This window comes from Sminthopsis crassicaudata, chromosome 6 (assembly GCF_048593235.1).
Source record: "Sminthopsis crassicaudata isolate SCR6 chromosome 6, ASM4859323v1, whole genome shotgun sequence".
In the NCBI taxonomy this organism is placed as follows: domain Eukaryota; kingdom Metazoa; phylum Chordata; class Mammalia; order Dasyuromorphia; family Dasyuridae; genus Sminthopsis; species Sminthopsis crassicaudata.
Genome location: NC_133622.1, coordinates 2,818,761 through 2,888,755, shown reverse-complemented (window position 1 = coordinate 2,888,755; position 69,995 = coordinate 2,818,761). Strand labels below are relative to the sequence as shown.

At 44.9% G+C, this 69,995-nt stretch overlaps 4 protein-coding genes across 6 annotated transcripts in view; 1 reads left to right on the top strand and 3 right to left on the bottom strand.

Moving 5' to 3' along the window:
* Positions 1 to 12,307, bottom strand: part of OTOP1 (otopetrin 1) — a 24,201-nt gene extending 11,894 nt beyond the window's left edge. Inside the window, exons 1-3 of the mRNA XM_074273963.1 lie at positions 11,965 to 12,307; positions 2,162 to 2,298; positions 903 to 961 (exon numbers count right to left, since the gene is read on the bottom strand). Of these exons, the coding sequence (XP_074130064.1) occupies positions 903 to 961; positions 2,162 to 2,298; positions 11,965 to 12,307 (539 nt within the window). The remainder of the gene's footprint in view (positions 1 to 902; positions 962 to 2,161; positions 2,299 to 11,964) is intronic.
* A 4,233-nt stretch (positions 12,308 to 16,540) lies between these two features.
* Positions 16,541 to 29,042, bottom strand: TMEM128 (transmembrane protein 128). Its single transcript, XM_074272946.1, has 5 exons — positions 28,288 to 29,042; positions 24,633 to 24,774; positions 22,956 to 23,114; positions 19,129 to 19,236; positions 16,541 to 17,350 (listed from the first exon to the last, which is right to left on the bottom strand). Exons 1-4 carry the CDS (start codon positions 28,397 to 28,399, stop codon positions 19,137 to 19,139), a joined length of 513 nt encoding a protein of 170 aa, XP_074129047.1. The 5' UTR covers positions 28,400 to 29,042; the 3' UTR covers positions 16,541 to 17,350; positions 19,129 to 19,136.
* An 8,577-nt stretch (positions 29,043 to 37,619) lies between these two features.
* Positions 37,620 to 48,368, bottom strand: LYAR (Ly1 antibody reactive). 2 transcript variants are annotated; one of them, XM_074272944.1, is made up of 10 exons: positions 48,153 to 48,368; positions 46,666 to 46,800; positions 45,073 to 45,243; positions 44,445 to 44,559; positions 42,388 to 42,495; positions 41,452 to 41,535; positions 39,905 to 40,349; positions 39,724 to 39,807; positions 38,723 to 38,808; positions 37,620 to 37,955 (listed from the first exon to the last, which is right to left on the bottom strand). In XM_074272944.1, the coding sequence occupies exons 3-10, from the start codon at positions 45,192 to 45,194 to the stop codon at positions 37,821 to 37,823; spliced, it is 1,179 nt and encodes a 392-aa protein (XP_074129045.1). In that variant the 5' UTR covers positions 45,195 to 45,243; positions 46,666 to 46,800; positions 48,153 to 48,368; the 3' UTR covers positions 37,620 to 37,820. The 2 variants fall into 2 exon arrangements, with proteins under 2 accessions (XP_074129045.1, XP_074129046.1); XM_074272945.1 differs by lacking the exon at positions 48,153 to 48,368 and adding an exon at positions 47,898 to 48,144.
* An 87-nt stretch (positions 48,369 to 48,455) lies between these two features.
* On the top strand, positions 48,456 to 68,377 carry ZBTB49 (zinc finger and BTB domain containing 49). Of its 2 annotated transcripts, XM_074272941.1 has the most exons (8): positions 48,456 to 48,586; positions 53,356 to 53,526; positions 54,602 to 55,695; positions 57,764 to 57,810; positions 63,346 to 63,419; positions 64,492 to 64,574; positions 64,654 to 64,815; positions 67,019 to 68,377. In XM_074272941.1, the coding sequence occupies exons 2-8, from the start codon at positions 53,375 to 53,377 to the stop codon at positions 67,648 to 67,650; spliced, it is 2,244 nt and encodes a 747-aa protein (XP_074129042.1). In that variant the 5' UTR covers positions 48,456 to 48,586; positions 53,356 to 53,374; the 3' UTR covers positions 67,651 to 68,377. The 2 variants fall into 2 exon arrangements, with proteins under 2 accessions (XP_074129042.1, XP_074129044.1); XM_074272943.1 differs by lacking the exon at positions 48,456 to 48,586 and having other exon boundaries at positions 49,382 to 53,526.
* Positions 68,378 to 69,995: the final 1,618 nt, after the last annotated feature.

Below are 69,995 nucleotides of genomic sequence, written 5' to 3'. Positions count from 1 at the left end.
ATGACTTTCAGGACTATTGGAAATGCTGTACAATTCTCTACAAGCAATTCAACTTACTCTTTTCCTTCTCATCAGTTTTATTCTACTTTATTGTCTATTTGTCTGAATTATAAAATATTTAGAGATAGATGACTTCTATAGATTAATTATCCATAAAACTGTATTTCACAGCCTACACAGTAGACATTCTGCATTCACTTAGTTTTTCCCATGTGGGTAGTTAGAACCAATTATTCTGAGTGATCTTGAACCTCATTTAGAAAGTTCACCAATGTTTATAAAATTTTACTAAAAATGTAGAGTCTGACTATGAGCAGTGGTATCCCACAAAATAATCAGAAGTGGCTGAAGGAAACTGGTTTAAAGAAAACTTGGTAAGAAATCTAAGCAAGTCATCCAGGGGCATTAAGTTTGAAACTAGTTAAAGTACAACAAACAAATAAAAGATGGAAAATATCTGTAAAGAGTTTTATAACTAAAAAAATTTCACCAACAAAAGCAGTGGAGTTATTTAGATTCTAAAAATAGGATTCCAGATGAGGAAAAAAATTTGTGGTAAAGGTGAGATGGTAGAAGGGGAGAGGGCAAAAGAGACAGACAGACGGACAGAGAGAGATAGAGACAAAGCGCACTGAAAAATTGATTCCCAAAATATATGAAGGAAGAGTAGATACTAAAGGTGTGGGGAAATGTAGAATGCTATTATTAACCCAAAAAGGTAACCAAGAGAATAGCAGTAATATAAGCAGACTGTTTTTCTGTTGCCTCTTTTAAAAGCCTTCTTGAGAATAATGGTAATATTTATAAGCCATTATTTAAAGTAGTGAATACATTTTGTTTAATAAAACATGTTTCTAAAAGAATATCAAAATCAGTATTTGAAGCAATTCTTTTTTTTTTACCTTTCAAGTGTTTTGAAAGACTGGATAATATCCTTTGCATGCCCCCAAAGGAAATATACCTGGATAGAAATAAATGCAGAAAAAAAAAGAATCATTTAGACAGAATCAACTTGTTGAATAATCAGCTTAAAGGGAAGAAAGCAAGCTTGTTTTACCTGCCTTTACCTTTGAAGACATGAGAATCTATAGATAGACAGTAGCCCCTCCCCCCAAAAAAAGACTAAAACTGAATGGGGATAGTTCTAATAAGAAGAAGTCCATTCCAATCAATGTATATTCTAATGGTCTATTGTCCATTGTCCTAAAATGTTTCTAATACTCACATGAAATTCAGGACCAATTACATAACTATAAATTCACTTTATGGAGGAAATATTCTTAAAATTTGAAAATTCTGGGAGAGAATGTCAGAGCTAGAAGGAAATGAAGGAAAAATCTAATCTAGCACCATTATCTTTGCACATGAGGGGACTGAAATCTTTGCTGAGGGTCACATAAGTCAATGGCAGAGCTAAGACTACAAACCATTAAAAAAATTCTGTCCTAACAACACTAGATAGTTTGTGTCTCGAGCCAAAAAGTACCTTAGAAAACATCTAGTACAACCTCTTCATTTTCACAGATGAAGAAAGTAAGGCCTAAAGAAGGAAGGGATTTGCCAAGATCACACAAGTAGCAAGCAGCAACCAAGTCTGGATTTGAATCCAGCTCCTCCAATACCACATTTAGTGTTCTTTCCATTGTACTGTGTTACTGAAATGTATTCAGCACCTGGTTATTATTAAACAATTCCATAACTGTGTCTAGTTTGGAAATAAAACACTCCTGTTACTAAGAGAATGGAACACTAGTACCAAGACCATCAATCCTTTTCTGTATGTAAGAAAAAATGATCATGTTTCTTTATATTGCCATCTAGACAAAAATTCTATTTTACTTTATCTTGAAGTATTTTTAAAGCCAAGAATTAAACTGTAAAAATATAAGATTTATGCTATGATTTTATTTTGAGCTGCTGCTCAAAACACACTTTTAACACACTTATAACAATTGTTTCCAAGGAGAAACCATATCCTTCCACTTAAAATTATAAGATAGCATATTATAGAAGTTTAATTTTTTCCTTGGCTACTTATTACAGGAAATGCATCATTAAAATAACTATTTTCATAAAATTGAGTGAAATGAAAAGTATGTCAGAATGTGTAGAATACTTGCTGAATAATCAGCTTAAAAGGAAGAAAGCAAGCTTGTTTTACCTGTGAGAGAGTATGGATTGAATGGGCAACTGGAAAGACTCCTTCTGTTGCTGATAAACATTCTGCAAATCCAACAAAGTATCCAACTTTAAAGCAACCTAGAACAATGGTGATGGCGGCAAAAAGGGTGATGCTACCTGAAAGAACAAAAGGTTAATGGACAGCAACCATTTCAGAAGCATCTCTCAATAAACAAGAGGACTGGTCGTGAGTAGCTCAAGAAAACAAGTGAGCAAGGAAAGCCTTGTAGCCCTTCTTGGGGCCTTCTTCTACATAGATAGAGCCTTACTACTGGACCTTAGGATTTATGGATACCATATGGACCCATGGAGACTAAGGGCCTTGCATCACGCATGTACAACACAAAGCAAAACACCAAACACGGTCATATATGGTTCCCACAAAGGAGAACAATAAAGCTATAGTTCTTAACCTCAGAATGCTCCAATGACAAATAACAAAACCAGCCAATGTTCCATCTCCATTATTCACCAGATTATAGGAAGCAGTACAACGAGCTTTCTTCCTTCCTTCCTTTTTTTTACTGGAAAGAAACCAAAGACAACGGGATCCTTACAAATATTTGCTGTTGACCACAATATTTTAAAGTCGTTTGGAATAATAAATGTTTATTAGAAAGTTAAATTAAACATGACATCAATTTCCACTCAACAAACACTTATTAAAGAGCTAGTAGGAGGCAGAAGCTCGGAACCACAACCGGAGCACTGGACTTATGTTCAGAAAGACCTAGATTCAAATCCAACTTCAGATACTCAGTAGTTTTATGACCTTAAGAAAGGTACTTAAGCTCTGCAATCCCAATGGCCTCTTGTTAATATGTCCAAAAACAAGAAAACAATGAGGGAATAAGGAGAAAATATATTATCTGTAGGCTTCATCTCACAGAACAGATGTGAGGCTGAAACAAGATGATGAGCATAAGACACTTTGCAAACTCAAAAGTTCTAAGTAAGCTTCAATTGTTTTTGAGGCAGCCAAAGTAGAGAGCCAGAGTACTAGAACTGAAGCCAAGAAAGACCTGAATTCAAATCCAGCCTCTTATTCTTCTTAGCTATGCAAGGTTAGTCATTTAACCCCTCAGAAGCCCCTTACTCTTTTTTTTAATTCATCTGTAAAGTGGCTAGAATAATAACTATACAGGATGTCCCCAAAGTCTTAGTGCAGTTTTTAGTTTTGATAGTTTTAATAGCACTAAGACTTCTGGGTCACCTTATATTACTTTCTTCACAAGGTAGTTGTAAGGACCAAATTAAATCATTAAAGGAAAACAGTTTTCAATTTTTAAAACTATATATGTATACACATATACACCCACTTATATACATTGATATAGATATGGATATCTACTATATGGTGCTTTAAGTGACTATATTTGCATATATTTACATTTATAGTATTTGAAATAAATAAATTATTGTGTATACATGTGTATGTATATACATACATATATACATACCTATATGCTTATCTACCAGTAACTATTAGGTAAAAGGTACTGTGTTTGATTTACTGTTTTGAAAAAAAAAAGAAGAAGAAGAAGAAGAAGCAATTGGTGCTTTACTCTCCACTAAAGTCTTTCTCTCGAGCCTCATCATGGTGAAGGAGTGACTTTGGTTTCCTACAGGCCAGGACAGCAGAGCACAAGTTCTGGGATTTTATATGGCTCGGGACTCTGGAGTTAGGTGACAGATGATGAGTTAGTTATCTGGGGACCAAGATGATTAAGTGTAAAGAGCTCATCAGCAGAGCGTTTGCCACTAAGTGATATATTGTTTGGCCAAAGCAACCCACACAGAACATCCATAAAGCAGAGAGTGAATACCATCTTTTTGGCCACTCATCTTTCAGTTTCAGTATTAAAATCATGGAATCTGAGATCAGGATAACGATAGTAAATTGATAATAGCTTTGCCAGATGTTACCTGTATCACCTTGGGCAAGTCACTTAAACTCAGTTTCTTCATATATAAAAAGGAGAAAAGTTGTACAAGTTGAAACTTAGACCCCTTCCAGCTAATATTCTCTCTGTCTATAATGATATATTTCCTGAACCCATCTTGAATTCTGAAATGTTTTTTATTTTTTTGGAAATTCTTTACTATAAGAAAAAATTCCTACATGAAGACTTATTAGTAACACATTCATTAAACTGAAAAAGATGACAAAAAAAGAAAGAAAACGACAAAAGGCTGGAGGGATTGTGGGGGGGAAAGCACATTAATGCACTGTCAGTGGAATTATGAGCTGGCCCAACCATCCTGGAAAGCAATTTGGAATTGTGGCCAAAAAGTTTTTAACCCTTCAACTAGGTTACTCAGTATATAATTTGAAGAGATCAAAGAAAGAGGAAAATGATCCATATGTACAAAAATAGTTATAGCAGTTATCTATTCACAAATAATATTTTGTTTTTCCAATTGTATGTAAAGAAAATTTAAACATTCTTTTAAAAAACTTTTAAATTTCAGATTTTCTCCCTTCTTTCCTCTCTTCTTTCTTCCCTAAAACAGCAAGTGATTTTAAACAAATTAATCTGTGCAATCATGCAAAATATATGTTGTGAAAGAGTAAACAAAAATTTTAAAAATTAAGAAAATTTAAAAGTGAAAATTGCGTGCCTCAATTTGCAATCAGATGGCATCAGTTCCTTCTCTGGATATGAAATGCATTTTCCATTAGGAGTCCTTTGGAATTGTCTTGGATCTTTATATTGCTGAAAAGAGCTAAATAACTCATAGCTAATCATCATACAGTGTTCTGTTACTTTGTACAAAGTTCTCCTGATTCTGCTCACTTCACTTTGCATCAAATGATGTTAAGTCTTTGTAAGTTTTTCTAAAATCTGCCTTAGAGAAGTTCTTTTGGACATTAGGAACAGCTCATCATTTGGGGAATAGCTGAATAAACTTTGGTATATGAATGTGAAGGAATATTATTATGCAGTGAAAAACTATGAAGGGAAGGATTTCAGAGAAACCTGGTTAGATTTGTATGAGTTCATGCAAAGTGAAAGGAATAGAACCAAGAGATTTATATAATAATAATATTGTAAAAACCAACCAACTTGAAAAAGCTCAGGAGCTCTGATCAATGCAATGACTAATCACAATTCCAGAAGATTCGTGATGAAACATACTACTCACCTCTTGATAGAAAAGTGATAGACTCAGCATGCGGAATGAGAATTATAATTTTTGGGAGGCACATATATTGTATTTAGGATATTCTGTAATATATTTAACATGTATGGGACTGCCTGCCGGTCTAGGGGAGGGGGTGAAGGGAAGGAGGGGAAAATTCGGAACAGAAGTGAGTGCAAGGGATAATGTTGTAAAAAATTACCCAGGCATATGTACTGTCAAAAAAAAGGTAAAATTGTAAAATCAATAAAATATAATAATTTGTGAGGGTTTTTTGGTGAGTTTTTTGAACATAATCAATTTGGAATTTATCTCCTTGCCCTTGAGCGCGCACACACACACACACACACACACACACACACACACACACACACATTTAGAATGCTTTTTATTTTTCTTGCTATTTCAATGTAGAGAGAGGGGATACTGGGAGGAAGAGAATTCAGATCTGAAAATTCAATTTTTAAAAAATAACTTTTAACACAGCTAACAGCAAAATTATGTGATGATCGACTAAGATGCAATTGACTCTTCTCAGTTTATAGTGTTCTAAGACAATTCCAATAGACTTGAAATGTAAAATGCCATCTGCATTTACTATGAAGATTTAACATGGATCAAAGCTTACTTTTTCACCTTTGTTTATTTGTTTGCTTTTTCTTTCTTGAGATTTTTCCCTTTTGTTCTGATTTTTTTTTTTTTTTTTTTACTAAATGCCTAATAAGGAAGTAAGTTTAAAATGATTGCCCATGTACACCCAGACCACATTGCTTTCTCTCTTGAGGAAGGAGAAAGTAAAGGAGAAAGGGAGAAAAAAATTGGAACCAAAATCTTACAAAATCTCTAAAAAATCTCTAAACCAGAGAGACTCATTGGTGGTATGATATAATAGGGGAAAAAAACAAAACAAGACAAAACAAAATGAAACAAAACATGGACTTGGAGTTAGAAAACTATGAATTTGAGTTCAAATTCTGCAACTTAGTTTCTGTATTCTGTCAAGTCACTTAATCTTCAGTTTTCGGCACATAAAAAAGGAAAGTTAGATTCAACTCAGAGTAGCTTGGGGGCACTATGGTGCTTGGGCTCGGAATAAGGAAGACTCCTCTTCCTGAGTTCAAATCTTATATCACTTATGTTGTGATCCTTAAGTCCCTTAGCCCAGCGTGCCTCAGTTTCCTCATCTGTAAAATGAGCTGGAGAAGGAAATGACAAATTCCTCCAGTATCTTTGCCAAGAAAACCCCAAATGAGCTTACATGGAGTTGGACAGCAACTGATTGAACATCAAAATGATTGAATAATAAAGAGTCATCTCAATTCTAGGTCCTTTCTATCCAGGATGATCTATGATTCTGTGTCTGTGGAATACTGTGGGATAGTGTATGATTCTAGGTGTCAAAAGGAATTAGAAAAATACAGATGGCAGTATTCCTATAGCAATATTTCATTGGCTCTATCTTTTTTCCACCTTAGACCACAATTCCCGAGACTTAGATAATCTGAGAAATAAATAGCTGGAGCAATTCGGGGTAAAACTTAATTTTTGGAAGAAAGGAAAATGAATCCATAGCCCTTCGGAAAACAGGAAAGGGAATGGGAGGAGCAATTCTCTCCCACAGAGACTGACTCCACAAGTCAATTGCCTTTTCTCTTCATAGAATCAATCATACAATGATTTCCACCACCACCTCCACACATACTCCCCCTCCCCCATGGGAAAACATCATAGTCATTTTACCAAACCGCAGAATTGTTGTATTAACCCTGTAAGCAATTCCAGTCTGGTCTATCCTCAAAGGAACCCTGATTATGTTCACTAATTACGTAACCATGTCACATAAGTTTGCTTTTACTGTGTTTAAAGTTTTTTTAACTTAAAATTTCAGTTTTGAATCCTTTTCTTCCTACTATCCCCTGCTTCTGCATTAAGAAGGAAAGAAAAATAAAACCCATTCTATATGGATATGTGTGTATATATAAACATATATATGTACATATGTGTGTCTATCCATATCTATATTCATAGATCCAGTAAGTCAAGCTGCAGGATGCAGATGCTACATCTAATCCCTTAGTATATGTATTTTTATTCCCATCTTTTCTATGCTGTGTTTGGAAGGCACCAGGAAAAAGCCTTATCCAACATTTTTTTCCTTACTAGCAGGACTTAGGTTTTTTTGTAAATCCCACCATTATATGAATATAATGGAATATTCTTGTTTTATAAGAAATAACGAGCAGGCTGATTTCAGAAAAGCCTGAAAAGACATGAACTGATGCTAAATGAAATGAGCAGAATCAGGAGAACATTGCACACAGTAATAGCAAGAGTATGTGATGGTCAGCTACAATGGATTTATCTCCTTCCAGCAATACCTTGATCCAAGACAATTCCAATAGAATGGGGATGGAAATTGCCATCTATATCCAGAGAGAGAGAGAGAGAGAGAGAGAGAGAGAGAGAGAGAGAGAGAGAGAGAGAGAGAGAGAGAGAGAGAGAGAGAGAGAGAGAACTATTCATATGAAACTTCCCTTTTGGTCTTGCACAACATGAGAAATATGGAAATATATTTAGAAGGCTGGAACATGTTTAACTTATATAGAATTGCTTGCTGGCTTGGGGATGGGAAAGAAAGGAGGGAGGGAGAAAAAATTGAAATTCAAAATCTTGCAGAAATGAAGATTGAAAGCTATCTTTATATTTGGAAACTGCATTTAGTAAAATAAAATGCTATTGAGGAAAAAGATAGAATAAAATAAATTTTCCCCCATTTGAATAACATTGCTTTGTCTTAAGATATTAGCTGACTCTAGAGCTCAGTCATTAATTTGGCTTTAACTTTCTTTCTTTCTTTCTTCCTTTCTTTCTTTCGCTGAGGAAATTAGGATTAAGTGACTTGCCCAGGGTCACACAAGCTAGGAAGTGTTAAATGTCTGAGAACAGATTTGAACTCGGGTCTTCCTGACTTCAGAGCTGATGCTCTAAACACTGCCCCACCTACTGCTCTTTGATGTTAATTCATAACAAAAACATCATAAATTTAGAGCTTTAAACTTCCTTAAATATCATTTACTAGTCCAACCCCCTGATTTTGTAGATAGGAAAACTAAAGTCTATAGGGATTAAGAGACATGCCCAAAGTTATTAAATGGCAGATGCTAGATTTGAACTGAGACCCATTTTGTAATTGGGCATATTCTGATTTTCATTATTTTCTCTTAATTTGTACTTTTTTGATAAATATTTAAATGTATTTTAAACTTAAATTCAAAATGAGAAAAGGAAAAAAATAAACATTGCCATTTACACATTATATTGATATTCTTTGTCTATTGTAATTTTTAGATAGTCCAGCTCTCTCTAACTGTTCTCCAGATTAGTTGCTTTTCTGATGAGATCTTTCACTTTCTTTTCTTTTTTTGATTTTCTAGTTTTGTTTTATGATTTCTTGTTGTCTTAGAATGTTATTGGTTTCCCCTTGCCCCACTCCAGTTTTCAAGAAATTATTATTCCTTAAACTTTTGATTCTCTATTTCCAATTGGTTGACTTCCTTCTCATAATTTTCTTGATTTTCTTGGGTTGCTCTTATTTTTTCCTAATTTTTACTCTTTTTCTCTTATTTGATTCTTAAAGTCCTTTTTAAGTTCTTACAAGAACTCTTTTTGTGCTTGGGACAATTTGACATTTCTCTGAAAAAGGAATGACTTTTTAAGCTCTGTCATCTTCCTCTGAATCTGAATCCAGATCTTCTTTACTTCCATAGTAACTATCAATGGTTGGTTTCTTCCTCCTTGGCTTACTCATATTCATTTTTTTGTTTGTTTGTTTTATTATTTTCTAGCAGTCATTGGTGTAATCAAATTGTAGTCTCAACGTATGGGGAACGATACCCCAAGGCTCAAGGCCTTCTTACTCTTGTTTTCTGAGATCTGTTTCAGGGACCACCTGCGGGCTTTTGTCCCCACTGGTAAGCCACAGGGAGGGTCCCCACTCACACTGTCTCACTAATGATCTTGCTTTCTGCAGTCCCTCCAGGGATTGCAGATTACAACTGTCCTCTCTGTGCCTGGGAAGTGAAACCGAGGACTCTGCTCCCCTGCAAGTGCCCAGAGCCACCGAGGTCCCAGCCTCCCTGCTATTGCACTCGAGATGTTTGCCATCCTGGTCAGCACAGCCTGGAATCCCTGCATAGCAGAAGGTCCCTCACTCTTTTCCTACTCAGTAGTCAGACACCCCGCCACTCTTTTAGATGAAAGTTTCTAAGATTAAAGCTATTAATCCCCCTAGCTGTCCCCAAAGTTTGTTGGTTTGAAGGTGTTTGCACTTAGGCTGAATCTCTGCCCCTGCAGATTGGGTCTTTCCTGGGGTCTCCTCAAGTTAGGAGAACAACTGCTTTACTCCAAGTTGATTCCCTGGTTTTGAGAGAGATGACCTGGTTTTTGTATGTGTGTGATGGGAATATTGCTTCCCTTCTCAGCAGGGTGGGAGGAGGGGAAAGAATGGAGAATTCCAAATTTAAACAGAAAAGGATGCACTGCACAGTCCCAGAATCTTTCCTGAAGTGGCAGTCATGGGTTTTACCCAATATGGGAACAATCTTTGTAGCAATTAGTCATCCAGAAGTGAATAACCTTCTTAAGGACCCTTCAGGAGAAGCAGGTTCCCCCTCACTAGAGATCTTCAAGTAGAACTTGCACAAAACTCTTCAGTTCCGCTGCAGAGGGGATTCTTGTTTAGACAGAGATCCCCCCCCCCCCGCCCGCCCCTCTATGTCCTGAGTTTCCTTTCGCAATTCTGAGGTTCTGCCCTTGGTCACACATTAAATTGATTGCTTGTGGTGGGATAAGAGAGCTACAGATTCAGCACAAAGAAGAAGAGTGCTCACAATGCCAGACCAAAGACACAACTACTGTCTTTCCGATTTAGGGGGACCCCCACTCCTGAAAGGTAGGGTTTCAGCACATCAGTTTTCAACTGAGGCTCAACAGAAATCATTTGTGGAACTTCTGAAAATCTCCCAGGAGGGAACGGGACGCGTTTCCACAATTTTTCAGCTTACTACAGATTTCCGTCTTCACCTCCCAGCGCTCACCGCTAAGCCGGGTCATTAACTGATTCATTCATGCCTTGGGGGTACCTGCAAAATGTTACCTTGGGGCTTGGAGCTCCCAGGGTTTGTTTTTCCAGGATAATTAGGCTAGTTCATCTTTAATTAAAAAATAACACTTCCTTAACTACACCCCACGAGTCAACTTCCTCCTTTTCCTTCTTTTTAAAAAAAATGTATGAGATAAATCAAGCAACTCCATGCCATGGTATAATAAAAAGGATGATTGTACACGAGGCTGCAAATATTATGCGCACACTTGCTCTTCCTTTTAAAGATGTGAGAAAGTTCTTGTGTGAATTTCTTTTTTTTTCTTCCCCTCCTGATTTGGACGCTTTTATTTGTTTCATTTGACTTTCTCCCAATGGCTGCCACTGACTTTTCACTTTCTCTAACTCAGATTCATTTCCGTTCCAAAGGAACCACCTGGAAGCCACTGCCACGGCCAGCTCAAGAAGAAAGGATGGAGGGGAGATAGGGGAAAGGCAGGGGGGAGATGTCCACGCACCCAATGGGTGTGACACCCCAGTGCCAGCGCCGCTCGCGACCTCCGCTTCTCTCACCAGCCGGCTTCCGCAGAGAGGCCAAACAAAATTCTCAGAAGGCGGCTCTGCTCTGACCCCCCAGAGGTACAGACTCCCCAAAGCACCGGCGACGGCTCTTGCGCTTGAGGACAGAGTGGCCTTGACAACTTTTCGAAATCAGACTCCTTGTCTACTGTGTCTTAATCCTGTCACTCCCCTCCGTGTGCTTGCTGCCCAACAGGGTGGCAAACTTAAGAGTAAAGAAGACCCAAGTTCAAATGCTGTCTAAACGGGGTGACCCTGGACGGGTCAACTAACTTCTGCCAAACTTTCTCATTGCTAAAATGGGGATGGCAATAACCCCTCCTCTCTAGCTGAAGTGAGGACTGACTAGGGTGGGAGAGCGCGCAAAGTTCCTCGGGAACCTTAACTAAGCTGTCCCAGCAATCCGCCTGGTCGTTTTTAAATCGCCTGCGGGTCACACAGCCCCGCCCCCCCCCCCGGCAAAGTTGGGGCGGTTCTAGCCGAAGTGTACGCTTGTGCGCCGGGCACCTCTTTCTGGGGAGCCCCATGAGCCCAGGCTCAGAACAATCGGGTTGTAAAATACGATGGAAAAAGAAACCAGTTCTATTGAAATAAACTTGACAAAATATTTTTAGAAACCAGGCTCGCGCCCCTCGGTTAGAGACCCTTAATGCGGGGGGAGAGCCGAAGAAAGAGGCCGAAGACGGGAATTTACCCTGCTCTGCGGAGCTGGTGTAGACTCTTTCCTGTCCGAATCGGATTTTGTGGTCAAGCTCGTACACATAGTCAAGCGGGAGACCCGGGCGAACGCTGGTCCCCGGCCCGGCCCCTCGGCCCCGCCCAGGACTCCGAGGCCCCCCTCGGCGCGAACTCCCGGGGGTCTGGGAGGGTAAGTGAGCGGGAGAGGGCGCCCCGGCGGGGCAGAGTCCCCCCTCCCCCCCGCTCCGCGTGCGGTCCGCGCGGCAGGGGCCCGCACTCACCCCGCAGCCAGCGGGCCCCCGCGTGCGTGTCCTTCTCCCGGATGAGCCTCCGCTGCGCGTAGCTCCGGCCCACGTACCACAGCATCCACAGGAGCTGGATGAGCATGAGGGTGATGAGGAAGGAGAGGAGGTGGCCCTTGCCCACGCCCACGGCGTGCACCGCCCACGCGAACATCAGCAGCAGCCCCCCCACGAACGCGTTCAGCCCGTACTGGCTGCTCAGCACCTCGGCCACTTTCTGAGGGGAGCCCGCCAAACCTGCGGCCGGGGCCGGGGGCGGCTCCCCGGGCTCTGCTCCCGGCGGCCCCCGGGGGGACACCGGCAGGTGGCGGTTCGCCACCATGCCCGGCTCCCGAGCGCCAAGCAGACGCCGAGCCGGGCTCTCCTCCGCCGCAGCCAGCTAAAGCCCCGGGGGGCCGAGGCGCTGTCCGCTGTGCTGAGAGCCCTCGGAAGAGGGGCCCCGGCCCCGGCTCCCGGCCGGCCTCGCGGTCCGCTCCCGCGGCGGGCGGCCTTCCTCGCGCGGCGGCCCCGCTCCTTCTAGATGCGTGCCATGCTGGCGCATCGACTGACGGACTCTGCCGCCCCGCCGCCTTTTAAAAGCGCGGGGTCGGGCCAGGAAGACACGCCCTGAGGTGCCGCGGTCTCCGTGGTCCCGGGCTCAGCTCCGAGAGCGGAGAGAGAACCAGAGGGGGAGAGGGAGGAGGAAGGCAGGGAGCGAGGGGGGAGACACGGGGCGGGGGAGGGAAGGAGGGAAAAGAGGAGGACTGGGGAGAGGGAAGAGGAAGGGAGGGAGCGAGGGGGGAGACACGGGGCGGGGGAGGGAAGGAGGGAAAAGAGGAGGACTGGGGAGAGGGAGGGAAAGAGGGAAAGGAGGGGGGAGAGAGGGAGAGACAGCCGGAAAATCGGGCTATTTGAGCGTATCCATACGTGTGTCTGCGAAGCTCGGACGCGCACCATCCGTGGGTGTAAAGAAAAACAGCTTGGAAGCGCGGCGGGGCTCCCATCCACGCCGTGGCGGGCGGCTCTTCAGGGGCCGGGTTAGCTCGGAGAGGGGATGGGAGCCGGGGAACCCGGCGCGTCCATCCCCCTTACCCGCGCCTCGTGCAAGGGTTTTGTTCTCGTTTTTTCAAGTAGGGGAGAAGGAGGAGAGGGAGGGATAACAATATAGATGCCCAAAAAAGCGGGGGCCACTGACACTTAAACATCGGTAGAAAAGGCGGAAATGCAGGGCAGGTCTGAGCGTTGGCCATTTGTCCTTCTAAAAAGCCATGAGCTGGAGCTTTCCTTTGCAGGTCCCGTCCCAGAGGTGGGAGCGGCTTTTAAGGGGTCTAAGTGTTCATTTAAGAGCCCGCTGGGATTTCACTTATAACGCTGCCTTCTGAGAGGGAGGGGGGGACTGAAGGGAAGAAGAAAATTTGGAACTTTAAATAGAAAAAGAAAACCAAACTAAGAAAAGAAGCGCAAGGGAGCGTGTGTTGGACAGTCACTCATCCTTCAGGAGCCTCTTATCCCAGGAAATGCTCGGGGAGTGTTGGGTCTGAGATGACGCGGTACTATCTGTAAAGTGCTTCGCAAACTTTAAGGTGCTATGGAAGAGCTGGTTTTTACTTGGTCTGTGACACTGGCCGCCTCACTCAGCTTTCCAAGGCTCAGTTTTCCCATCTCTGAAATGGGGATGCTTGAGCTAAATGCCACAGTCAAGCTCCACAACAATGCCAATGGTCTTCCTACAAGCAAACTCTCCCCATGCCTTCATTCCCCGTAGAACCTGCTCACCACTTCCTGACCCAATGGGCTGAGCAGCCTCGGCATGCCCCAGAGACCCTTGTCCTGTGGTTGCCTGGCCCCCTTTGTCGGGGAAGGGCAGCCCCCTCGCAGACACTGCCCTCCATCAGTCAGCTCAGTCAGCTTCATTCAGCCTGTGCTTTATCTGGTTAACTTCACCCCTATTCCCTGGCTGCCAAAGTCCCAGCGCCTCTGCCAATCCCACCGGGCCTGGCCCAGCCCCAGCTCTCCTTGGTCCTTACCTCTCTGCCCTTTGTCTCCATCATTAACCATCCAGTTCCCCTTCATCCTCTTTCACTCGCCCTTTCTCTACTCCCATGGCAGTGGTCCGCAAACTTTTTAAATAGGGGCCAGTTCCCTGTCCCTCAGACTGTGGGAGGGCCGGACTATCGTAAAAACAAAAGCTCACCCTCTGTCTCCGCCCCTCGGCCCATTTGCCATAACCCAGCAAAACGTCCTCAGTGGCCTGGCCCATGGGCCATACTTTGAGAACCCCTGCTCTAGGGAATATGTCTGCCCTCCAGGAGATACTTTATCCTGCCCCGTCTCCTCTGGGGGTCCAGGGTGTCCCAAGTGGGCGTGCTCCTTGCTCCTGGCTCCTCCTGCAGGCTGTGTCTGCCCCCACAGCTCACCAGACCCTTGGGTTATCACCAGTCCCGAGCCCAGGGCGGCCCTGGTAGCCACTACTCCCGCTCACCTCTCCTCTGGGACTTCAACATGTCTGCCTCTATTTCCTCCGGTCCCCATCCCCCTCAACTGCCATGGCACGGAGTGGGAGCGCCAAAGCCACCGCCGCTGCCAACATCCCCAGCAAGAATCAGATGAAAATGTCATTGGGAAAGACCCAAGAGAATGAAAAATTGTGTGCATTTGAAAAAATAAAAAGCTGTTATAAAAATAATTTGAATGTAATCTACTGAGAAACTACCTTCAATGGAAAATTGATCTGGGGTTTCCTACATCTGTATGTTGTGACATCTATGAGCTGCTCACAAGGATCTTCACACCTTAGGAAGGTTTCACTGTTATCTCCACATCTCCAGCTCTGAATTTCCCTGTAATTAGAGCCTCCCTTTTTGTTTTTGTCTCCACCTTCCTTGTGCCCATCTGTGGATCTCACTTGACACGCACTTCGTCCTTTCCTTTTTGCTCTATTCAGTGCTGCTCTTGCTCCTGTCTCACTCCCCAGACACTTGACCGGTTCCCCCACCCTATGCCCTAAACTTTGGCCTTTTGGACTCCCCAGAGCTCAGTGGGGCTCTACCTTCTTCCATGTGATTAAACACAGCCAGAGATGGCTGCCAGCCAACTGGGCCCACCTCCTCCCTCAGCGTTCCAAACCTTCCTTCTGCCCTTCAGTGCTTTGGGAGATGGTGCTTCCACTGCCCCTCTGGTCTCTTCTGACTGCCATGCTCCCAAGTCTCTCCTTGAGGAAGCATCCCTACGGGTCAAGCTTACTCCAAACCTTGGGACCGTCACCCCAGCTCCGGCACCTCTCTCCTCAATCAACCAGATTTTCCCTCCAGTTTTTTACTTAGTCTTTCCCCAGTAGGATCGTCCAACTTTCTGCTTCTATTCGTATTCCAGCACTCAGCAAAGTTAGAAAGTGCACAAATACTTGCTCTAACACCTGTCCCCATGCTCCACCTCTACTTCCTCAGCTCCCACTTCTCGGTGCCTTCCCGCCTTGCTTAAAGTTTCCCTCCTCCACACAAACCATACTCTCCAGTGACCTCCCCATCGAGTTTTTATCCGTTCTCCATCGCCTCCCTGCAGATTTTCAAGGGCCCAATCCTGCCCTCAACACTGGCTTCTCGCTGCACTGCTGTCTCCTCGGCTGGATCCCTGATCTCCGGCACCTTCAGCACGAGGGTTCCCTCAGGTGGTCAGTTACTCTCTTCATGCAGACCCCCAGACCTTTATATTTGGACTGTATCTCTCTTTTCCTCCACTCACATGTCACATTGCCTGCCCATCCAAGGAAGTCCTGTGGCATCGCAAATGTTCCAAATGTCCACATCTGTCCCTGCTCTTAAATTTGTAGCCCCCACTTCTTCGAAGGTCACCATTATCTCCCATTCAGAGAGGTGTGTCTCCTTAGAGTGATCCGTGACCGGCAAAACAAACCCCTTAGCAAATTCTACCACTTCTCCCTCCCCAGCCCTCCTCTCCTTGACATCCTTGGCCCTTCCCTATTTCAGGACCACATTGGTCTTCCCGAGACTTCCTGCTCCGATTCTCCCAACGGATGTCAAATAACCTTCTGAGGCAACAGGTCCGACCACATCAATTTGATACTCAAAAATCTCCAGTGGTTCCGTAGGCTGAAATGCAAAATCCCCAACCCGAAACCCTGCAATCTGACTCCATGGATGCTCCCCCGGCACTAAGCGGCCCAGACTTCCGCATCCTCACCTCCAGAATGAAGGATCTAGATGCCTTTTTCAACTCCGATCCAAGATTCTAAGAGCTTCACTGCCCAGATAATATTGTTTTTCTCCTCCAAGGAGACATGCCTCTTCCAGGCGGGCTTCTCAATCTCCTCCAGCCTTAGTGCTTTTCTCCTCTTCAAATTAACTTGTATTTATTTCTTTGTGTTCATATTACTTCCCACCCCACCCCAATCACCTCAAGGATCAAATGTAAACTCCTTGGGAAGCACAATTTCCTTTTGGACTCAGGAAGGGAGAGGAGCAATACCAAATATGTAACTGCTTGTGGAATTTAATTTATCACAGTAAAAAAAAAATAAACATCAAAGATTTCTTTCCATGTTATAACACTGGTCATATTTTAAATTTAGGCATGTCTATATTTAAATTAAGAATGAATTTTTTAATGCATCCTTGAACATTTCTCCAATCAATTTAAAAAGATTTCTCTCCAGAAGAGGACAAAATTCTAGTAAACACGTCTAAAAAGATAATAACAGGCACCTTCTGCAAAATGTAATTTAATGTTAAAAAAAAAAGTATTAAACTCATTTTAAATGGCTAGAAAAACTCTAAACAAATACAGAAAACTTGGCATAATTATTTACATATGAAATAATTGAATATTAAGAGGTATAGGGAAAGTACTGCTTTTAACAAGAACTCCCATTTAATAACAAAAAAAATTTGTAAAAATTAAGCATACCATAATTACTCAAATGAGTTTTAAAGGCACAAACAATGTAATTCTTTTAAAGACACATGGAGCCAACATACCAAATTACACATGTACCCGACAAAGGGGCAGAAATAAATGAATCAACAAGCAAAATGTTGGAAGTGATTCTAGAGCTAGAATATCAATTTCCCTTTTGCCCACAGATCTGTTAGAATCTTTAAGTTATATACTCTCCCCTAATCATTAAAATCACTCTGCAATTTTAAAAAAATCATTGAGATATGAATAGTTTATCAACGCAACTCCACAACTCGAGCTCGGAGCAGTGCTACAAGAAGCCAATCCCCCTTGATTTTAAGCAAACGCCGCCACGCTTTTCCACGTAAAACTCCCGTTTGAGAGGCCAGAAGTTCTCTGTGGATTGCTCCATTCTTCATCCACATTCTGTTTTGTTGCTCTGGTGTTTCCACACTTGCTTCCAATCTAAAACCTAAAAGAAAAACATCATTTAAAATTGTACCAAAAAGGAAGAATTTTAAATTAATTTTGATGTTTAAAAAAAAAAAACCCAAACACCAAAATATTCAGAATAGAATCTGACTCATCATCACACCAAGCCCCAGATTGCCCTGGCACCCAGCCCCCTGCTCCAAGGACCCCAGCCAAGGCCCAGTCAAGAGGGAGCTGTGCTTATCATGGCTCTGATCGCTCTGGCCCTCTCTGCTGAGTCCCCTCCCCTTTCATACTGTTCTTGACAGGCAGCCACCTTCTCCCCTAGAAGCGCACCAGTCAGGTCTCTACAACCCCCAAGAAGGATCGACTCCCCCCCACCCCACCCCAGGTTCCTACTCTTGTGCTGCACGACACAGGAAGAAGCCATTGAACCAGCTAGGCCCGGGCCAAAAGGAGGCCGTCTCATCACCTTGCATCTGGCCGGCAGCGCCTCGATTCTCCTCCCTGCAGAGGCGATTCCAAGCTTCGCTCTCTGCCATCCCTAACAGGCGCCCACACTCCCTAGGAGACCCCAAGGGCCTCCCATCCCACTCTAAGAAAATGGGGGGGGTCTGTCCTAGCTCCCAAACTGACGAGCCCCCTCCTCTCTCCTCCGTCACTGACAAGGAGGTAGCCAGTCTCCATGCCAAGGATCTAGCTCGATCCCACTCACAAATGTGGCTCCATCCCTGTTTCCTCCTTATCACCCTTCCTTTTAAACATCCCTTCTCACTAATCCTTTTTTAAAATAAATAAGTAAATGGATTCCTTGCCTCCTCCCCATGCCCATTCTCCATGTTTAAAAATCCTTCTCCCCAGGATTTCCTTGCCATTCCCTCAAGCCACAGTCCCACATGCCTCTGCCAGCTAACCTCCCAGAAAAAGTCCTTGATACCGGTTGCCTCCATGTCCCTCCCTTTTGCTCCCAGCCCCATATCATCCTAGTAGCCCTGCTTTCTGCAAGGTCCCTGATGATCTCTTTACTAGATCCAAGGGGCTTTTCTCAGTCTTCTTAATTCTGACCTCTCTAAACAGCTTTTGACCCTGTTGATTGCCTCTTATTCCTTGTATTCTCTCCTCTCCTGCATGATTGCATCTCCTGGGTCTCCTGCTGGATCGTCCATGTCTCACACACAAGGAGTAAGGCTACGTGAGGGCTCTCTCAGGTTTCCTCACTCTACTTTTCTACCCAACATCAATTTGTGAGCTTTATTCACAACTGTGTGTAAAGTCTGCACTGAGCACCAGTCACAACCTCTAGCAACAGCTGGATGCTGGAACCCACCTCTTTAAGTCAGCAAGCCCAACAAAACTCATTCTCTTCTTCCTCAGGCACTCTACCTCCTCAGTTCCACCTTTCTTCCACCCAGCCCAGTGCGCAGCCTCAGAGTAACCCTTCTTGCCCCGTCTCCCGGAAGGCATCAAGCCAGTGGATTCACGCCCAAGTCCCTTCTCTCCGCTCCCGCGACCCTCACGACTTCCAGCCTGCATTTCTGCAGTTGCTTCCTAAGAGAAGTCTCTTCTCACTCTAATCACCTCCACTGGACCACCAAGCTGAACTACACACTTTTGTTCCCAAACTTAAAACATTAAATAAAAGCAAAGGTACACTCTTGCTTATCCTCGGTCACATAGGCTCTCATTTACTGGTAAATAGAAAGAAACCTACTATTAATGACATTGCAAAAGGAAATTGCTCAAATTTTCAAATTGTAAAATATAAAAAAGCCCAGCGTTGATCTGTTCTTAGAATTCATATGTCATGAATATCATTACCTTGAATGTCAGCCAAGGAGGGAGACGAGCATTATAGCACCCATAAACTGGGTAAATAATATCAAAGGAGTGAAAAGTGTCCACACGGGCCATAAGGCAATGTTGAAACTGAAAAGAAAAGGAAAAAATAAGTCAGTTTCAATTTCTAAAAGCAGTATCTGTACCAAGGAATTTTTATTCCTTTAATAATATTTAATTTTAATAATATTAAGTTTTGTTTTAAAAACTCACTCTGTACACTGCTGGAAAATCCAATAAATCGCTACCACCTTGGTCCAGGCCCTAATCCCTTCTAACCCAGATTATTGTCTTCTAATTGGCTTCCTGCCTCAATCTCTCTCCATTTTAGGGGATTCCAAAAAGCATCTAATAAGCACTTAGCATATGCCAGGAACTGTACTAAGTGCTGTTAACAAAAAATAAAAAAATTTAAAAGGCAAAAAATAAATTGAATAGATTTTTTTTTTTTAAAGCATTAAGTCACCTTTTTTTTCAAATCTTGTCTTTTCTTTGACAGTGTCTTTCTGGGTGGATAGAAGTACAATATATTGGGAAATAAAAGTAATAAAAATATTTAAGTGAAGAGAAATTAACATCATGTAAAGAATTTTTAAATGTTTAAATGATAATTATTTCTACAATATTTTTATGAGATAGAATGATCAGCAGAAGAATAGGTCTATTACATTAGACATGAAATAATCTAAAATTTTTGGTTGTGCAAGTCATATGTCCTGCAGTCAAGTTTCCCTGGCAGCAAAGCCGTAAGAAACAAAAGATACTATTCCCCTGCTCCTCTCTGCTCCTTTTCCCATGTCTTAGAGAAGTTCTAGTGAAAGAAAGGGAAAAGAAATGTATTGTGTACAATAGAAAAGTACATGATTCAGCCCTGAAGACCGAGGGGTATAATTTTGTAGTAAATTGTCTTGACCCTAAAAAGGAATCACTTTATACTCACTGTATGTTATCTCATACCCTGTCATCTCTAAACACTGAAAGGGTTTCATTGACAAAAATATTTACTTTAAGTGAGCTCTATAAATGTCTTTCTTTACTTTCAAGGCTGTATTTAGTTACATGCCTAAAACCATAGCAACAGATCTCCGTTCACTCTATCTAACGCTCCCAAAACTTGCAGAGATCCATCTGCCTAGCTCACAAATGAATGAATATCCTTAATCCGGACTGATCTAAATGTTCAACAGTGGAGTAAATAAGTGCTCTGGCATCTACAACATTGCCAGAAAATGGTACTTCTGTAGAGATGAAGCAGATGACTTCCTCAGGTAAAAACATAAAGGTTTTGCACTCTAGAAAGGTCTCATTTGAATTTCCCCCCAGCATAATTAAAATAAATCACTTCACCTAGCAATTTTGACTTAATTGCTCTTAAGTGTGACTCAGTATCACTTCATTGGTAACACAGTAATAAAAATTAATACTCATTAATTCCTAGTGTCTTTCTTCAAGAAACTTTTAACTTCACTGGAGAATTTAAATCCTCCAAATGGTGCAGACCACAATACCCTTTACTAAACTTCAGAACTTGAAGACGGTTCTCGTCAGTTGCCGTTACCAATAAAACACACCATGCCCAACTTCCTAATGAGGAGTCATTCCTTACTTAGCTAAGATCCAGAAAACAAATATTCAGTTCATTCTGAGTTTATCTTCCATTGGAAAAGTAATTAAGACACTGATAGACCAACATCCCACAGTAATGCTATGTAGAGTAGCTTCTATTAATCGATTTAAAAATCAAATCAATAGTTTAATTTTCCCACTAGAAATTTAAAAATACGTAATTCAATTTAACTTAGATATTACATGAGGATAAATATGGAAAAAAAAAATCCTTTAAATTAGATAGAAGAGTCAATTAGTAGTCACTCCATCTCCTTGTCAGGTAAAGAGACATGGCAACTAAGGACTTCGCCAGTTTAGAATATAAATGTTTTTGCCAAAGAGTAAAAACATGATGGAAGAGCATTACCCCAAAAGTCGCAAGTGGCAGGGGAAAAGACAAGCCTCTAGAAAACTTGGCACAAAGCACTGAAGCAAATCATCCCAAGAACATTCCAGTGAAACTGGAAAAAAAAATCGTGACACGAAGTAGAAGTTGTCGAATTTTCACCATAAACTCTTCTCAGCCTCGAAGGCAGAGGAGCACATCTGAACACGAATATGGTCCCAGATTGTTCAGATGGCACCAAAAAAAGGAAATTTGAGAGAAGAGCTAGAGCAGCACAGAGACGCACAGAACAACGTGTTCTGGAACAGCACGTTTTGAAAACATTAAGGGACAAATTTCTAAAGCTACTGAAAGAGTAGAGCACACAAAAAACCTGGAGAAAGTCAGACACTGTTATTACACAAAGAAAGGGATCATTAGCAAAGGTCACTTAACTGGACCAAGTCTTCGGGAGGACTGGCCACAAGCATATCAAGGTGATCTGCTAAAGATACGGGAAGGGAACAGAGAGATTTCTCTACAGGAGGCGACATCTGCACAGTCACGCAACAGAGTGTGGGGAATAAAGCCCAAAACCTCCCAGTCTGCCCTGTTTTATGACAAAAAAAATTCTTCAGTGACTTAGCCTCCAGGTACAATGTTTCTGATGTATGTGTGTACCTGGAGAGAATTTCCAGTGCCCAAAAAACAAGGCATAAAAGTGGCACACTGATCAAGCTTAGTTATTGATATCCAGAAAGGGTCTTGCATCAAGCCCCAGATGGTGGTTTAGCAGGGCGGAGGTATTGAGGTTTTCGGGTGAGATGATGGATCAATCCCCCCACCCAGTGGCTTCTTAATGAAGTCCCGGGTCCAACAATCCACAAACAGATGGAGCCTGCCACCCCCGGACCCGACACCCGATGGGGTGTGCAGAATGGGGGAGAGCACATGGGGACTCCAAAGCACTCCCGCCACCTCAGTCTGCTCGTGACCCTAAAAGTCCAGTTTTCCCCCAACAACCGCATGCTTGTGCTTACACTGCACGGAGGGAAAACTCTGATAATTAAGGATCGTTGAACAGTGGCAGTGAGGAAGCCGCCCCAATCACAAGTGTGCAGAAGGCATTCGAGGGCACAGGATCGTCACTTCCAGTGACGCCACCAAACCACCTGGAGAAGGGACCCAGCAGAGGGCAGGGGTCTTTCCTGGAAACGTCTAGGGCAAGGAGGGCACAGGGTGGCTCGTGTCTACATTCACCGAGGCCCATTCATCAGAGGTCAGGGATCCATTAAAACCAGAAAGGATGAAAAGAAACTGCCAGCATTCTCTTGGCGGAGAAACGCCCACCCTTCCTCCTCCATAGAGAAGAGGGCTCATAGCTACAGATGCTGCGGACACTGCCCGTGCACCCCTGGGCTGCCCGCTCTTTAAGGACTGGGGGAGAGCAGAGTGGACAGTGAATACGGCATACTTACTAAAGGGCAGTAAAGAAACTTTCGGAAAAACAGCAGCACAAGGCCCATACCCATGGGCGGAGGAAGCCTGCGATGGCCCAAATGGGAATTCTCAGGGTCCCACTGTGTCACCACAAGCCCACTTCCTCCACTACTAACCCAGTAAGACCCTCTACGCCGGTCTGCACCTCCCCCCACGGGGTCTTCGGCAGTCCAGAGACCTCCCAGAGGTTGGCACAGCCACGGCCCCCTGCAGACACTACCACTTAACAGCTGTTCCGCTGCTTTGAAATTTAACAATTTACACTACACCCAAAGCAATGCAGTGTCAGATACAGAAATAAGCTCTGCTTTGGAATGTTCTGTGGTCCGTGCCAGTGTTTCCAGAAGGGAGCTGCTCTTCCCTGTGTTTCACTTACCAAATTCCTGCTAAAATGAAGGTAGCCGTGGTCAGAGGAATCAGCACCGGATACTTGATGTCATAGTCTCTAATCCCACAATACCACTCCAGATACAAAATGCAGTAAAATGCAATCGATAAGCTTAGGATCAGAAGGCTGATCCCAACCAGCAGCCACCTGGGGGGAAAAAGAAGAGCGGTACAGAGTGAACGGCAGTCTGGTCCACCATGGTCAAAGTCACCAGCGACAAATTACAGACAGACCACAGATAAATGCCGGGGCTGCTGGAGGCAAGCAAGTTTTCAGACCCTGGGCCTGCCCTTGGGAACTCTGTGATCTTGCAGGGGGGCCGAAGCTCTGGGCACCCTGGGCAGCCAGTCTGGTCACCAAAGTGGGAAGGGGTGTGTGGGGCTGAAGAGCCAAAACAAATGAGGCAGAGGCGCCTCAGAGCAAAGGAAACCCCAAACAAAAAGCCTGAAGGAAGGTACACTGAAGAGCTCCAAAACGCAAAGCAGTGTGTTTAATGTTAAAAAATTTTAATGACTACCCAGACCCATAGAAGACCTGAAAAAATGTAAAAGGACTGCGATCAGTTAGTTTTGCTAAATTATTTTTAAGAAATCTTTGTTAAAAGGGAGGGAATAGAAGCTCTGAGAGATGAAATAACTTTCCTCAGGTGCTGATCCCTCAGCCTCTCAGAAGCTCAAGCTTCACCCCCTTCCCACATTCATCACGGCCCAGCTCAGCCATGAAGGGTTCTGAAGTTATTCTGCACAGTCCCTTCTGACAGTCTCCAAGTCCTAGAGCCCCCAGAGCTCACAAACCAACCCCGAGAAAGGAGATCAGTCCATGTCGCATTATTCTTTCTTCTATATTCATGTTATATTTCGCCAAGGAGACTATCAGGTGCTTGAGGATACAGCCTGCTGAACACAAACCCAGACCTTTCCCTAAAAGCAGTGTTTTGATTTTTAAAAAATAAGCCACAGAAATAAAAATAGAGCTACATAGAGGCCACAAGTGGATCAAGAGTTGATCTTGAAATCAGGAAGCTGTGGGCTCCCATCTCTGGCCATCTACACTGGCCATAAGACCCCTGAGAAAGTGATCCCTAACCCCAGTGCTCTGGGTAACTCTCTAAGAGAATAAGGGTCAAAGATGCTGACCTGCCAGGGCAAAGGGAGTTCCTTCTTAATGATGAATCACATGTCTGGTACCTTTCTTTATGGAGTTATAACATTATAGCATGTATATAATACGTATGTTACAGAATAATGAACTGCAGTGTAAACTTAACACAATACACTTTTCTGTCCACATTAATAATTAGAGATGATTCTTGGTTACGGCCTTTCATGACATTACTATTCTGAAGCCAAGTTACAGTGTCCCACTGTAGTTGCTCAGATCAGTGTCAGCCTATGATTCAGCTGGGGAACTATCCTGCGAATTAAGCCTCAAAAACTCAAGGTAAAAAGGGATTAAAAGATGTTTCCAAAGTGGGCTGCACAGTAGAACTGAAAAGCAGTGGCTTTCAAATGCTATTTCAAACAAAGACATCTGGATTATATAGAAAGCCTCCCGGTGGGATCTTGAAAAAGAACTTGTGCTGTTTCATTTGTCACCAAAAGCAAGACATTCAAAAAAACCAAACAGACTTACTAGAATATTTACTCACAAAACTGGATTCCTTACCCACTTGTTTGTATGTGTTCTTTCACAGTTTTAAAAAATTCAACATAATATGTCACAACAACGGATGCCAAAATCCAAAAGGCAGAATGGATATTAAGTCTTGGAAGAGGTTTTTCTTTTTTCTCAACAGCTGCAGACGCTTCTGCAAATAAGAAGAGGTTTTGTCCTTTTACCCTAAGAAACAAGGCAACGGAGAGTCCATTTTGGGCAACATACGGGAACGTCACTGCAAGCAAAGAACCTAGGGTGTCTCTGCAGTAGATGACAGTCATTATTAACGTCCTGACTCAAGTCCAGACTTTTACATGCAAACATACGGGAAGGAAAGGCCTGTTATTCTCAAAATGCCGGAATAAAAGCTGGATGAGGCTGATCTCCATCATCCTTGGGGATGCTCAGGAAAGTGAGACTTCCCACAGTGCAGGGATTTTACCGGGAAGTCTGCACTAAAGAGAGGATACAATGTATCCTCTACTAAGCACCCGAGATGATACAATGCATCCTCTGCAACCCCACTCTGATACAATGTACCCTCTGCAAACCCCACTCTGATACAATGTATCCTCTGCAAACCCCACTCTGATACAATGTACCCTCTGCAAACCCCACTCTGATACAATGTATCCTCTGCAAACCCCACTCTGATACAATGTACCCTCTGCAAACCCCACTCTGATACAATGTATCCTCTGCAAACCCCACTCTGATACAATGTACCCTCTGCAAACCCCACTCTGATACAATGTACCCTCTGCAAACCCCACTCTGATACAATGTATCCTCTGCAAACCCCACTCTGATACAAGTACCCTCTGCAACCCCACTCTGATACAATGTACCCTCTGCAAACCCCACTCTGATACAATGCACCCTCTGCAAACCCCACTCTGATACAATGTACCCTCTGCAAACCCCACTCTGATACAATGCATCCTCTGCAAACCCCACTCTGATACAATGTACCCTCTGCAAACCCCACTCTGATACAATGTACCCTCTGCAACCCCACTCTGATACAATGTACCCTCTGCAAACCCCACTCTGATACAATGCACCCTCTGCAAACCCCACTCTGATACAAGTACCCTCTGCAACCCCACTCTGATACAATGTACCCTCTGCAAACCCCACTCTGATACAATGCATCCTCTGCAAACCCCACTCTGATACAATGTACCCTCTGCAAACCCCACTCTGATACAATGCATCCTCTGCAAACCCCACTCTGATACAATGTACCCTCTGCAAACCCCACTCTGATACAATGTACCCTCTGCAACCCCACTCTGATACAATGTACCCTGTGCAAACCCCACTCTGATACAATGCATCCTCTGCAAACCCCACTCTGATACAATGCATCCTCTGCAAACCCCACTCTGATACAATGCATCCTCTGCAAACCCCACTCTGATACAATGCATCCTCTGCAAAAACCCCACTCTGATACAATGTACCCTCTGCAAAACCCCACTCTGATACAATGCACCCTCTGCAAAACCCCACTCTGATACAATGCACCCTCTGCAAACCCCACTCTGATACAATGCACCCTCTGCAAACCCCACTCTGATACAATGCATCCTCTGCAAACCCCACTCTGATACAATGTACCCTCTGCAAAACCCCACTCTGATACAATGCATCCTCTGCAAACCCCACTCTGATACAATGTACCCTCTGCAAAACCCCACTCTGATACAATGTACCCTCTGCAAAACCCCACTCTGATACAATGTACCCTCTGCAAACCCCACTCTGATACAATGTACCCTCTGCAAACCCCACTCTGATACAATGCATCCTCTGCAAACCCCACTCTGATACAATGCACCCTCTGCAAACCCCACTCTGATACAATGCACCCTCTGCAAACCCCACTCTGATACAATGCATCCTCTGCAAACCCCACTCTGATACAATGCATCCTCTGCAAACCCCACTCTGATACAATGCATCCTCTGCAAACCCCACTCTGATACAATGCACCCTCTGCAAACCCCACTCTGATACAATGTACCCTCTGCAAACCCCACTCTGATACAATGCATCCTCTGCAAACCCCACTCTGATACAATGCACCCTCTGCAAACCCCACTCTGATACAATGCACCCTCTGCAAACCCCACTCTGATACAATGCATACTCTGCAAACGCCACTCTGATACAATGTATCCTCTGCAAAAACTCACTCTGATACAATGCACCCTCTGCAAACCCCACTCTGATACAATGCATCCTCTGCAAACCCCACTCTGATACAATGCATCCTCTGCAAACCCCACTCTGATACAATGTACCCTCTGCAAACCCCACTCTGATACAATGTACCCTCTGCAAACCCCCACTCTGATACAATGCACCCTCTGCAAACCCCACTCTGATACAATGTATCCTCTGCAAACCCCACTCTGATACAATGTATCCTCTGCAAACCCCCACTCTGATACAATGTACCCTCTGCAAACCCCACTCTGATACAATGCACCCTCTGCAAACCCCACTCTGATACAATGCATCCTCTGCAAAAACCCCACTCTGATACAATGTACCCTCTGCAAAACCCCACTCTGATACAATGCATCCTCTGCAAACCCCACTCTGATACAATGCACCCTCTGCAAACCCCACTCTGATACAATGCATCCTCTGCAAACCCCACTCTGATACAATGCACCCTCTGCAAACCCCACTCTGATACAATGCATCCTCTGCAAACCCCACTCTGATACAATGCATCCTCTGCAAACCCCACTCTGATACAATGCATCCTCTGCAAACCCCACTCTGATACAATGCATCCTCTGCAAACCCCACTCTGATACAATGTACCCTCTGCAAACCCCACTCTGATACAATGTACCCTCTGCAAACCCCCACTCTGATACAATGCACCCTCTGCAAACCCCACTCTGATACAATGTATCCTCTGCAAACCCCACTCTGATACAATGTACCCTCTGCAAACCCCACTCTGATACAATGCACCCTCTGCAAACCCCACTCTGATACAATGCATCCTCTGCAAAAACCCCACTCTGATACAATGTACCCTCTGCAAAACCCCACTCTGATACAATGCATCCTCTGCAAACCCCACTCTGATACAATGTATCGGGCGGAGCTCTGACTCCTTACAGGAGATTAAGAACAGGGGAAATGTTGGCGAAGTCAGGACAGGCGCCCGCTCGCCCCAAAGCCCTTTCATAAGTGACTTCTAAGTGGGCAGAAAGGGGTGACCACAACTCTCCAAGATGTCTCCAAAATGGAGAGCTGAGCGGACCTTCCGCTAAACTCTGACGAGCCTCCGTTTCCCCGTTTGTCAGCCAGATCACCTTCGGGCTCTGACCTTCCACCTGTCTATAGTGGGAGGGGGGGAGGCCGACTCTCCCTCTTAAAAGTGATCCCCAATACCCACTCAGGTCCAGAAAGGATGCGCACTCCCGCGGGGATGGGCGAGGAGGAGGCGGCGCGCACCTGCGCACTCACAGGGATGGGCGGGGAGGAGAAAGGAGGCGCGTGCACCCGCGGGAATGGGCGGGGAAAAGGCTCGCGAGCGTCATCCCCCAAAGGGGCGGAGCCTGTCAGAGTCCAGGGGCGGGTCACTTCCTCCCCTCCTCCAGCCTCGAGCAGTCAGGTCCGGTGGGGACCTTACCGGCCTCCGCTTCGTGGCCCCGAAACGCCGAGGCCCCCAGCAAGGACTCGGCCTCCTGTTGGAAGCGCCGCCTCAGCTGCCGGAGCTCGTCCGCGTCCATTGCCGTCGCCATCTTGGCCCCACTACGGAAGTGACGTTGCCGAGAGCGGTCGCGCGTCCCTCCCACTTTCCTCGCCTGTTGGAGTTCCCAGTGACCGGAAGTGTGGGACTTCCTTCAGAGAGGTCTGTGCCCCGGGTTCGAGGGCTCGTGTCCGTCAGTTACACGCCGGTGTGGAGGCTGTGATCAGTCCCGGACGCGCACCGTGGCTCACCCCGCGGCCTCCGCAGCCCTGCCCAAGCACGCAGAGAAAAGGCCTTCCATGAGAAAGAGCCCTCACTCGGGCAAAAACCCCATCCCAAACACCAAAAAAGCGTTGGAACTAGTGATTCCGATCTACCTAAGTTACACAGAGCAGCATAAAATCATGAGCCGGCGTAATTTGGCCTAGAAAAATACTGGAAACTTTTCCAGTAAAAGCAGGGGCAAAGGAAGGTTGCTGTGGTTGGCAGTAAGACCAAAGCTAAGAAATGGAAGCAAGCACAAAAGCAGCACAGTTACTGTTATGTGCAGACCACCTCGGGGCTTCATTGGAGCATTCCTTGTGGTATGGGTTGCCACCTGATTGACATTAATATCCCTCACAACAACAAAGAATGAGTGGGGGGGAAAGCCTTCATTTAAAGTAGCAATATTAAAACAAAAACCGTTAGCCTTTTTACATATTGCTAATGAAAAACCAGGAGGTAGAAAAATAAATTCTATTCAAAACAACTACAAAATAAACAGGTTGACATCTCATTTCTTAAAAATCTTAAAAAATAAAAACTAAACCTAGATTGATCTCATTAATGGTCCTATTTCCAAAGAGGTCAAAGGCAGAAGGAAAGATCTCTTGTATGTGGAAATACAGCAGCACTGTGTGTTATCAAGTAGCAGAAGAACTGGGTATCAGGAGAAGAGTGGCTGCACATATTACTCACCTCCCCATCCTTAAAACCCTTACCAGACTCTGCCATCCTTTTAAGTTAATTCTTCTTCCTGCATTTCTCTACCTATGTATCTCCTCCCCTTCTCTGCCAAATGCCTCAACAAAGCTGTCTCCTCTTGGTGTTTAGCTTCTTTTTCTTCTCCGTCCTTTTAATCTAACTTCAAATCTCATTACTTCCCTTGAACTCTTCTCTCCAGAAATGGTTACCTCTTCATTTCCAAATCTGTTACCCTGGGCCCTATTTCTATTTGTAGGATGACTATGACATAACTTGTGAGCTATAAAAGTCAAACCCTCTAGAACATTGAGGAGAGATTTGCTCATCACCTTCAGGGGGAATGTGGGATGGGAGCCACCAGAATGTTGACTTATGTAATGTGAGGTATCTGTTGGCCTACTGTCCCTTCCAGCTCTAAATCTGTATTCAATGTGTAATATAGCATCGCTCGTACACGGCTTTAAAATAGCCAGAGCAATTCCGCATGTGAATCTTGTGAAGATGGAGCCATTGTTATTATCCTCTTCTCCAGAAAAGGAAATAGTCACGGGTAGCTGACACAAGCAGTAGGAATGAACCTGGCCTAGTCTTTTAGTCAGATACAAAACAGTTCAGTTTTCTGCTTTGTTCTTTAATAAAAAAAAGTATCAACAGATATATTTTTGGCATTTCCATAATAAATAAAGAGATTTCAAAGTAGAAATTCCAACTGAATGCAAGGCACATTTTAATTTTTTTTTGCTTTTTAAATGTTTTATATCACCAGTGTCCCATGTGCCCCTCCATCTCCCCCTCCTCGAGAGCCATCCCATGTAACAAATAGTAACTTTAAAAGCAAGACATTTATTAAAGTTATGTTTCCTAGCCTTTCCACCCAGATCCTTTTGAACAAAGGATTTAACAGTTGGGCAGATCATATCACATTTTCCAACAATACCTCTCTTTTAATTTTTCTTAGTTTCCCAAAGATACCCTGTTCACCTTTCCAAAACCTGCTCTATCTCTCTTCCCATCCTGCCTCTCATGCAATTCAATTACAGACAAGAGTCTATGGCTTATAGGGAGCACATTCCTGCTATCAAATGCACTATTATATGTATTGTCTCCTTCCTAAAGGGTCAAGTCAGGGTTAGCCGGTAACTCAATATGCTCCTGAGAATTCAACCTTGACTTGGAGAGTTTGTGTATGTGTAATGTGCACATCGGATCAGATTTTACCCTTTCATGGTTTCAGGGGATTTGCATTTTGTCCCAAAGGCCTTTCATCTACTCTTCCCAATGTTTTCAAAGTAACTCACGTTGATGATACTGAAGAAAGGCTGGAGATAAACACTATTAAATTGCCTCTCCTCCATTTCTGTATATCCAGGGTCTTTTGGCGAACTACCAAGAAGGAGAATCAAGCGACCCACCTGAAATTCTACTAAAGTGTAGTCTTGGAGCATTGATAATATTTTCTGTAATTTTCTGTGCTGATTTACCTTTGTAAACAATCCTATAAAATTTGGCATGTCCATTTAGCATAATATTATTTTGTGTTCTTTTCTAAACAATCACCGTATTAGTCTCCTAATCCCAACAAGATTTTTGAACTGGTTGTATCTTATACTTCCCTTATTTATTTCCTACTAGTGCCTGCCAGAGTTCACCCTACAATGCCACTATTAGGCCTGTACCCCCAAAACATCCAAAAAAGGAATAAGAGAAAAAACTGTATGGGCAAAAAATATATAAAGCAGCTCTTCTCGTGGTGGCAAAGAATTGAAAATTACTGGGATGCCCATCAACTGTGCAATACCTCAACAAGAGGTGGTATGGGATCTGGAATGGAGTACTCTTTGGCTACATGCAATGACAATCAGGATGAGTTCAGAAAAACTGATCCAAAGTGAAGTGAGCAGAACCAGGAGATCACTGTACATATTAAAAGCAATACTGCACAATGACCAACCAGCAATGACTCGCTATTCTGATCAACACAATGACCCGAGACAATTCCAAAAGATATGATGAACAATGCTATCCATCACCAAAGAAATAACTGCTGAATGCAGATTGAAGCATGCGTATTTACTTACTTTCTTTTTCTTGTTTTAGTGTTTTTTTTCCGGGGGCGGGGGGGTCTATATTTGCTTTCTTTCTTTGACAAAAAGACTAATATGGAAATAAGCTTTGCATGTCTATACATCTATAATCTATATCAAATTGCTTGTCTTCTTAAAGAAGGAGAAGGGAAGGAAGAGACGTGCACCCACTCCCTACCTGCACAAAGTTCACATTTAAGCAGGGCCAATATAGCTCATGCGCAAATTAAATGACACACATATAACTTCCTTATTTAATTTAGCTAACTGGGCTATTGTTTTACTTTATTATTGTTAGCACCTGGAAGGAATGGTGTTGGAAACGGCCTCCTGGGGGATTTCTTCCTTACCAAATTTTCAATATCCACGGAGGAGAAACTCAGCACGCTGAAATAACACGAGTCCTTTCCAGAAGCTGATGGTTCCTGAAGCAGGTTTGGGTCACCAGGACAGTAGTGCAGAAAAGCTCCACTTTCAGCAGCTTATACAATACCTGCTCTGTGGGGAAATAAGAGAACTGACCTTTATATCAGTGTTAGACCTTGAACTTTAATGAACAGAGGGACTTTCTAGGTAATTACAATTAAAATGACAAAAAAAAGACCTTTTAATGGCTGTTACCCAGGAATTAAGGTTGGCCTGGATTTCTAAGTTAACCAAGTGAAAAAAGAAGCTGAACTACTGTTTTTACTCTAAGGAAGAAAAACAAAGAAACCTTGTGTGAAGCACAAATGTTGTTCTTAGAACCTCTCTAGCAGCTAGTTTAAAAATAATAAAATAGCCTTGAATGAAACCTGACCAAAATAACTATCATCACAAAGTCAATCATCCTCTCTGGTGAGTGGGGACCAAGCTTGCTGCTTTTCTGGGGACATCAAAAGGACAGGAATGGGATATTTGGCACGAGGCCGATACATCCATCCAATATTTTCAATCAAGAAATCCAAGGCCCATCCTAACTGATGTGAACATGGGCTTATCCACCTTAAAATTCTTACGGACAAGTGGCCAATACTTCCTATGAATTTAGGAAACGGAGAGCAATCTCCCACAAGTTCCCAAAGTCACGGCACTTCTCGAATGCATTGGATATTTGTGGACGTGGGAGTCAGAACTGGTCCCCATGGGCCCTAGGTTAGCTAAAATAATCACAACAGAAGTCAGAAAACAGGAGTAACGAGGGGCTAGTGGGCTAAGGAAGGCCCTGCCCTGTTGTCCCACGACAAAGCTAGGGGGCTCTCAGTATCTCATTCATAGAGGGGTGTGTATTGCTGAGTAAGCACCGAGGGGAAGGCAATACACACACATCTCTGGACAAAGCAGGAGGGGCTCTTAGTGCTAACTCAGCGTTGAGGGAGACTGGGAGAGGCTTTTTCTGGAGGCTGAGGAGGGAGCCCAGGGAAGGCAGGCCGCAGAGATGAAGAGGAAGAGACTGAGCTTTCCAGGCGTTGATGACTACCAGTGGAGGACACAGCCAGAGCTGACTCCAAGCCCCCAAAAATGGAATCTAAAATTTCAGAACAATATAATCTCCTTGGGTGGGGACCATCTCATTTTTGTATTTTATGTCTCAGACACTCCAATGTGGTAAGGCCTAGCTGCTGATCTCTATTAGTGAAGCATCTCTTTACCTGATAAAGACAGTCTGAGGGGGAAAAAAGGACTCTAATTCCTTGCTTTGAAAAGGTTGTCTAAGCTAACCCCAACTGAAGGATCTGTTATTTTCTCCAAGGATCTCCCTCCACCCAGAGTTTTCTAGAGGTTAGTTGAGGGAAAAAACTGTAGAGTTTAGGTGACTTGTTGAGCTACCTTGAAAGTAGAAGGGCCTTCTTCCAAATCCCCAGGTGTGTCCTCCAGCCTCTGCTTAGGCAGCTCCAGGGCCCCATCAGGCACTCCCATCAGGCACTCCCTAGGGAAGCTACGAATTCCATCTTTGGAAAGCTCTGTTTCTTAAGGAGTCCCTTCCTACAAAGAAAGAATTTATTTACTGAGAAGTCCAAAGGCTGCCTCCTGAATTGCTCTTATGGTTCTAGCACTACCTCCCAGTCAGTGACAGTTATTTATTATTCCCGAAACATGTGTTGTAACTGATTCTATGTGACCCGGAGATAGAGAGATAGATAGATTTTAGTAACAGTAAACCTAGGTGTAAAATTGCAAGTACCCAGGGCTTTCTGAGAAACTGAGGGGCCATTGTTAAACTTACTGCAAAGGCAAAAGAAGTCTATTCATGGAGATCAGAACCCTGCCAGCCTTCCCCAAGCACATCCCAGCACTGAGATCAGCATTTCCCAAACTGCGTTCTATAGAATCCTCCCAAGGTGAATAAGGGTTTTGTGGGGAAAAAGTTAAGTGAGTATCAATGATGACTCCGTCGATTCTCTGGGATCGGTAACATTATGGGAGACCTAATACACCTTGTTGCTGTCAGGAAGGACGTGTGTATGGGTGGAAGAGATTCCCTACCCATGACAAAGTCTGCTCCTGTTCACAGGTGACAAAGTCATCACACCAAGGTCTGGAGGGTTCAGCCTCATCCCCCATGAAGGAAAAACAGACGAAGGATGCCCACTGTCCAAAGGAGGGGTGTCACATTCAACCAGAAACGGGGACACCAGTTATGAGCAGCCCTTCGGTAAGCATGTGGACTGAGGCATCACATGTACAAGTCTGTTCTCGTTAAACGGCTCTCAATCACAAAGGCAGCAGTGGGCTGCAGCAGGCAGCGTGTGACACGTCTGGTCTACTCCAGGCTGATAATTGGTTGGAGAAGCTTCCAGGGAGACAGCCTCAAGCTCATTAAGGAAATTCATCTTAAATTCGAACCTGCCTCAGACCCAGAGCAAGTCACTTCACCCTGTTTGCCTGATTTTCCTCATCTGTAAAAGAAGCTGGAGAAGCAAACAGCAAGCCACTTCAGTGTCTCTGCCAAGAAACCTCCAAATGAGACTCCACTGAAATGAGGAAACAAGTGTTTTCCTCTTGTCCGTGTCCTCCCCTGGTAACTCAGAGATGTGCCATGCTCCTGGCACGTCTCAGGATTGATGGATTCGTTCACTTTTCCAGCCCCCAAATGACTCGGTCATCAAGAACCCTTCTGCCATAGTTAAAAGGCAATGGGATTTGTGGACTAGCTCTTCTCACTCCCAAAGCCCATTTCGGCAAGAGCAAAACAAGGGGAACTACAATCGGAAAGCCTCCTTCCAGTGAAACATGAAATTCAATAAAAAGTGACACTTCCTCCAAGTAACCGAGAGAAATGTAGTAGCCTCTCCATCCCTGATGGCAGGCAGAAGTCACAGTGGGATGTGTTTTGGTGATTTCTATTAGGAGAAGGGCTCAAACACTGAGAGCTGCACACGTACAGCAGCTCTCCCCAGCCCCTCCTTTTCCTTGACTCAGATTTAATATGCAGCCCCTAATCTCCCTCAGAAGGAAAGGGATGCAGCTTGCAAAGTACTTCACCAACTATATCCAGAGAAAATAACGGGCATAATAGACTGGTTCTATTGGTGCTACACAAACCAAAAGCTATGAACTTTTAAAAAAGGTCCTCAAAATCAGCTTTGAAGCAGTCTAGGATTAGAATTTCAAACCAAACTATTTTAAGTGGACTCAATTCAAATGTTTGTTAAGTTTCAAAGGAAAAAGAAGTTGCCAAAAACAAATGTTTAAGATTTTCAAAGAGAAATAATTGAGAAATATAAGGAAATCTGGACAAATCAATTTTGGACAAGGAAAACTGAACTGGGAATTGAGCATACCCCTTGACTAAAACACACTAAATATATTTTTTAAAATCCCTAGGTAATTATAAGCTGATGGAGTTTAATCTTAGGAATCAAGATTTTGAAGTACTCTTGATTAGTATGTTACACATTATATTTCATTTTTGTTAAGACTCCCTGATTTTGTCATTGTGGGTCTTTTTTTCCATTGAAACAATATAACTTTGTAAAATTTAAAAAATAAACATTTATTTTTTTGGCTTTACATCAATCATTTCAATTGCAACCCCACACCTGATTTAGACAAACTTTAAGTAAACATCCAATACAGTGGTTGTACTTGGCAAAATGTACATTTTTTTTGGTCCTATTTCTCTCCCATCTCTCTGCTAAAAGGAGAGACGTTTTATGAGTTCTTTTCCGGAACCTTGGCTTCTTTTTCCATTACTAACAATTCCTTTCAGTGATTTTGTCATTGCTGTACTTATTTGTGTATATCATTCTCTTGGTTTTATTTTTTCCTCTGCATTATTTCACATACATCTTCCCATCTTTCTCTAAAATACCTCAATTCATTTCTCCATGTCTCTTGCCATCTTTGTTTTTAGCCATAGTCCAATCTATGGACTCCCACTTTGGCTCCAGTTTTTAAGAATGATCCTGTAAATATATGGGCAAGTAGTAGATCTTAAATTCTGTATTTGCTTTCTATGGGATACACTCTATGACCAATAGTCCCAATATATCCCAAACCACAAACCTTGCTTCTTGCCCAGCCTCCAAAGTCCTAAAAGGGAAATAACTTGTGGAGAAGGGTCTAGTCATCCCTTCTCCAACTAGTTGGTACTTAAGGGGCAGGCAAGCCAGCTGGAAACAGCAAGGCACTGTGATATACAGGATGTGGCTAGTGTTAGGCAGGCTAATCCGCTCACAGAATGCACAAGGCTATAACCCAAGCTCTGGGGCTATTCTCCTGGCAACTCCCTCAGTAAAAGCAGCCCCAACTCTTCAGCAGGTCTGGAAAAGGAACTTCTCACCACCAAAATCCTAGGACAGTCAAATGCTTTGTAGCTAAGGACTACGGGATCTTTCCATCCAACTTGTAGCTGACCTGTCATGTGCAATCTCCTACATATAAGCTCCCAGAAAGCAGACTTCTCTTGCTTTATTTTGAGCCTCAGAACTTAGCACAGTGCTTAGCATATGGCTAAATATTTAATAGTTTCTTATTGTGAGGTAAGAGAGTATGGAGCTATTTTTTGAAATCTAGAGCAGCTGGACCACTTTGCAGTTCAACCAATAATGCACCAGCGTCTGCTTTCCCACTAACTTTGCACCTATTTTCATCATCACTGTCATTTTGCAGCAAAGTGAAAACCAAGCTATTTTAATTTGCATTTCTACTATGGTCATGTTTCCATGTATCCATTTTATATTTTTAAATTCCTTAGAAAATTTCTTATCTTTTTGATGTTATAACTGTTTGGAATTTCAGATTTTGATCTTTAAAGCATCTTCTTCCAAGTCTGCGTGGTGTAAGGTACTTTATTGGGGTCTCCTATGCCTTTTATATCCAGGTTCTTTTTTTAGCTCATGGTACTTAATTTGGGTAGAGAAAACTCCTGCTCTGATACGCCCTGCCCAAATCCTCCCAGGTTCTGGACTTTCAATCCCTAGCTCCTGGCTGTCTCAGACCCATCCAACCATCGTACCCCATCACCATGGGATCTGGGTAGACAAAGTCAGAGATGACCTAGAAAATGCCTCACTTCTTAGCTGCTCCACAGTCCTCCCAAGCCCGAGAAACGCCTCGCTTACTTTCCAAACTTTTGTTTTCCCGTGTCTGGCACCCCATTTTTGTTTTGAGTGACTGTTCATCAGCTATTTACTAAAAATTAGCTTGAATAGCTTATAGTAGATTCTCTCTCTGAAGTAAAAAATGGGTGTGAGTGGCCACCCAGCCACAATCTCCTTTAGAGCTACTGTCCCCTCCCACCTCTACCTTAGGAGCTCGGAGAAATGTCCCAAGATCCATCCCAAGTGGGCCAATCACCTTCCCATCGAACCCCATCCAACCATCTCTCTAATCTGTGCTCTTCATCACAAGGCACAAGAGTCCGTGAATGGGAGGACGCAAATCCACCAGTATTGATGGAAATAATTAGCCAAAGCATCCCACGGATGGTGAGGAGGGCAGCTCTTCAAATATACAAAAGACAAAATATGGTTGTCATTCCTAGGCAGAATCCCACAACGCCCTCACACACATACGTGGGGGGAGGGACCGCCACCAAGTTCACAGAGTATTTCTGCTAGATTCAAAATGCTTCAAAAGAATTAACAAGTACTTCAATTAAATGGAATTACAATTTCCATCTCACTGTATAAAGCATGTCACATCACTGTTACTGGGTTTAATTGCTGCCAAGTTATTGGTAGATTCTTATAAATAAATTCGTACTTTTTCAGCTCCAGTCATTTTCTGGATCAGAAATTTAGAAGAGTGGCCAGCAATTATCTTTATTTTCAGTTAAAAGCTCTACCAAAAATATACATTTTTCCTTAACATTTAAAAAATAACAACAACACGAAATGGGAGCAGCTGTCAAATTCTCCAACTGTTTTACAAATCATGATGGATGGCGGAGGCAGGAAGCAGGAGCGCAGGGCATTCCTGAAGGAAGGAGGAAGGTGTTCATTTCAAAAGTTTGACTTTTTCCTTTAAGAGCCTAAAGGCGGGGTTCTTGCTGATCTTCCTGTTAAAGATGCCGAGCAGCTCCTCTTCTGATTTGTGGTGGTCGCTGGTCACGGCGTAGTATTGTGCTAAAACCTTCATGTAAACAAAAGAACGTCAAATGGACCCCTGTCCCGAAAGCTTCCTGATACTGTAAGAGTCAGTTTTGGGCCAGGGCCGCGGGGCAACAAACGACAGCAAACACTGAGACAAACCACCCCGAAGCAGAACAGGGCAGTGACCGGGCTCTCTGGTGCTCTGGGCCCAGGGCTTGGGCTAAGCACTCCACAAATGGCGCACGTGAGCTGCACACTCCTGGAGGGAGGGGCCATCACCCCCTTTTTAACAGATGGGGAAACTGAGGCAGACATCAGTTAAGGGACTTTTCCAGGGTCACACAGCTAGGGCTGGAGGAGTCCTGGCAGGGTGATGCTGGCAAAGCACGTACTTTTTCTAAGACCCAGTTTGCGCATCTGTGAATTGGAATGCTAACACACTGTGAATCCGGGGTGAATGCTCAGTGTGGGGACTCAGAACCAAAGAGCTTGAGATGGCAGAAACACCGGCCACCTTCCAGCCCAATGACTCCAGCCAGGTCACTTAATCTCTTTTTGTCCCACTTTCCTGCACTGTGGAAGGGGGACATATAAACAAGACTGCTCATGGGGCTAGCGTGAAACCAGATCTAAAGTGCGGTGCCTGGCATACAGTAAGCGCTCACTCAGTGCTTCTTTCTTTTCCCTACCTCACGGGGTTGTTATCAGGAAAGTTAATAGATTACAAAGATTACGCAGCACAAAAGGCCGGGATATTTGGAGGTAAGGTAACAAATTCATCAGTGATGCTAATTTCACGTGCCGTACCTTTTTCCTTAGTTTTTTAACAGATATTTCATTGTCCGGAGCTTGTTTCAGAACGGCTTTGATAGTTCCTTTCCAGTTGAATTTCCCTAAAATGTGATAAATTGTACAGAATATTGCAATGTGTGTGTACAGACACATAAGTAAAATACCTGCTGCACAAACAAGGCTGGCTGGATGGCTGCAACAGTGACCACGAGCCAACTCCTCTGGGAAAAGGCTGTGCCACGCTCTCTTGTGGCTGGGTGAGGGTGCAGCCCGTACCCCCTTTTGGGACTCCCCCAAGGTTAATACACACTCCCTCCCCCCACCTCCTGGAGGCCAGGGGGCCAGAGCAGCAGCAAACACAGGCAGAGGCTGTGGGTGCTTGGGCCCTTTCCTGCAGAAGGCCTTCAAGCCGGCACTCTGGAGCCCATTCAGTGGACATGCCGCAAACCCTCACAGAAGCCTCTCAACAGACAGACGGGGGCATTCTCCGCACTTCCCTGCAGTCTGTAGGTGACCAGAAATCCCCCCAAGTCCTTCAAACCTCTGCCTGCCTCATTTAATCCCATCACCTTGTTCCCAGGCAGGGCCTTTGTGGCCTAACTAGTCCTAAGTGGTCCTCAGGCCCCTCCCAGAAGGGGGAGGCGTGCTAAGGGCGGAAGGACACCACTGGCTGACGGACCCTATTACAAGCCTGCCAGGGCTCTCCTGCTAGTCTCTGCAGAGCCCTATTATCACCTCACCGGAAGGATGTAGCTGACGGGAGGGGGGGGGGGGGGGGAGACCAACCATAATACAAGGGAGTTGGGTCACCAAGGACATCACTCTGAGCCTTGTGGTCACACCCAACCATGAGCACTTCCTGCTTTTGGAGGGGTGTGCCCTAACACCAAAAACTTCCCACGAACCACCCTGTTCCCTCCACTTCCTATGACATCACTGCCCTTTCACAAGCCTCCAGCCCTTCCAGGCCCCTGATCCCAAGTTTCCCAAACTTAAACAATAGGGCGGGCCCATACCTTTCATTGGTGCTTCAACCTCTTCTGTCCCCACGCTTGCCTCTTCTGTGGGTCTCATTTTCTTCTTCTTGGAATCAGCTTCTTCTAAATGCAGGAAATGAAAGCACAGCAGGGTCACTCCTACTGCCCCCTAGGGGGCCAGGGACTAACCTCCCCACCCCTGACTCCTCCAGCCACTTACCTTCCGAGTGCTTCCGTTTCCGTTTTTCGGGCGCTCTGGGCGCCTCCTCCTCCATCCTCTCGCCATCCTGACTCCCATCGCCATTCACCTCGGCGTCCGGCACGCACGCCTTCTTGGCTTTTTTCTTCTTGTTTTTCCGCTTTTCTGCATTGCTGATTTCTGGCTTCTCTTCCCTCCTGGCATCCTCTTCTGCCTGGGCCCTCTTGCGCTTCTTGGATTTTGTGTTGCTGGAGTTTTCTTGGTGGTTTTCCAGCTTCAGCTCTTTCTTCTCCTTTTTCCGGCTCTTCTGCCGCTCCTCCTTGCGTTCCCTTTTGTTCTTCTTGCTCCCTGGCTGGCTGGCTGGTTTCTCACCATCTTCCAGGGGAGCCCCCTTGACTTTGTTTCCTGAGTGCTGATTCTCCACCTGGTTGAGAGGCTGTTTCTCTTGTTCTTTCATATTTGGTCCCTTGTTATCGGGGGAAAAACACAATTCAATATTGCTCTCCCCCGACCCCAACATTTCTTAAAACTCAGAGGAAGAGTTGTTTAGGGCAGAGAGAGCCAAAACCCTGGCTCTGAGGCCTGCTTCTGTCGCTTGCTAGCCATATATCGGGCAAGTCGCTGAATGTTTCTTCAGCCTCCAGCCGCTTCCTTATCTAAAACGTGGATAAACTTAGAAATGCCTACCTTCGCCACCATCCCAGAGATCACAGAGATAGGAGGCTCCACAAGGAAGGTGACAAGCAGCCAACCACACCAGCTCTTGGCCCCTTCCTCCCTGGAAGGAGTGAGCTCCCCACCACCCAGACCAGGTGACTAGTTCAAGCCTCTTCTTGTTTCTTGTAGCCTAAAGGCTTCCTCTTAGCAGCTGCTAAAGAGCCTGAAGCGTTTCTTTTTCTCAACTACCCCTTTAGACTACAGAAAACGAGATGTGTGATGGCTCATTCCAGATGTCGAGTTGGACAGATACTAAAAACTTCCCCAATTTTTTTTTTCCTGAATTAAACATCAGATTATTTTCTGCAAGACTTTGCCGGGACCAAAATGTTAATGTCAGTTGAAAACGTACTTCGCTTGTAAAGCAGTCGTGTATTAAGGCACATAAATTTGTCTTCAACAACATAAAACAAGTAGAGTACCCAATACCACTCTGACCAAGAAAAATGAAGACGTGTAGACTGTTGATGTCATGGGTGTTTACTGACAGGAAGATAATAAATAATCAATAAGAAGAGTCTTCCTACTAATAGCGCAGCCTACAATCGGGATGAACAAAATCCAAACCACCTTGATTAAAAGGATAAGCTGGTTAACATGAGGGCACATTACACCTGCACACCAGACCTGATCAGGTCTGCACTTTGTGGCCTATCCCAGGGACACGTTTGATGTTCAAGGCCTTGTCTAGGCCACAGGAAAACCCTCCCTCCAGCACAGGCGGGCTGTGGTTTATGCACAGATTGTCAGACACAAACAATCTCTACCAAAGACCATCACCCCCAAAGCAGAAACCAGCACTTCCCAACCACTGATCCTTTTAACTTTAACTGAATTCAAGTAAGACTTACATTTCTGGTAGCTTCAGAAAAGATATCCCACACCTGCTCCTGAAGAGAGTCATTATAAATTTTTAAACTGTTCTTCATCCAATTCTGCCAAGAAAAGACATTCAGTTATTGCATGATCATCTCCTCTAGAAAAACGTCCATGGGCCATTCCTAGTGTTTTGTCTGCCCATGAATGGCAAGGCCAGTAGTCACGGCACTCCTGTTCTTCCCCTGCCGTTACTCATTATTTTGGCGTCTCCTCTCCCAGACTGCTGATGGCTGTGAAATCCCCATCCTCAACACCTCATGCTCAGGGTAGGGTACAGGGCAGCTGAACATTGACTCTCCGGATACTGAGGGGATCGGCAATTCCAGTTCCCAAATACTGCCTTTCTCCAAACCTAAAGTCTCTCTCCCGCTTTTCACCTCAGAAGTTGGCCCACTATGATTTCATACTAACTCCCAATCCAGGTGAATTTATTTTACATCCACCTCAACTGCCACTGAAAATTGCCATCAACACCTATTTGAAAACAAACTCAGTAAGGTGGGTGGCAAGGGAAAGCACTTAGGAGGAATCCATAGGTCCACAAGAGCAGCCCTGAGAAACCGGATTCCCTCGATGATTTAATCAACGAGAATGCCTCTTCTGCTCCCTTGTGTCTCTCTTACTAAACCTCCCAAGATTTCCTCAATATTTTTAAAGTAAAAGTCTGAAAGCGGCTTCTCCACTAAAACTTTGTATTGTAAAATAAATTCCATGTGTGACCTTGTGGCTTAAAGAAATTTTCTGGACTAGTTGGAAAGTTAATAAGAAAATGTGCTTCAATCTTAAAAACAAAATAACAAAAACAACAACAACTCCTCCCCTCCCCCCGCCCCACAACATGCCCATGGACTTTGAGACTACAGAATGTTCTTTTTCACTTTTGTGAGGAAGTGATTTCAATTACTTACTTGAAATTTGGCCTTTTTTCTTGGAATATTGTCAAAACCACTAACTTTTTCTAAAATCTCCCGCAATTTGGGACTAACACTGGGTTTCTTCATCACCTCATGAATCTTCTGCAAAAGAAATTAAGAGAAACAAGCAAACGTGAGTAGTGACACAAAAGCAGCAAATCCAAACCTAACGCAAGTAGAAACTCACAATGACCAAAATCAGTGCCGGCCTTCACCTTGCTTGCCAAGGTCACAAAGGCCTGTTAATGAATCTGTAGCTTCCTCATGAAAAATAAAACATCTGGGCAAATGGTTAACATTACAGAGCATCCTTGAAATCAAGAGCTCTTTACCGGGGATTCTCAAACTTTAAGAAATTTTCTTACAACTTTAACATAATTGTTTTCCTTCGTAATTTTAGGTATATTAAAACACTATTCTGAAAAGGCGTTATGGCATGCTGGGGCGTGCACACGCACACACCCACACCCACACCAATCCACACACCAAGAACCCCTGATTTAAACTGACTTCCTTGAGTTAGAATCAGTAAGGTCTGAAGAATCAGAGACAATGCTGCTTATTAAGTCAGAGGGTTCTCATGATCCTATGTCTAGAGTCAGGCTCTGAGAAGTGACTGGAGGAAAATGGCATTAAATAAGTTGCTGGGGATTGGAACCCAGGGTCCTCAGATTGCATCGCCAGCGCTGGTTTCACTGTAGTGGGCTGTCAGGGGGAGCTTGTTTCCATTCCTACAACTATATTCTCGCTGTTTTTTATATCTTTTTTTTGGGTGAACCTATCTTCTCCCCCGTCAGGTTGTCTATTTGCGACTCCTACCACTTGGTCCGACAAATGCCAAATGAATGAGCCACACAACTGGTTTTAAAATTGTTATGTTTTTGCTGTTATTGGGCTTATATCCCAAAGAAATACTAAAGAGTGGAAAGGGACCTGTATGTGCCAAAATGTTTGTGGCAGCTCTTTTTGTTGTAGCTAGAAACTGGAAGATGAATGGATGTCCATCAGTTGGAGAATGGTTGGGTAAATTGTGGTATATGAAGGTTATGGAATATTATTGCTCTGTAAGAAATGACCAGCAGGAAGAATACAGAGAGGCTTGGAGAGACTTACATCACCTGATGCTGAGTGAAATGAGCAGAACCAGAAGATCACTATACACTTCAACAACAATACTGTATGAGGATGTATTCTGATGGAAGGGGAAATCTTCAACATAAAGAAGAGCCAACTCACTTCCAGTTGATCAATGATGGACAGAAATAACTACACCCAGAGAAGGAACACTGGGAAGCGAATGTAAATTGTTAGCACTACTGTCTATCTACCCAGGTTACTTATACCTTCGGAAGCTAATAATTAATGTGCAACAAGAAAAAGGTAATTACACTCATATATTGTATCTAGGTTATATTGTAACACATGTAACATGTATGGGATTACCTTCCATCAGGGGGAGGGAGTGGAGGGAGGGAGGGGATAATTTGGAAAAATGAATAAAAAAAAAAAAAAAAAATTTAGTTATGTTTTGGATCAAAATTAAGTTTTCTCTCAACTGCACTGGATCCCGTCTAGTATCTACTAAATTTGATGAAATGGATTTTTGGGGAGCTGTTTTGCAAATTTAATAATCACTGATGGATAAAATAGGTTTCAAATAAATGGCTTACAAATTTCAGATCACATCCCATTAATAACTGGCATTTCCTGGAAAAGTGATTTAGGAAATCCATCTGGTCAACAAACATCTTTCAAAAGAGTCAATAATAGTTATTCAAAGGGCTAATGTCTCAGAGTGTGGGATTCCACTACCCATTATAGTACTGACCATCTTTAAGGAAAAAGGGTGTTTGGAGCAATAAGTATTGAGCGGGAAAGTGAGGTAATTAACAATTTTCTGTCTCCTTGCTCTTTTTCCTCAGCAAAACCTCTTCCTGTCAACAAGCATCCTTTGCCTCAGAATCTGACACAGTCCTGGCATCCCAAGCACAACCACCACCATCACCACCCTCATCTCCACACGATACAATACAAAATAAGATGTACTCTACCTGAATCCACTCCTGCTGTTTCACATCTCCTTTGTTAGTTTTGACCTCATAACCTTTGCCACCATATTTTTGATCTTCACTGATGCACTTCACATGTTTTTTGTATTCATCACCCCTTAAATATAAAAACACATTTCAACAGATTTAAATTTAAAATGTCAATTCCTATCTTAATAAATTAAACATACAAAATACTACCTAACACATCGCTCATTCAAAAATTCCACTATCACACTTCTCAGTAATAATAATAATGATACTAATCTAGGATTCACAGCACTACTATGTGCCAGGCCCTGTGCTCAGGACTTTATAGTTACCCCACAATAGCCGTGAAAGGTTTTTACAGGCAAACAAAAGGTGAGTGCCTACCCAGCATCTCACATCTAATAAGAGTCTGAGGCTGGGAATAGAAGTCAGGTCTTTCTGTCACCCACAGGTCCATGCTATGCTCCCTTGACACTGCCCAAATAGGCATGTGCCTGCTGGGATCTCTGGACCTTTCCTTTTGATCTCAGATACCCCTATCAGACTCCCAATTATTGAGCATTTAAAGCTCAGTGTGGGGAAGCTAGGCAACAGCATGGTCATTCAGAATACTTTATAAAAGTCATAGTAAAAAGCTTACCAGAAGTCTTTGCCACAGTCAATGCAGGAAAGATATTGACAGTTTTTGCATATGTTCACATGTTTCTCCACTTGGCCTTTCTTCACTGATTCTCCACATGCATTGCACGTAAAAAACACCATTTCGTAAAAGTTTTTTTGCTCTACCCAAAATAGATGGAAAATTTTTGACCTAAATGAAAACATGAGATTAATTTTAGACATCTCAAAGAACACATAAAGTGAAAACATATCATGAAAAACACGAATATAAAAGAAACAGTAACTTTAAACAATAATTCATTCATGATTAAATGAGTCACATGGCTATCTTTCGAAATATATTTTACAGAGACATACACAGTACAAGCAAATATCAAAACAACCTAAATAAAATTACTATAGCGCTCAGTCAAGCCCAGTCTTTTTGATAAGCTTTCCCCCTCTCAAATGACTAAAACATAATCAAAAATACCAATTTATACCACCTGCCTAGTGACTGGTATTCATGTGTATGAAAATCATAGAAAGATGATTCTAAATTTGCATTACAAATGACTATAGCTCACCAAGTGCAACTACAATGTAAATAACAAGGTATCTATAGACATGGGGTGACAGCATGCAGGAGGAAGTTTAGAAATCCCTGCTCCTTTCCCTCACCAAAAAATAAATGAAAAAATCACAAGGTAAAAAATATAAATGTACTGGGGAGGACAGCTGTTTGTTAATTTGCTTACTTTGCCTCTTTGAAAAGCTAATAACTCAGGAACCTTTTTGTGCTTCTGTCATCGAATACCAAGTAAGCAAAAAAAAAAAAAAAAAAAAAAAAAAAAAAAGTCACAGAAAAAAATTCTTAACACCAGCCACCATTTGGAGAAACAAATGAGCAACTCATCTGATGGGATTGTCTTCAATCACTCACTTTCTCCAAAGCCCCTAGAACTGAGCCAAAATTTGGTCTTCGCTCAGTGTGGGCACACATCCTCCCGTCGGTACTCCTTCTCTACTTGAGGCCCTTTCTCCAGGACTCAGTCCTCATCTGACAATGGGACTAAGAAGTTTCAGAACGCTACTTTCAAATTGCTGTGACTGAATCGCCAGGCCCAGGTCCCCCAAGATAAAGGTGTTCTGGAGACACCCCGAGATCCTTTACGAAGGCATCTCTCATGAAGATGTAACGTTCTTTTGGCAGTGATTGATGGAATATGACACAAAGCACAGGCCTCGGGCACTGCCAGGAACACAAACCCGGTCTGTGGTCGGAGGAGGGGTAGCTCGAAGGCTCTTCCTATCGCCCCGAGGCCTCTGTGGGTGCTTCACAAATGTCAGTTAAGGATGACACCAGCAGTGATTCTACTGTAACTGCAGGAGCCACATCAGATTCTCGCTCTATTCTGATAGGACTACTTTAAATCTAATTTCGAATGATGACAAACATAAGGCTAACAGTCAACTCCAATAAATGGATTAAGGTCATGTTAGAAGTATGAACCCAAGAAAGCGTTACGAGCTATGATCAAAAGCTACAACATTTAAGAGTCGTCTTCTCGCTAATCATCTAGTTCATATCCCTGTAATTAACATTTCTACTGTGTCATCAGAAGCATACAACCTTTAGTGGTGACGAACTGGCCCACTTCTGGCCTGGAGTCTTGTGATTCTGATAGGGAAATCCCAGCAGCTGGCCGAAGGGAGGGCGCAAGACCCGAAGCTGGGCTGCTGTCTGCAATCAATGGGCCAGGGGGCTCTGGGAGGGAAGAAGATAAACAAGTGACAGACTCCCCAAAAGGCCCGATGCTGTCCAACCCAGCTCCACCGGGCAGCTTCTCCCACGGGGTGACCGAGGTTTAGATGGAGGGCCCCCCCACATGGCAGTGTGAGGTCATGGAAAAGGGAGGGGGAACCGGAGGAGGACGCGGCAGGCTCCTGTCAGGCTCTGCCAGAGTCCTGCACTGGTGGGCACTGGCGGTAGCCCAGGTTAGAGCCTCAATGCATCCTTCTGGAGCAGCTCGGGCGGTCGGGCTCCACCACACTGGCTACTGCGAGTTTTACAAGGTTCCAGGTCTCCCAGACATCTTTGTTTAGTTTTTTCCTTACTTTCTGGCCCAGTTTTGACTCCTAAATGAGGGGCTGCTATTCTAGAAAACAACTCTGGACGTGGCTGGGAGCCTTGGGTAAATCACGGGGCTCTCTCGCAGTTCTTGCTAGTTCCGAGTCGGAATGAGTAAGATAACGCTTGCAGCTTCCCGCTCCCCGGAGGCCCAGCCTGCCAGGCAGCCCTGCACGCTACAAAGTGCTCTGCCCACAGAGCAGCGCGCAGCCATCAAGGCCCTGGCCCAGCGGAGATCGGGGCTCCCTTCTCTGGAGCCCCCGCGAGCTTGGCTAGGTTCCCGTGCGCCCGCGGTCTCTCATCCAGGCTGGATTTGGGAGCAGAAGGAAGCCAGGACTGGGCGCGAGCCCGCTACGTGGGGAGCCAGCCTGGGGCCCCTAAAGTCTCCCGGCTCTCCATTTATTAGGTGCCTACTGTGTGGCCGCAGGGGAGAGCCGGGGCAGCACGTGCCGCCACACTCATGCATATGCACACTGGAGGAGTCACCCACAAGTTTTCCGAGTCTCTCTACTTCCTGGACCGCCCCCTTCCCCGCCCCCTCCCTGGCTTCTCCCTCTTACTTCTCGGAGGCCCTAAGAGGCCATGGGGGGTCACTTCCCTTCCCCATCTCAGCCACTCGCAGATCATCGGGGAGGTGGAGGAGGGAGGGTCCGCCCGCCCCCCCTTCTCCCGGAATTCGGTGCGGAGCGCTCCCACTCCCGCGGACTAGTCTCCCCTAGCCTCAGTTTCCTCACCTGACCGTACCCAGCACACAGTAGGGCAGCCCCGAGGCTGGCCACGCCCATCCCAACCAGTGCTCCCACCTAGCGGCGGACTCCCGGACATACGCGCCCTCCTCGCTCCGGCAGCGTGGGTCGCCCCCTCGCCCACCCTCCACAAGGCCCCAAGAAGGAGCGTCCCGGGGGGCGCACGCCCGGCAGGACCCCGGTCCCGACTCCCCTCGGCCTCCCTCCGCAGCCTCAGCCCGCCCCCTCCGGACCATCGCTCACCCACGCCGCGCGCCGGAGAACCGTTTCAACCGCCCGCGCCCGGCACGTGGGCTTCCCCGGGGCGGCGCGTCCCGCGAGTCCGCCTCCCGCCTCCAGCCCACGCCGATTCTCTGGGACTCTCCAGCTCGGAGAGGGAGGCGGGGAGCGCGCAAGGGAGGACGCGCGCATGCGCACGCTGCCACTTCTCCGGCCTCATCCGCTTCGCGAGGAAGTGACGTTGCCGGAAGTGCTCGGAGATACAAGGTGCTGTCAAAGGTCCGGGCCGAGTGGCCGCCGGCGGAGCCGGAAGAACCCCGGAGAGGAGGCAAAGGAGGACGCGCGCCTGCTCGGACGGGTGAGGAAGTTCCTCGGGCGCCGGCCGAGGGTCCGTGGAAAACGAGGTCTGCGTCGCTCAGCGTCCCGGCACTCCAGGCTCGCCCGAGCCGCCGCTGCAGGTCAGCCGGGGTCCTTCGCGGCCACCGTAGGGGCTGGTGGGCGGGGCCGAGGGAGGACGCGCGAGGCAGGACCCAGGCCGCCTCCTCGGCGGGAGCCACTGGAAGACGAGGCCCGGCTGCTCGGCTTGCGGGCTGCTCTAGATTTCGGGGCGCCGCGGGGTTGACCCGCGAGGGACTCCCAGGAGCGTGGCCTGTGCCGCGACACCGGAGACAGGAACTGAAAAGGGAGAGCGGGAGCTCGGGCGGAGGGAGATGCTGGGGTGGGGGTGGGGGGCACCCGGTCCCAGTCAAATTCTAGTTGTTTCTGTTAATAAAAGTGCTTCCTCTCCCAGTGTGGGGGAGCCGACGTTCCATGACGTCACGCGAGGCGTGCGAGGAGGAGCACGTGGCTAACCCGCCTTGTTCACCGCTCTGCACGTGGGAGGGGTCACAGAGAAGAGGGGCTAGACGTCCTTTCTGGGAAACCCGGTCACCGGGTGGAACGGAGGCTTCGGCGGCGTGGCCCCAGCCACAAGGGCCTCTCTTTGGAGACCCCCGGGCCTGAAGTCGCCCTGGCCGGGACCCCTCGTCCTCGTGTCCCACGGCCTCCCTGCCGCAGTCAGTGTCCTCCAGGCCCCCGCCCGGAGAAGCTGGGCTTGAGAGTGGGCTGGGGGCCCCTTAGGCTGACAGTTCACGGGCCCTTGGCGGGTCAGAGACACAGAAGGGTTTTGATCCTGAACGGAGAAGAGACGTGAGCAGCGCCCCCCCCCCCCCCCCCCCCCCCCCCCCCCCCCCCCCCCCCCCGTCCTCGAAGCGCGGTCTCCCGCCCTGTGAAGGCCAAAGTCCGGCGGGCCTGTGCCCCGGATGTTTGGGGGGGTTCGCAGCCTCCAGTGACGTTTCACCGAGATGGGATCGAGGCTAACTGGGAATAGAAGGTGCGCGCACGAGCACGAGCACGTTCTGTAAATCAGCGAGGGGCGCCGCGCCTGGTCTGGCAGGGGTGGCTCCCTGATCCTCACGGTACCGCCGGGAGATGCTGCGGCCGCTCAGTGAGTGCTCGGGCCCTGCCAGGGCGTTCTTCCCCGCCGCGCTGTTGGGAGAGTACTCCCGGGACTCGTGCTTAGTGAGCCGCCCAGCGGCGGACCAGTCCGGCCTTAGTGCCCGCACCACATCTTCAGGGGGCGGAGGGAAGGAAGAAGTAGTCTCTAAGGCTTACTGCTGGGAGGCCAAGGTGTGTGACAGACTGCGGGACAAGTGCGCGCCGCCCTCCCGGTGCTCCCGGCCCAGGGCGTTCGTGGAACAGCCTGCGAGCAGCCGGCGCCAAGGGCCCCGGGGTGGCTGGGGCTGGACCCTCTTCGTGTTACAGATGGCTTCCGGCAGTGCCTGTGGCCCCAGTCTGCGCGGCGCCGGCGGGAGTCAGCCCTGCGGGCAGCCCAGAGGCCAGAGGGCCCCCCACCGCGTGGGAGACTCACCGAGACCCCCTGAGGTTCCTGGAGGTTTCTTTCGCGGTCCCCACAGAACGCCCGCACAGCCAGAAGGCTTAAATTCCCTTTCCTTGTCGTTCCCAGAGATTTCCTCTAAGGAGTGGACCTCGGACTCTGGTTCTCGTGCTCTTGATACTACTCAAAATGACTGAGGGTCTGTCCCAGAGGTTTGGGGCACGTGGTTTCCTTTGTAGAGATTTATCACGTTTGAAAAGTTATGCGGAATTTGTAGATTCTCCGAAAGGTCTTTCAGAGACCTCGGGCTTCCCTGGCCGCTGACAGGATCAGTCAGAGGTTTACAGGGGCCTCATTTAACCCTCCTTGCAGCCCTGAGACGTAGACCCTCCAGATGGTGTTATCCCAGGTACACAGAAGGAACTGAGGCTTAGCCAGATTTTTAAGGAGTTAAATGGGTTAAAATTCAGCAGATTTGGTTTTATTCCTTCAATTCCTATTTTACTGATTTTAGGCTACATTTTCTGAAACACTTTGGCCACCCGTCACCTAGAAAGTAGTTTACTAGGTTCTTATTAAGATTGTTAACTAAGGACTAGGGGGTATGTAAAGTTCTGACGAGACTGGGCTCTTAACTTCTTGGAACTTGTGTTGTAGTGGGGAGGTTAAACGCAGCTTACTACTAGTAGTAACTGTAGTTTGTAAGGATATCGGAGAGGCGAAAGGCAGGTGTTCTGTGAAGAATCCAGGAACGCTTGATGGAGATGACATTGGAGTTGGACTTTGCCTGGGCTTTCTCCACAAGTTCTTCTCCGATTATAGTACGAAAGTTATCCTGAACTACTGAAAAGTATGCCAGCCTAAGGGCTGCTGTCTTGGTCTCATTCTGAAAACTAAGCTACCCAAGACCACCGGAGCATCATCAATAGGGTGGCTACCAGCTGATGGGTTTGAAAGCCTCTCAAAAGGAAAAGAAACTATTTCTTGAGCTAATAGGACATCACATTTTATAGAATTCACAAGCAGAGAGAAAGATCTTGATTAAAATCAAAAGAGACATTAACTGAGCTCAGTCTCTTGCTCTGAAAATAAGGGAGAGAGGTGCATTTTCTCATTTATTCTCTCCAGTAGAGTTAAGGTTTAAGAAATGAGTGAGGTGGAGTGGGAGGGAAGCTTGTCCAGTATTCAGAAACTGTATGCTTCTATATCATGAATACCTGAAGAATCAGAAGGCACTGCGCAGGATGAGATTGAGGCTACAGCCAAAAGGTGGAAATTTACTTTGTTAGGAAATTTTTCATTCTTGATGGAAAAGTTTCAGAACTGGCTTCCTGTGTGTTATCAGATTTGTTAGGACAAAGATGAGAAAACATTGTAAAAATTCTGATAGCTTTAATCTGACTCATACAAATGAACTTTTGATGCCAAAAAAGTGTGAATGGGGGTGGGGCAAAGACACTGACCTTTATTGACATGATTTTCTGTAAAAGTTTAGTAAAAAGCAGTTGCCATTCTGTCAAAATTGCCTTAGAAATTATCTTAGCTTGCACACCCTTGGTTTTAAAGAGACATTGCAACAAAACGGTACAACGTTAACAGACCCTGCGGAGGAGGAGAGCAGAAAAAGGACTGAGAAGGCAGTTCTAGTCTATGCTACTTTACACGGGCCAGCTCCCTTTATGACTTGCTTTCCCCCATTAGAATGTGAGTTCTTTCAAAACAGGGACTGTCTTGCTTCCTTGCATCCCCAGTTTGGCACATAGGAACCTCTACATTAAAGCTTTATCCTTCTTCCATTCACTCAAAAAACTAGTTAAAAGTTTGGTGTGAGATCCAGCTCGGCCACATCATCCCAAGAATATGTGTCAATGAGGCTGGCCAGAGGACAAGTGGATGTAAAATTGGATAGATTTTCAGAGTTTTTATAATGACTTAAGTCACAAACGGTAGGGAAGTCACCACATTTAGATTTAAGCAGCTCAGTTTTTTGATCAAATTCCAGAGTTTGCAACACGGAAGACTGACAACCACCTAGAGACATCCCAGGCACTTACAGAAATGTGGGAGGATCAAGTGGGTGGGATGGTATACAGAGCACTGAAGTCAGGAAGGATGGAATTGAAGGCCAGCCTCAGCATTTTCCAGCCGTTTGATCCTCTGCAAGTCACTGTTAACCCAGTGTAAAATTGAGGAATTGAGGGGGGAAATCTCTTCAAGATTGTTGCAGGAATAATCAAATGAAACACTTGTAAAAAAAAAAAAAAAGCTCTTCATATTGCACCTGACACATGGTGGGCACCGAATAAATGCTTTTTCTCCTGGTTAGTGGCTCCACTGACAAAAATACTGAAGTCAGGAGCATTAGAGAGTGGACCAGAATAAACTTGGGAAGATGAGGCATCCAGGTAGAAATGTTCTCCAGCCCTTCAAGTGCATATTTGAGCTCAAGAAAGACTGAGGGTAGTGTTGGACGTTGGAGATTTAATCCTTGAAAGGCAGAGAGCAAGGTTGTTTAGAAACAAAAGGGTGCTGAGACCAGACCCTTGGCCAACACATGGAGGCGGGGAAGGAGCGGGTACTGCTGAGAGAGTGCGGGAGCTGGGGATGGCCCTGAGGAGCTATTAAGGAGCCTCAGGTCATTGGTGACCTGGGAGGGGGGGCTTGAGGAGAGCTGAGAGGAGAACTGAGAAGCCTTTTTGGGATTGGGGGGCAGCATCAGTACTTTGTTAATTAGATAGCAAGCAGCCATCCGAGAGGTACCCTTCACACTTCACATTGACCCATGGGCCAAGACTTCTATCTGCTGATTCCCAAGTTCCTTCCCTGATGCTGGGTTACATAAGACTAAGTCACATTTCCAGTCACCTTGAGGACATTTCCACTTGGATATCATCCAGTGCAATAAATGCTAATTATTGTTTTATGCAAGGGTTGTGTTAGCTTCTGGGGGTACCATGAGGAGAGGAACATGGCACACAAATAAGTCTGTCCTGAGGAAAATTGAGGAGGGAGAGAGCATGACCAACAAGAGGGGGAGGACTTCGTGCAAAGAGAGCCACAAATGAGCCTAAGGAAGACGAGGCTTCTGAGAGGTAGAGGAAAAAAAATGTGTGCACTTATGGCAGCAGCAACAGCTTGGAAGAAGAGAAGATACTCAAGTGGGAGAGACACAAGAATGCATATGATGAGAAGCTGTTCTTTCAGCTTCCTATGACTGAAATGTTAGGTCTTTTCCTAAAACAAGTCTCAATTTTAGTGCCTTTCAAAAGTTTCTTACTTTGAGCTTTTAAGTGAATTTTTTTTTTTTAATTCTCTGAATTAACCTTATTTTTACTCTTAATTTTATTTTAGATATCTCAAATGATTTAGCATGGATCCTGTTGCTAGTCACAGCTGCCACCTCCTTCAGCAGCTCCATGAGCAGCGGATTCAAGGCCTTCTTTGTGACTGTATGCTCGTGGTCAAAGGAGTCTGCTTTAAGGCACATAAAAATGTTTTAGCTTCATTCAGTCAGTATTTTAGGTATGTGTTTTGAGATTCATATATAAGAAGCAGTTTTAAAACTGAAATAGTTTTTCTTAGTTGTGAGTTCTCACTTTAATAATACTATCCACTTATCCTGCCTAAAATGCTTTTCAACAATTAAGATGATATCATAAAAATTGCACTTGATTATTAATAAAAATAATTGTGAAATATTTGATAAAGTTTTATATTCTAATGAACAATTCCAGTGATCTAGAAGCAATTCACATTCTTTGGGAATTAAAAAATTGAACATCTGTCATTAGTGTTTTTAGGATCTACTGTCCTTTCAAGAAGAGGTCCTTGTTTCCCATATATCCCAAAGAAAGCATACTTTTTAAGGCATGCCAGTACATGTTCTAAATAGATTCAGAAGCGTCTCTGCATTTTGTACACTAAAATAATTCACGGTAATATGAAACCCGTATGGTAACAAAATATGGAAAAATGTGTGTGCTTTATGATGTGTACTGTCATGGAAATTTGCAGTACATGAGACAGTTTTAGATGTATAGATATTAAGCAGGTTTTGTTTTCCTTAAAAATTATCTTTGAGCCTTTCTGTATTTACTGATTTGTCATCTATATTTTTTTATCCAAACCTATGAAATCCCCTAATGAGACAAAATTCTTTTTTCAGTAAAGGCTAGCAATTCTTCTGTAAACTATAGTCTTAAAGCATTCCTGGGGTACTAAGAAGTTAGTGGTTAAAGCTGAGCCAAGAGGTGGAGGGCCCAACTTAAACCCCTTGTTTTCCTGCCTCTGAGACTGTTTTTTTATCATTCCATGCTTTTTGTCAGGGATTTACATTACAGTTTGAATTTTAAAACCTAGTGGTAAGTTTCAGATGTGGACTTCAGAGTGACATCTCCATCCTTTTTGATAGTTATGTTAATTTGTCCAAATTGTTAGAAATCTGGGATTTTAAAAAATTCTAGCAAGTTTTTAATTTTTATGTTTGTAGAATGATAATTATTAACGTGGACTTATTTGGGTATTATTTGTGAGCAAAGATTGTTAGGTTGTAGCCGTGTTCTTTTATTCTGTAAACAGATGTACTTTCTTTCATCAGGACTTTATTTCAGAATTCTTCAGGACAGAAGAATGATATTTTTCATTTGGATATTAAAAATGTGGGAGGCATAGGGCAGATATTGGACTTCATGTACACTTCTCACCTAGATCTTAACCCAGACAACATACAGATGATGTTGGACATAGCGCAGTGTTTACAAGTACAAAATGTCCTGACTCTGTGCCACGCCTTTTTAAAATCTGCCGCCGCTGCCGAGCCGCCCCCCAGCTTGCCCGGTAACAGTGCATTCGCCCTGCATGGGGCTCTGGCCGTCGAGGGCGGCGGGGTCCTGAGTGAGGAGTACCCCGCCCATCTGCTGCACGAGTGTGGCTCTGGTGGCCAGCCTTCCCATGGACCAGCGCCCATTCATCTCCACCATTCCTCGGGGGAAGGACTGAAGCAGACGGCGTCTGGTGCCGTGGAAGGCAGCTGTGCGGAGCTTCCGATGAAGCAGTCCAGTTACTATTACAAGCTTAGAAACTTTTATAGCAAACAGTTCTATAAACAAATTTCTTGTTCCAGTCAGGAGCGAGTCATGGAACAGCCCTTTACGTTCGGTGCATCCACCGACCTCAACTCCGTAGAAAACCCTGACTGTGCTGTGAGTCCCTCTGAATGTGTCCTGGAGTCTTCGGAACACCTGCCTTCCAACTTCCTGGCCCAGCCTTTGAGTGAAGCCGCCCCCGACCCGGAGCCTGACAGCACCACGTTGCAGCCTGCCGAGCAGAGGAGACTGAAAAAAGCGATCCACCTCAAGAAACTGAGCTTCCTGAAGTCACAGCAGGTGGCCCAAGAGTCACCGGAGGCTAAAGCGGCACATAGCCTCACAAAGGGAACAGCAGACTCGCCCCTCGTGAGTGGGAGCGCCGTCGGGAAAGCCAGCGGTCCGGCCACTGAAGGAAAGGACGCGGAAGTAGTCATTAATTCACAGAATTTTGATTGTGTTGCTGAGATTGAAAGGACTGAGGGCACCATTAGCTTGAAGGACCAGACCCAAAGTCTTCAGTTGCAAAGACAATACACTTGTGAACTGTGTGGGAAGCCTTTTAAACATCCGAGCACTTTGGAGCTTCACAAACGGTCACATACAGGTACAGTGCCTTTAGTGCGAAAGAATGAACGCTTTTGACGTAGTCTCGCCCGCTCATGGTTGTGTGAGAGGCTTTTCTGTTTGTGGATGAGGCTTACCATTGCAGAGATTCTTTGCATCTCGCAAGGGAGCAATTTCACTCTTAGCTTGCAGGTACAATTCTTAAGTGTCACAATTCTACAAATCATTCTCTGAATCCTGAACAGAAGAGGTGGCATCTTTTTATCATGTTTGATTTTTGCTCCATTTTAAATGCTTTTAAACCTTTGATTTTTAAAAGAAATACTCGTTTCTATGTCATTAAGTTTATATATGTTCTGATAGGCTTTTTCAGTTTAATCCTATTCAGTTGAATATTTCTCAGCTACAATTTGCACTGATTTTTAGTTGTATAATTTCCAATTCAGAATAAAATGAGACCTTTTGATTTCTGATAAGCCAAGTCTGATAAATCATTTGTGATGGCTTGGTGACTCTCAGAGCATCCAGTTGTTAAATTTTAATTTAAAAATGAGTATTATTATGAACTAATGTACACAGATTGGAACTGGTCAACTGATATCATTTCCCTCTTCTGTTTTTCAGAATGATCTGATCTTTTAAAAAATCAGTGTTATGGAATTATTACATAAAGTATACCTTGCCTTCCTATAACAAAAGTTAATTGCTTTAGGATAAGTATTTCACAAAGATATGAAAAGCATATTATGGGCTTCTGAGGTGTTAATGTTTTTTAGGATGTTTTTATGGCAGTGATTGTGGATATAATGATTATGGTCAATATAAGAAATAACTAACACTTGATATGATATTTTTCTTCTTATCCCCTAGATTTCTCAAGTTTTGATTTAGTTTTTATTCTGTCTTAAAGAAAAAGAAAAGGAAAGTTGTCTAACCCTCAGTTCTGTCCTAAGAACTTTTAAACTTTTGTACCTCTAAATTGTAGAAAAAAATTCAGAGGCGTATTGTTTTTTCTCTGTCTCTCTTTCTCTCCCTCTCTTTCTCCTCTCCCCATCTTGTGCATTTGCACATGTATATTTGACATTGAAAACCTTATCTTTGTAGTTCCAGAGGCAGCTAAAAATTATATTTTTACTTTGGAAGCACATCTTTTGAATGGCAATAACAGTGTGATCAAAATTAATGCAAAGAGTCTTGTCAAAAAGGAAATAAATCTCTTGAGATCTATGGTACTCTGTTAAGAACGGTCATTGACCTCAGTCATTTATAAGGCTGGGCCATAGGTGACCCTAGTTTCTTACGGTTTTGCTGGTAATAGAATTTTAATTTATCCTTGAACCTATTATCACATTATCCCAGGCAAGTCCATAGATTTAAAGTCAGAACTAAAAATGAATAGAAAACAGCCAGGGATCAAAAATTTTCTATCATCCACAAAGCCAACCTATTCTCTCAGTAAGAGCTACAAATAAAAACATTATTCTGTCATAAACTTAGGACTTGTCAACTGTAGTTTCACTAAATCAATAAACTTTTTATCAGAGCAGAAAGAAAAAGAAATTAATTCTAAAGATGAGGGCACATTATAGAAAATGTACCCTCTCTTCTTCAGCAGTACATTTTGGAATCTTTAATAAGAGGGAAATGAGAGAAATAGGATATTTTTTATCTCGCATACATAAGCAGATGGCATGATTTAAAGTCAGTGTTTTGCTCTAGCAAAAGGCAGTAGCCTGAGGAAGCTCAGTGGCACAGTGGATCCAGCACTGGAGTTCAAATCCAGCCTCAGACCCTTGTCACTTGCTTCCTGTGTGACCCCAAGCAAGTCACGTAGTCCCAGTTGTCTAGCAAAAAAAAATTTAAAAAACAAAGAGGCTATTTTTGGACCAGATATATTTCTTTTAAAGGGAAATGAGTACTTATTTAAAAAAAAAAAAGTCATTTTCCAATCGGAGAGAGGTACTATAAATATATGTAAATGATTCAGGAGCAATATTCCTTTTATTTTAAAGCCCTTTTTAATAATATTACACAAGAGCTACTTCTTCAAAGATGTCACTGATTACACATCACTACTAATAGTTTTCCATGTTCTGTTTTTGTTTTAGGTGAGAAACCTTTTGAATGTAACATTTGTGGGAAACACTTCTCCCAGGTGGGAAAAATTTTATTTACAGCTAATTACGGGAAATTTGAGTATGTTGCTTGTTTTTAGCACAACAGTTATCTATGCGCTGTTTAGGAGACAGGGCTTTGCAGTTTTCTTGTATGCTTCTGCTTAAAGGGTTTCTAGTTTCCCAGGATACAGATAATTTTGGAGGAAAAAAAAATTATGTTTCTCTTATGAAGGATAAGAAGGAAAATTTGTTTCTGAGGTGAATAAACTTTTATAATTCTAAGGCTCAATCCTGCCTGACTCCCCCCTTCCAGTGAGGCACAGTCCGGAAGCAAGTTAGGGTTGTCTCTGGGAAGAGGCCTGGCCCCGGGCTGGAGGCCCCTGCTGCCCAGTGGTGCTACCCTGTGGCTCCACAGGGATCCCCACCCAGAGGACCTTGGCATTTGGGGGTGGCCATAGACTGAACCTTCCCCAGCGGCTGGCCTCCTCGTGGACCGCACGTGGTCCGGATACAAAGCACTCTACAGACCCCTTTAGGCACCCCTTTTTTGTGCTAACGGCCCTGGTCCTTGCTCAGCTGGCTGGTGAATCTTGCTGGAGGGAACGATTTGTACCAGTACATGCCAGGGGGTGGGCCGCCCCAGAACACTTTGGGAGTCCCTCTTTGGTGGTTTCTTGGGCCAGAATGGGCTCCCAGCACATCTGGAGTGTAGCTCTGCCTGGTGAGGGCAAAGGGTTCTGAAAACATGCCAAAGCTGTTTGTGCTGAACCTGGAGAATCAGGGAAAGGGAAACCCTTGCTGGTGGAGGGGGCTGGGCTGGGCATTCTCAGGCCCTTCCCCCTGGGCTTTCTCTTGCCCCCAGAGCTAGAACCATTTCTTTTAGTCTTAAGGCGTGAGCACAGGTCCCTGAATGACTACCAGAGGCCTCTGGCCTCCCCTTAGAGCTTCTCTTGGCTTCAGTTAGCCAGCCACCTTTTCTTAGGGCAAATTAACACACACTTATTAAATACCAGTTGCTCCCCTCTTTGAGGGAGGGAGGGTGCTGAAGAGCATCTGTTCTTGGGCCTCGAGGCTGAAGCCCTTTGACATCTCCCTGACATTTGAGTCTGGTCCCCTCCTCCCTTCTCAGACTTCTCAGTGCTGCTTTTGGCTCCCTTATGATTTCTTCCTTGTCTTCCCAACCAGACTGCAGAATCATCAGTTAAGAGCCAGAGGGGAACATTAAAGATTTAATCTAGGTTCTTCCCTCCATGTAAAGCAGCCAAGGCCCCAAGACATCAAGAGCCCTCTTGTCAGCTGACTTAAGCCGGCCTCCAGGGCACGCTCCAGCTTCCATCCCTTGTCCATTTTTCCTCTCCTTGTTGTTTCCTTGGAAACCGAATGGAGCCCCGGAGTTTCAACCACATTTCCAAATCTGGTTTTATTTGCAAAATACTTCCTGCTCTCCCGTAGGTAGAAGGGGCTTTGTTAGGGGCTGGGGGTGTTACAGCGCTGACCCCCGTTCTCACCCTTCAGAAGCTTATGACCCAGTTGGAGAAAACTGTGACATAACCTGGTCTGATAAACTGTTGCTCCAGAGTGTGGGAGAGAAAGCTCTTGGAGAAGAAAGATGGGAGAATGAGGAGATGGTGCAAAGGGAAGCACTCTGAGGGAGCTCGGCTCGAGCCCGAGATGCAAGGCTGGCTCAGCACACAAAGGATGAACCTGGGAGAGCGGATGGTGGCTGGAGAATTGCACAGGGAAGGACAGAGTAGAGCAATGTGATGCCTGCTGTACTGGGGGGAAGCCTGGCCCTCTTTGCCTCCTCCTCATCCCTCATTTCCATCTGTCTGCAGGACATCTGACCATCCTGACCCAAGGGTGCCCTTCTCATCTCCCCTCCCCCCATTCGTAGCCCCAAGCCTACTACCTTTTACTTTCCTCACATTTGATGAGAGGTGGGGAGCACGGAACCTTCCTTCACCAGGCAGGCTCTGCCTTGGTGCTCTTAAATTGTCTCACTGAATTAAAGCCACTTTGGGCTTGGCAGGAAATAAAAAGATAAACGAGACATAGTCCTTTTTTTCCTCGAGGATTTTACAGCCTCCTGAAGGAAGAAAAATGTGCTGCCCTTCACAGTGTCACTGGGTGAAGTGCCCCCAGAGCCAGAGGACACAGCTGACCCCCATGGTATGCTATGGCAAGCCCCTGAGACGCCTCCTAAGCTGGGAGTACATGGTATCTTAGTGGAAGACCTTCTCAGGCTGCTTCTGTGGCCTGGTGACCCCGATTTGGGCCCTTGTTATTCTGATCCTTTGTTACCATGATGGTCCCCTCCCTGGCCACCTTCCTTCCAATATCTCTCCAGTGAAATTTAGCCAAAAAAAAAAAAAAAAAAAAAAAAATGTTTGTTGCCTATAGTAGTAGAGGATCTATACAGACAAAAAATTGAAATGTCTTCTGGAGGAGATGTAGCAAAGGCCTCAGGCTGAAGAAAGGCCCAGAGGTGAAGTGTTCTAAGAGGCAGAAGGAAGCCCTTTCCCCGAGTGCAGCTCCCTCCACAAAACCCACTAGGGACTCGCCTTTACTTAGCAGGCAGAACCACTGGCTCCGTTCGGTGCTCAGTCTGGCATTTTTATTCACTCTGGCTATTCCTGGGCCCCATCTGGTGATAGCACACTTAGCCAATCTAAGAACCATCGGTAAAAGGCCCCTTCCGGCTCTGAAGAGGACACGATTTTTACTTTGACTAAACTCTCCAATGTGGCTCACGGGACTCTGGTTTCACAAAAACTGCAAAGACAGAACACAAGATGCTCCCAAGCTAAAAATGTCTCCATGAGAGAGTGCCTTTTTGGCACTCTTCGGGAATAGTTCAGGGGCCACAGGTTCCTAATGGTTTAGCCCCAGTCACTTATGAGGACTCTGAAGAAGTTTCAGAATGTTGGAGCACTCAAAAGGGTAGAATCTGTGCTCAAAGGAAAGAACATAATAATAAGATTAGCATGTGATGTAGCTACAGGAATAATTTTCAAAAATGAAGCAAAATTCATAATGCAGTTCCATAGTAAATAGCTAAGAGGGAAAAAGCTTTTCTGATATTATCATGTTGTAATTTTAAATGGAAAGTATTTTTTAAAAAACAATTGTTATGTGATCTATTTGAAAGAAAAAGGTTAAAAAAAAAATCCAAAGATTCCTCCCAAACCATAGCAGATTTCATAATTTTCTATTATAATTTTTGGCTTTCACAATGCAGGATAATATAAAATAATAATTAACCAGATGGTGTTTTATAGATTTTTGTAATTGCTCAATTTTTCTTTAATTTAGTATGAGAGATTGAGCTTTCAAAAGGAATATCACATCCTCTTAGTAAGAAAAACTCAGGAAGTGTTCTGTTTTCAGACAAAAGTGATGTATTTTTGTAAAGATTCCTTTGTTCTATATGGGCCAAGTATATTTTTTCAGAAAACATTTTTTAAAATTATCTACCTTCTTTGTGTGGTGATGGGCCAACAACTTAATCGTTCACTCCTTCGTCCAGGCAGCCCTTTAAATCTAAAGCCTCAAAGTTTGTCCGTCTCTACTGATGGAGGAAGTTTTCTATACCAGTGAAGTCAGGGGTTCAGAATCTCTACCCTCTCCAAAAAAAAACAAAAATAGTATTTTATGGAGTTTTATATCAATAAAAACATGCTATTTAAGCGTTTAAGAAAATGTGTACATGTCCATTCGCAGATTTTGTGTGAATTGTATGTGTATCTTTAATGAGCATTACAACTCAAAATCCCCTCACATTTACTCTTGGCTATTGTCTGCTGTCCACTTATTGGGAATCATCTCTGGTAATGTAATATTACCTGTATTCCTCAAAAATTCTGGATTCTGTTTTTCCAGTTTCTGTTGCTCAGAAATCGTTTTCTTTTTAAATAGCAGCTTCATATTTTCAAAATAGATGCAAGGATAGTTTTCAACATTCACCCTTGCAAAACCTTGTGTTCTAAATTTTTCTTCCTCTCCCCTACCTCCTCCCCTAGACAGCAAGCAATCTATTAGGCACGTGCAGTTCTTCTATACATGTTACCACAATGAGAATGGTAGTTTTTAAAACAAATTTGAACTTGGGGAGGTGCTGCATCCAGAAGACTTGCTTTGCTAAGTTATGATAGTTGTGAGGTCATTTAAAAGATGGTTGGAGACAACAATAAAAAAGGCGAGGGTTTCTTTTTTGGTTTTTGGTTTTGGACTCTTGATAACCTTGCAGTATTATTTTTATTGTGTTCTTTGTGATTTGATACTGATTTCTTTTACAAGAACATCTGTCTCCACTAACTTGAATTGTCCTTTGTGAAATTTCTGGTTTGGGGAACAAATGTAAACGGCTGCATGGATGGTTGGGTGCCGTTTTGTAAATTAGTAGAAAATGATAAATCTATCTGATGGAACTGCACTTATCAAGGAAAAATATGTCAGCATTAAATCAGCTTCTTTTATGAAAATATCCTATTATAGAAAAAAAAAATTGAAGTGGCCACTTGGAATCTCAAACTGTTGTCTCAGATGGAAGGGACCTGAGAGCCATGGAACCGGAGGCAGTCCTTGTTCTTTACAGCACACCTGGCAGTCCCCACTGCCTCCCCGAGGAGCCCCTTCCACCTGGGGCTTCTCCTCGTGGGGTGCTGCCTGGCACTTTGCCTCTCGACCCTGTGCCTCTCATTCCACTCTGGCATTGACAGGCCGTAGGACCTGAGGCTGGCAGTCATGGGTCAGGTCTCCATTTCACTTCCTTCCCCTGAAGACTGGGTGATAGCATTTACCTTCTCTGTCCTGGCTGTGCCCCTTTATGTGGGATGAGCCTGGTGTGGTCTGATGCAGGAGTTGTTGTGCCCAAGGGAAGCTCAGGAGTCTTTTAGCTGAAGCTTCTCACTGCATACACCCAACTCGTGCTCTGAGCCCTGCCCTTCTGCCCTTCTCTTTGCTTTCATGTGACCCCCGCCCATCTCAGAGCTGATCATCTGTCCCTCTTGAATTGCCGCTGCCCCCCTCCCCTCCTCTCCTGTGGGAGCTTCTCTGTTGCCCTGCTGACTGCTTCAGTCCATCCTTGATGGCGAAGCTCATGTGATGAGAGCAGGAATGGCGGCCGCTCCTAAGTGCTCCCAGGGCTGGCTTTCCCCGCTGCCTCAGCTCCACCGGCTGGATCAGACCGAGCTCCCTTTTCTATTCCTTCGTCCCTCTAAGGGCTTGTCTCCTTCCCCCCCAGCTCTTGGAGCGCTCACGGCCCACTGTCAGCCCTTGGCTGCCAGGTCATTGCCTCACACGGTGCTCATGCTTTAGGCCAGGGACTCCATTGCCAACTGTCAGCCAAGTGCCTGGAGCCTGTGGGGAGTGACTGCACCCCTGCCTCCGGGCAGAAGTAGGGTCTTTACTGCTCTTTGGTTCTCACAGCCAAGACCCTTCTCGGCCTCGCATCTTTGGGTAGGAACGTAAACTAGCAGCTGGAGGTGGGCATTTGGGGTTTTTCATCATCAGTTGTAAGTATCTTTCTGTATTCGTGGGGTCTTTCTAAAAACCTGGCGTTGTTTCCTTTGCAGGCAGGTAATCTGCAGACTCATTTACGTCGGCATTCTGGTGAAAAGCCTTACATCTGTGAAATCTGTGGGAAAAGGTTCGTACTGGGGTGATCTGTGTCTGTACACGGATTCCCTTGAAAGCCTTTAGATGAGCTTCTACTTTCTGTCCTTCTTAGTTCCCCTGAAACACAGTGATGTTCGTAGGGAAGGCAGGTAAGAACAGTGCTAAAATGTGGTCTTCCTTTAGAGAGGGCGGCTGTACGACGACTCCTCAGGAGCTTTGAAGCTGGTTTGGCGTAAGCCATAGTATTCCTGCTTCTGAGGGGCAGTGGGTCACAGTGGGCCAAGAGCCGGCCTGAGAGCCGGATTCAGCCTCAGCCCTGCCACACGCTGGCTTTGTGACTGGGCGGCTCTCGAGCACACATGCTCTCTTCAGAAATCCAGAGGGAGCACATCTTGGAACCTGATTAGATGTAAGAATTGATTCACAGAACCCTAAGATGTTGGAGGTGGGCTGGCTCATCCAGACACCTCATTTTAGAGACCTGGGGAGGAATCCTGAAGAAGGGAGGGACCAGCCCAGGAAGGCTTTCTTTTCTGTTTGAAAAAATTATTTTATTTTTCTCTTAGGAATGATACTCACAATGATGATAAATATATAGCCTCTGGTTCTGTATCTTATAAATTAGATAGAAAAAGATCTCTCATTGCCTTATGTCTTAGATCCCTGGCAGTATCTGCTTTTATTTACATCCTTTAGATCATTTCTGCTCTATTTTATTTGTGAATATCTTTATTTTATGCTGCATTTTAACCTGTTTTTCAAGTTCTTTTGACAAATAATTTATTTAATCATTATTCTTGAAAATATTTTTACAAATTATAATAAAGCTAGTGGCATAATAATGCTCAACAGCAGAACACTTTGGTTTGTAATCTATCAAACAGGGTCAGAAAGATTCCCAAGCAGCTCTCTTTTGTCCACGCCTCTCTACATCAAGTCCTAATTTCCTTTATAAAACCCAGTTTTAGATAAAGATGAACTTCCATACACTTGTTCACACTCTGATTAAGAATTCAGGCGGACTCTCCCTCAGTGACACGCACTTAGGAAGATTCATAGTCATGTTGAAACATCATTAATTGAATTTTCATATTCCATTACAGATTCGCAGCCTCCGGGGATGTCCAACGTCACATTATTATTCACTCGGGAGAAAAACCCCATTTGTGTGACATCTGTGGTCGAGGTAAGAGCAGAACGTTCACTGTTCTCTCGTGGAGACGCTGATTAGCATCCAAAGCTCATCTGTGTCGCATCTGTTTTAGGCTTTAGTAACTTCAGCAATTTAAAGGAGCACAAGAAGACTCATACCTCGGATAAAGTCTTCACCTGTGATGAATGTGGGAAGTCTTTCAACATGCAGCGCAAACTGGTCAAGCACAGAATCCGGCACACCGGCGAGCGACCGTACAGCTGCTCGGCGTGCGGTGAGTACTCCGTTCTGACACCACAAGGGCCCTCTCTTCTCCATCCTGATGCTGGCTCACTTTGTGATGCCGGTCACATCCCTTGATTTCTCCCTCTCAGTTCCTCCTTGAGAAAATCAGGGTCAGAACCACGTTTCCCAAACTCTGGGTGTTGTGAGGATTAAGGGAAATCCTGCAGCTGAGAACTGCCCACAAATGTCAGATTTTACTAAGTGGAAACCATTCTCCTTCCTTTAGCACTCAGATAACACAGATTAGCTTCTAGGGTACACACTAGCGTTTCATTTTTGGCAAGCCCGTGGAGGCCTTGGGCTGAGAGAGGGCCGGGCCTAGCGTCAGAACACCTGAACTCGAGGCCGGCCTTGGTCACTTGCCAGCTGGCTGACTCACTTTCTGAGCACCCAGCAAGGCGCCACTGGAGAAGGAAATGGTGTCTTTGCCAAGAGCGCATCCATTGGGCAGCATGGTGCCCGGGGTCTCAGAGCAGCTAAACAACTGCAGATTGTAAAAATCCAGTGAGGGTTTGGCTCTCATACCAATTCCCCAACCATGAGAGAAGTGCTTGAATTTTCTTAGTGTAGTTTCTCTCTTGTACCAATGAACTGGATCCTCTCAGCGCCATGGTGCTAGATCCAGGTCGCAGGTGGAGCCTCTTGAAGAGTTGTCCCCCCTCAGACAGACTGGGACCGGGGTCCGTGGCAGAGCTCCTCGTGGATTGCAGCAGCCCCACCCCCACCCCTCCTTCCCTGCTCTTTACCTTCTTCCTCTAGTTCCAGTTTACTTTTTCTTTCCTTCCTTACTCAGTTCCTTTTTTAAGAGCATCAAAGATGATCAACATTTAAATTTGTTAATTCAATGAAACCTGAAAAACACACTCTTCGTTTTCTTCAAGGAAGTATTCTTACACTGTTTAGGAAGATGAGGCTTGCCCAGATGGCTTTGTTCTGGAAATAAAGGCCCTATTTCCCTATCAAAGTGTACCCCAACCACCTCAACTTGATTCCTTTCATTCTTTCTCTTTTGAGGACTCCATTTTTATCTCTCTAATCATCAAGTTCCAAGCCATTATTCAGCCTCCCAATAATAACTTCTGAGGGAACATTTTGTTCCCTTATTACCTCTTCGTTGAGCTTATGTGTCTTCATGTTGAATAGTCAACTGGTATCCCTATTAAATGCCATTATTTTGGCCCCTTCTTGAATTTTATTCTAAGATGTAATCAATTCTTTTCCGCTTCTTTAAGCAGAGGATTTGGAGGGGGGAGCCAAACCAATGACTGCACTCTCAGCATTTGTTGCTCCCGATGCAGAAACCCCCCCTGTGCAGGGCTGCAGCTCCTATTGTCTTAGAGCTTTTAGGAGCTGTGAGGGGCATGGGAAATAAGCAGCACGGGTCAGACAAGACTTGAACACAGACCTTCTGACTGTTCTCTCCATCTCTCCAGCAGAAGATGCTGAACAAAACACAGCCTTACCTTGACAGTTGAGCATCTTTAGGAGTGTTGTATCGCGCAGCCTTTTGAGGTGTGCCAGGCAAACCATCCCCAGAGTCTGGCTTTGGGGAGAAGGGGGGTGTCATCATTCTGGGCTCCCTTCTTCCATTTGTCAGTGCACCTGTCTCTAACAACAACATCGTGTGACTTCTTTTTCATTTGCCATTTCTAGTCATTTGTGTGCTGAGAAGTTGGGGATCCAAGCTTGCCTAAATTAAGACATGTATTGAATGAATGAATTCACAAGTTTTAGAACAATTTATGTGGAATCTGCTTTGGGACATCAGAAGAGCTTTCTTTTTCTTTCTTTCTTTTGACTGCTTTGGAGAATTGAGATTGACTAATTGACTAATGAGCAGATAAAGGAGGTTTTATAATATTTTACCCATTGCAGCACTTTTCACCATGAATTCCAACATCTCTAAAATCCTTACATGAGCCTTGATTTTTGTCCTTGAGTTATATATTTACCCTGATTTTTCCCCACACTGACTCTCTGACTTCAAGACACATCATAGCCCCAAATCTTGTGTCTCCTAAAGATACTCAGGAGCCTGGGGCTGGCGTGGGCCAAAGGCGCTCATGTGTGAAAGGGGAGGAGGAGGCCGCGAGTGCTGGGTGAGCGCAGAGCCCTGTGTGAGGAGAGCCACGCCCACTGTGCCTTAGCTGCCTCTAAGAGTTCGGTCTTCCTCTGTTTTGTCCCCATTGCAGGGAAATGCTTCGGGGAATCGGGCGACCTCCGCAGGCACGTCCGCACCCACACTGGAGAGAAGCCGTACGCATGTGAAGTGTGCAGCAAGTGCTTCTCCCGCTCCGCCGTGCTGCGGCGCCACAAGAAGATGCACTGCAAGGCTGCTGCCGAGAGCCCCCCGGCTGCCGGCCCAGCCTCGGCCCCGGACAAGTCCCCGAGCTCCGCCCCTCTGCCCCAGGACGGCCTGGTGGCTTTGGGGCCAGCATCTGGGAAGCTCCCTGTTGACACAGGAGGGAACTCTTCTGGGGAATTTGGGAGCGGTTCTTCGGGTTCCTACTGCAAGTTGAGATCCATGATTCAGCAGAATGAAGGGCCGGACCAGGAGAAATTGGGCCTCGATGCTGCCAAGCTGCCCAGGACTCAGGAGCCGCCACCGCAACCTTACGCTTTCCAGGAGGAGCCTCTTCCGGCCGACGGCGTGGCCATGATGCGCTCCTCTGTGGCGGCTCTCGACAGCCACTGCAGCGAGGCCCTGAGCAGCCGGCCGTCGCCCGCCACGAACCGTGGCTCTGAAGGCCCCTTTTTTTCCAGCATGACTCTCTGGGGGTTGGCCATGAAGACATTACAAAATGAAAGTGAGTTAGATCAGTAACACTGTATCAGCAATTCTCGTTCAGACTAGTCAGTCTGAGATCACAAGCCGATTGTTGAGCGCCGGCCCTGTGCTCACCATCATGAGAGAGACGGGCCAGTGTCCCAATGCTTGGGACAGCAAGAAAGACAGGTTAGCACTTCAGCCTCGGCCCAGGTCCTTGGAGCAGTCCCAGGCCGAGGTCTCTGCAAGGTACCTTCGAAAACCCCTGCTCCATTTTATACATAACTCAGCTGAGAGTCTTCCCTTCCTACTTCTGCATCCCCCTCACCCCACTGCGGTGATCCACCCATGATCAAGTGTCACACGGGGCAGAATCTGAGAGACCTTCGTCTCCCACCCTCTCGTTTGACAGAGGATGAAGCTGAGGGTCCAAGAGAGTGGTTCACCCGGGTTTTCACAGCCTTTTAACATGGACTACAGATCCCGGTTTGTAAAACTGCCTTACAGCTCGAGGCACAAAGGCCAGAGGGTTTACATGCTATTGAAAACCTTAGAGGTGATATGTTGCTACACACTTGATTCCTGAGCAGTTTTTCCCAGTCAGGGTAAAACTTGTGTTTCCAAAATTTTATTTTTACACTTTTAAAAACTAAGACTTGCATTTTCAGCATTTTAATATAGATATATATTTTTTTAATGCCTAAGTATTTTGCACAAAAAAGACTATTTGCATTTGTAATTCATGTATTGTAAGTTAATAAATGGAAATTACGTTTCTATGTAATAGGACTTAATATTATATTTTATGTAAATTTATTCAGTTCAGCAAACATTAAGTGTTTCTGTATCTGAGTCGTGCTAGGTGTTTGTGGACTGTGACACCCAGCTGAGGCTCTGCACCCAAGAACTTTATATTCTTGTGGGGTGGGTTCAGGACATGTACCTAAATAACTGAAAAAAAGGAAAGATGAGAGAAATGTTGTAGGAGAAACTTGAGGAAAGCATTTCAGTTCTGGTGGAGCGGGGAGAAGGATGGCCTCTGAGCAGGGTCTTGAGAGAGGGCTTCCACAACTGGAGTATTTGGGGAGGGGGTGTCCCTTTCAAGTACGAAGGATGGCTCAAGCAGAGTCACATTGGCAGGAGGAAGGATGGGAACCAGAAGTAAAGATGAGCTCGGTTGGTTTGGACTGTCAGTGTCCGAAGGGGAAAGGCCGGACCAGTAAAGCCTGGAGCCAGATTTTAGAAGCCTTTTTAGTGTCATAAATCAGGAGTTTGTACTTTATTCCTTGGACATCGGGGAGCAGCTGAAGAGTTTTGAGTAGAACAGCAGGACTGCTCGGGCACGAGAGAAACAGGGGCCATTGACAAGAAGGTAAGCTTCTCTGTGGGCCGCATGCTGACTTGGTTTTACACGGAATGCGATCTGTGTTTGATATTTTTTGTTTTTATTTTGTTAAAAATTTCCCAATGACATTTTAATCTGGTTTAGGCCGCTCTCAGAAGTGTTGGGGCCCCAAGTTTGGACACGTCCGGTGCAGTAGTCAGATTGAGAAGGAACAGGCCCAGGGAAAAGAAATCCCAAACTAATGGGAGACGTGGAGAAAAGTCCAAAGGCAAAGTGACCCATTTGGAGATAATGAGCTTCGTTTATGAGGGTCATTTAGGGTAAGGATTTGTAACCTGGAGCCCATTCACTTATTAAAGATGTGTATATTTTGTGGCTGTTTCACCATAATTAGCTCCTTTGTAATCCTCTTCTATTTTATGAATTTAGAAATATTACTTGAAGAACTAGGCCATAGGCTCCGAAAGCTGCCGCATGAATCCAGGACACAGGAAAATGGTTGAGCTTTCCCGGTGTGGAGCGGAGGTCCCTGTTCCGGGTGACTTCCTTTCTCTGGGAAGCCAAAAAGCTTGGTGAAACACTGAGAAGGCGTCCCCCAAGTTAGTGTAATCACCTATGTCCGGGTCCCCCGACCAAGTCAACTGCCGGGAAAAATTCTTTGTCTAGTAAATCGTTTTTAAAAAACGTGAATAACCAGCAAGCAAAATGTTAAAGATTGACCTACCCGCTGAACCGCGGCCCCCTGCATGCATGCGTGAAACAGAAAAGAGCCCAGGATAACTTCACTGTCCGCCCGTCTCTCGGAGAAGCTGTGGTTTAGTCCTTGGCTGGACCTGCGGTAGCCAAAGGGGGAACCCGGGAAGGAGAAGGCGCCACAAGCTGCTGCTTGCAAGGTGGCCCAGGTCTGCAGCAAAGAGCCTTCCGTCTCTGCCGCTGCCATTTTCTCTCCAACTCGGTCTTTCCAGGGACCCCCAAATGCCCTCCAGTTCTGTTCGGAGGAGAGCTCCGAGGCTCCCTCCCCGGGCTTGTGGGCTCCTGGCCGCGCTCGGTCCAGGCG

Bases quoted from the DNA above. Each gene is read 5' to 3' on its own strand.
- TMEM128 (XM_074272946.1), bottom strand. From the start codon at position 28,399: ATGGCGACGGCAATGGACGCGGACGAGCTCCGGCAGCTGAGGCGGCGC. The intron at 24,775-28,287 runs GTAAGGTCCCCA...TCTTATTTGCAG, and splicing joins GGGCCACGAAGCGGAGGCCG to AAGCGTCTGCAGCTGTTGAG. The intron at 19,237-22,955 runs GTAAGTGAAACA...TTTTCTTTTCAG, and splicing joins TTCATTTTAGCAGGAATTTG to TTTCAACATTGCCTTATGGC.
- LYAR (XM_074272944.1), bottom strand. From the start codon at position 45,194: ATGGTGTTTTTTACGTGCAATGCATGTGGAGAATCAGTGAAGAAAGGC. The intron at 44,560-45,072 runs GTAAGCTTTTTA...TTTATATTTAAG, and splicing joins GACTGTGGCAAAGACTTCTG to GGGTGATGAATACAAAAAAC. The intron at 38,809-39,723 runs GTATGGGCCCGC...ATCACATTTTAG, and splicing joins GGTTGAAGCACCAATGAAAG to GGAAATTCAACTGGAAAGGA.
- ZBTB49 (XM_074272941.1), top strand. From the start codon at position 53,375: ATGGATCCTGTTGCTAGTCACAGCTGCCACCTCCTTCAGCAGCTCCAT. The intron at 53,527-54,601 runs GTATGTGTTTTG...TTCTTTCATCAG, and splicing joins TCATTCAGTCAGTATTTTAG to GACTTTATTTCAGAATTCTT. The intron at 64,816-67,018 runs GTGAGTACTCCG...TCCCCATTGCAG, and splicing joins GTACAGCTGCTCGGCGTGCG to GGAAATGCTTCGGGGAATCG.